Raw genomic sequence first — 72,089 nt, 5'->3', positions numbered from 1 at the left:
ACCCATCTCGGGGGTCTGGGTGCGCGTGGTCGTAAGGGCGAGCCGCTCTCGGCATCTCGGCCTCGGTGAGTATTTGTCCGTGACACATAAATAGGCGGAACCGGCTGGCCAGGATTCCAAATGTGTTCTCCACCACTCTTCGGGCTCTGGCCAGCCGGTAATTAAAAACCCTCTGTTCCGGGGTGAGGGTCCTCATTGGGAATGGCCGCATCTGGTGGTCCCCCAGCGCAAACGCTTCATCAGCAACGAACACGAATGGGAGTCCTTCCACATTGTCCTCTGGAGCTGGCAAGTCCAAGCTGCAATTCTGGAGATGCCTGTAAAACTCCGTCTGGGCGATGACTCCACCATCGGACATCCGGCCATTCTTCCCCACGTCCACATACAAGAAGTCGTAATTAGCCGACACCACCGCCAACATCACTATACTATTGAACCCCTTGTAATTATAATAGTACAACCCCGAGTTGGGTGGTGGGACGATGTGGACGTGTTTCCCATCAATTGCCCCTCCGCAGTTAGGAAAGTCCCACCGCTCGGCAAAGTGGGAGGCCACAGTCTGCCATTCCTGTGGCGTGGAAGGAAACTGTTGAGGAAAAAACAATAAACATTACTATTTTTTCACAGAAACATGGCAAGCAGATTATACACAAACATTATTGGGAAACCTCCAGATAGCATTTAGTAAGGGGAATTTAACAAGGCCAATGTATAAGGTACACCTATCATATTCCCCCTTCCCCCCCTCTCATGGGCCATTTCTAACATTATAGGGGGTGTGTGTAAATCTTGGACAGGTAACCCTCTTCACTTCATTGAGAGATGAATGCCTAAATAATGGGGATTACTTGGAACAGCCCCTCCTTAGTTACACTATTGGCAGACCACTGGACAGGTAAGAAGTGTCTGAATACAAAGATATAAATACACACTGTACACATTTGAGGACATTTGGACATTCTGCTATTACCTATCAAGATAATAATAGGATACAAAAACTTTAAACAGTACCATTGGAAAGTATACAGGCAGGCCCTTGCACTACATGCTTTGGGGAATTCATCCATAAATCTGAGCACAAAAGAGATGGGTATAGTGTGTATGGGTTTGGCAAAGTCAGCAGATAGATGATTGAGGATAGATAGAGAATTGGGATCAGCTGACTTAGCAGTTGGGGGAGGGAGGGTTACTAAAAATTATTTGGGGACACCACAAAAAAAAGCCTCTGGCACTCTGCCTGAATTTAAAGAAAAAATAACATTTCCAAACATTTTAGGGGGTGTTTGGGGTAAAGCACTACTATGGAGCTGATAAAATACATTGTTAAGTGACTACATGAGGTGAATATAGGGCCAGGAGACGCCATGCTGGGGAGGTTATTGAAGGGCAAATATGTATGAAGGACCTAAAATAATAATTACATAAAAATCCTGCATGCATGAGAACAAAGGGGACATTCACAGCATATTACAATCATGGTAATTAGGGAATGAGGAAAGAAATACAAGATATTATCAAACATTCAATACAATAAAATGTGATATTAAAGGATAAAAATCTTACCTTCATATACTCCTTCTGCAGGACCTGGATGATGGCAGAACAGGTCTCTGGGATGATGATACCCAGAGCCTGGGGGGAGATGCCTGTCGAGAACTTCAAGTCCTGCAGGCTTCTCCCTGTGGCCAAATACCGCAAGGTAGCGACCAACCTCTGCTCCAGAGTGATGGCTTGCCTCATGCAGGTATCCTGCCTGCTGATATAGGGGGTCAGCGAAGCCAACAAACGGTGAAACACGGGGTCCGTCATCCGGAGAAAGTTCCTGAAATCATCAGGATTATTTTCATGGATCTCACGGAGCAAAGGCATATATATGAGAGAACTGGTCACGCTGAAGCAACCAATTCTTGGTCCATGAACTCCTCCCCACCCTGTTCATGGACTGGACTTGTGTCAAGGTCAGGACCCCAACACCAAGCCCCCGCACAGCACGAACTCTACGAGGAGTACGAAACATGGCTAGAAAACGGTCGGCTGCTCAGAACGAAGTAACAGAACGCACTGAAGAACAGCAAGGCCTGTGAAGAGCGACCTGAAAAACAGTAACGAACGAACAAGAATACAATGACTACCTAAAGTCACGCGGAACTTGCTGCACGCACTGAAGAGCAGATACAAACCCACAAGCACAAACTGAACGGCAGAAAACGATTTGAAAGCCACGAGTCTGAAAAAGCGCAAATCGTATCTCACCAAACTTCTACTAACACGAGATTAGCAAAAGGAGCCCAAAGGGTGCCGCGCTTGGTTCTGAACTGGCCTTTTCTAGTCTCGTCGTACGTGGTGTACGTGACCGCGTGGTTGGCGATCGGAAATTCCGACAACTTTGTGCGACCGTATGTAGGCAAAACAAGTTTGAGCCAACACCCGTCGGAAAAAATCCTAGGATTTTGTTGTCGGAATGTCCGAACAAAGTCCGACCGTGTGTACGCCCTATTACAGTGTATTGTGTGTATATATATATATATATATATATATATATATATATATATATATATATATATATATACACATCCTAGGTGTTGTATATATATATATATATATATATATATATACACACTGTATTCAGTTTAGCTAGATCCGTTCCTGTTATTCTCGTTCTACTGACAGGCAGGCAAGTGTTTTTACAGTATTTACAGCTACCTGATAAAATTGCTGGTGTTCTTCTACTCCTATTAGTCCTATTAGCTACAGTATTTACAGTTAGTGTAGTGCGTCCTCTGCACAGTATGCACCTAAAGCTACCTGAAGAAAATTGGTGGTGTTCTTCTGATCCTATTAGTACCGCAGGCAGTTGTAATATTTACAAGTTAGTGTTGTTTGTCCTCTGCACAGTGTGCACCTAAAGCTACCTGAAGAAAATTGGTGGTGTTCTTCTGATCCTATTAGTACTGCAGGCAGCTGTAGTATTTACAAGTTAGTGTTGTGCGTCCTCTGCACAGTGTGCACCTAAAGCTACCTGAAGACAATTGCTATTGTTCTGCTCCTATTAATACCACAGGCAGGCAGCTACAGTATTTACAGTTAGTGTAATGTGTCCTCTGCACACTGTGCACCTAAAGCTACCTGAAGAAAATTGGTGGTGTTCTTCTGATCCTATTAGTACCACAGGCAGGCAGCTGCAGTATTTACAGTTAGTGTACTGCGTCCTCTGCACAGTGTACACCTAAAGCTACCTGAAGACAATTGCTGTTGTTCTGATCCTATTAATACCACAGGCAGACAGCTACAGTATTTACAGTTAGTGTACTGTGTCCTCTGCACAGTGTGCACCTAAAGCTACCTGAAGATAATTGCTGTTGTTCTGCTCCTATTAATACCACAGGCAGGCAGCTATAGTATTTACAGTTAATGTGCTGTGTTCTCTACACAGTGTGCACCTAAAGCTACCTGAAGAAAATTGGTGGTGTTCTTCTGATCCTATTAGCACCACAGGCAGCTGTAGTATTTACAAGTTAGTGTAGTGCATTCTCTGCACAGTGTGCACCTAAAGCTACCTGAAGACAATTGCTGTTGTTCTGCTCCTATTAATACCACAGACGGGCAGCTACAGTATTTACAGTTAGTGTACTGTGTCCTCTGCACAGTGTGCAACTAAAGCTACCTGAAGAAAATTGGTGGTGTTCTTCTAAACCTATTAGTACCACAGGCAGGCAGCTGCAGTATTTACAGTTAGTGTACTACGTCCTCTGCACAGTGTGCACCTAAAGCTACCTGAAGACATCTGCTGTTGTTCTGCTCCTATTGATACCATAGGCAGGCAGCTACAGTATTTACAGTTAGTGTACTGTGTCCTCTGCACAGTGTGCAGCTAAAGCTACCTGAAGAAAATTGGTGGTGTTCTTTTGATCCTCTTAGTACCGCAGGCAGCTGTAGTATTTACAAGTTAGTGTAGTGCCTCCTCTGCACATTGTGCACCTAAAGCTACCTGAAGACAATTGCTGTTGTTCTGCTCCTATTAATACCACAGGCAGGCAGCTACAGTATTTACAGTTAGACAAAAAGCTACCTGAAGACAATTGCTGTTGTTCTGCTTCTATTAATACCACAGGCAGGCAGCTACAGTATTTACAGTTAGTGTACTGTGTCCTCTGCACAGTGTGCACCTAAAGATACCTGAAGAAAATTGGTGGTGTTCTTCTGATCCTATTAGTACCACCGGCAGGCAGCTGCAGTATTTACAGTTAGTGTACTGCGTCCTCTGCACAGTGTGCACCTAAAGCTACCTGAAGACAATTGCTGTTGTTCTGCTCCTATTAATACCACAGGCAGGCAGCTACAGTATTTACAGTCAGGGTACTGTGTCCTCTGCACAGTGTGCACCTAAAGCTACCTGAAGAAAATTGGTGGTGTTCTTCTGATCCTATTAGTACCACCGGCAGGCAGCTGCAGTATTTACAGTTAGTGTACTGCGTCCTCTGCACAGTGTGCACCTAAAGCTACCTGAAGACAATTGCTGTTGTTCTGCTCCTATTAATACCACAGGCAGGCAGCTACAGTATTTACAGTCAGGGTACTGTGTCCTCTGCACAGTGTGCACCTAAAGCTACCTGAAGAAAATTGGTGGTGTTCTTCTGATCCTATTAGTACCACAGGCAGGCAGTTGATTCTGCTAGCTGCAGTATCAGTATATATATATATATATACATCCCAGCTTTGTGCAGCTACATCTCACTGCAGGCCATTAGTATGTCTGGAAGGCCAAGAAGGAGAGGCAGGCAGTCACAAGCCAATAAAAGAGGGCAAGCAGGGGAGGGCAGGAGGCGGAGCCTAGCGGAGCAGACATGCATTGTTAGAGCTCCACACCGCTGAGGAGAGAAGAGAAGGACAAAGCGGAGCCTGCAGGCTCAAAAGGTATCCATTTGAACCTTTTTGCCCCAGGGAACAAACTGTGAAAGTTTGGGCAGGAAATATGGTACTGGGAGGAAACCGTGGCAGAAATAAAAATCACCTCACAAAGAGCTCACAGGCACTCACTGCAGCTGAAGCAGCTCCAGTCACCTCACAAGATACAGCATCAGGGCGCTCTCACAGACAGAAAATGTCACAGCAAGACTCTCCATTTGAGTCAGATACAGAACAAATCCTCTCACAAACTTCTCCACAAGCCTCCTCAGTATCCCCAGTAATATTATTACAATTTGAAAAGATGCTTCATAAGGCTTTAAAACAAACCTCAGACCAAATAACAAAAAGCCTAACCAAAGAAATAAGAGAGCTGGGAAACCGCACCGCAGCCTTAGAAATAAAAATGGATGAAATTGAAATTACAACCCAAGAAAATATAACAGAATTGGAACAATTAAAAAAAGAGAATTTAATACTTCAAACTAAGCTCGAAGATTACGAAAATAGAGCCAGACATTCAAACTTGCGCATAAGGGGAATACCTGAAACTGTGACAGACCTGCAATCTACTATTACTGCTCTATTACAAGAACTAAAGCCAGATATCCCTATTGAATGTTTAGAACTGGACAGAGTACACAGAGCCCTCACAGCCAAAAAGAAAGATGGACCCCCACGTGATATAATCACAAACTTTCATTATTACAGAACGAAAGAACAAATACTAATTGCTGCAAGAGAAAAAAAGGAACTTAATTTTCAAGGACACAATTATCAAATTTTTGCTGACCTATCCCAACTTACTATTACTAAAAGACGATCCATGAAACCCCAACTAATGGAACTGCAACGCCACAACATTATGTATCAATGGGGTTTCCCCTTTTCAGTCAGATTTAACTACCAAGGTACAATTTACAGAAGCAGATCAGCAGATGAACTACAACAAACCCTTTTAAAATTAAATCTGACAGAACCCACAAGCAGCAACACTCCCCCACGCAGAAGAATGGCATCATCTTCACCTTCAGGCAGCACCCAGAAAATTTCAGAACAAAATGGGAATCATCATTCTCACAAAAGAGGCCGTTATGCCACATCATCCATGGACCAAGAAGATTCAATGGACTGACATCCTAATTCCTGATATCTCTTCATTTATTATACTAAGAGATGGTTCTCTATAAAAAACCTATATTTATAACTGAATGTAACTGCATTCTGATAGTCACACACTGTGTGGGATCATGTTACATTCCAGTTATATTTCTTATTACTTCTGATTCATATAGCCTTAGAATATATAAGTGAAATAAGGAAATTCTTGTTCAGTTATATATTTTCAGGTAATAACAATAGATTTATTACTTTTTAGGACAAATATGTTCAATAATCCAGAAGTAATGGAAGCTTTTTCTTTCTTTTCTTAAAACAAATATATTATTACCTAACTAGTTCCTAGAATTATGTTTTTGTTTATTCTAATCTGAAGCAATACAACCTCAATTTTATGAGTTAACATATCTAAACAGTTACATATGAATAAAATATGTAATTGTTTACTCTAAAAGGGTTAAAATCCCAAAATAATTCAAACTATCTTCATCAATACCAAAGTTATTAACAGTACCTTTCTAACTGAATTATTTAGCCTAGGGCAAGACTAACCATATACAACCACCCTGAAATAAATAATTTCAACAAAAACTATATTCTGCACTCCAATTAATGAAACATCATTTTGATGTCTTTTGACATAGCACTTCTCTCCTGTAAGCGGAAGATCCGTGTACCCCCATTAGCCCTCCTCATTCTCCCAACCATATTATGTGGGAGTGTGACGAAGGCACTTATTCCCCTGAGAGAGATATTTATTCTCTTTCACGGGTAAATTGTGATTACTTGCAAAAAATAATTTATACAATGTATCATTTAATCTCATATGTTTTTTGTTTACTCTTTACTCCAGAATTCACTGGTTTCTTTTCTATCTATTCATCTCTTCAGTCCACACAGGTTGATCTGCGCAGTCAGCTCTGCATAACAAAAAGTAAGTCAAAACTATTTGATCTATTGCCATGGCACCACTGAATATACTTTCCCTGAATGTTCAGGGAATAAATGTCCCTCAAAAAAGGACCAAAGCCTTCCGTACTTTCCATAACAAGAAGGCTCACATAGTATGCCTCCAAGAAACACACTTCACCAAAGATTCTACTCCAAAATATATTTCTCCTTTTTATCAACAAATTTACACGGCTTCTGCCTGTACCAAGCAAAGGGGAACTCTAATTGCATTTCACCGATCCACACCATTCACCTTATCATCAGAAATTAAAGACCCAGAAGGTAGATACCTGATACTCATGGGTTATATAATGGATACAGCAATCACGGTGATTTCCTACTACGCTCCTAACAAACAACCTACACCATTCCTCTCACATATATTACAAGTGATTAATACACACAAAATAGGAACAGTGATAATGTGTGGGGATTCAAACCAGGTCCTCCTCCCATTTCTAGATAAATCACCTTTTACACCATCCAAAATAACCTCTAGATTACCTTTTTCTCAACTTCTTTCCAAATACAATCTGGTAGATTCATGGAGAGAAAGTAACCCAATGAAAAAGAAATTCACTTATTTCTCGCACCCTCATCAAACCTTCACCAGAATAGATCATATTTTTCTAACAATAGGAATGATACCAGAAATTATTGCATCAGATATAATTACGATTCCGTGGTCTGACCATAATGCAGTATACACTACTATAGCCTCAGCCATACCAAAAGCGCATGACCCAACGTGGTACTTACCGGACATAATGCTCAAACACCCACTACATCAGATGGCCATTGAACAAGCTTTAAAGGAATACATATCAATTAATAATACAACAGACATCTCCCCAATAACACTGTGGGAAGCTCATAAGCCTGTCTTGCGTGGTACAATACAAACACAAATGGCACTATTTAAACGGGAACGCAAAAATCTAGCAAAAAAACTAGAACTCAATTTTAATGCAGCCTACATATCATTTCAAGATAATCCATCTCAGAGTACAAAATCTCATCTGGAAAAATCTAGATTGGAATATGATCTATTTCTCACTGAGTCAGTTGATAAATCCCTCAAACGCTCCAAACACAATTTCTACATGAATGCAAACAAACCAGGTACATATTTGGCTCGGGCATTAAATTCAACTAACAAATCTTTCAAACCAATACGTTTGAAATTATCAAAAAATGTTTACACTTGTAATCCAGTTAAAATAGTCCATAAATTTCACTCACATCTCGCAACTTTATACAAGACAAACAATGAATTTAATCCTACAGAAGCTGAATCCTTCTTCTCAAAGATAACCTTACCTGAGTTATCTCAGAATCAAAAAAGCAGTTTGGATCAGCCTATAACTATAGATGAAGTTGCTAACGCCATAAAAGACCTAAAACTTAACAAAAGACCAGGCCCAGACGGCTACTCGGCTTTATACTATAAAACATTCTCAGAAATACTCTCTCTCATTCTCACTGAAACTTTTAACAAACTTCTAGATGGACATTCTTTTCGGCAAGAAACACTAATGGCAATTGTTTGTATGATCCCAAAACCCCTTTCTGATGATACTTCCTGTGTGAATTATCGGCCTATCTCTCTGTTAAACCTCGATATTAAATTATTAGCAAAAATAATAGCAAAACGCCTCAATAGCATTATAGGAAAATTAATACATAGAGATCAAGTAGGCTTCATGCCAAATAGACAGGCAGGCGATAATATACGCAGGGCAGTGTTATTGGCACATATTGCTAAAAAACGGAAAATCCCTTTATGTTTTCTATCTCTCGATATTAAGAGGGCATTTGACACAGTATCCTGGCAATATATGCAATATTCATTACAAAAATGGGGTTTTGGACCCCATTTTTTAACATGGATCAAAGCATTATATAATAAACCCAAAGCCTATATAAAATATGCTGGATACAAATCTGAAGCCTTTAATATCGAAAGAGGTACCCGACAGGGTTGCCCATTATCTCCCTTATTATTTGCCCTTATACTCGAACCCATGGCCCAATACATCAGAACAAACCAAACTATAACTGGCATTGAAGTAGGAGGTATTACACACAAATTATGTATATTTGCAGACGATATATTACTTTTTCTATCATCACCACAGGTCTCTGGTCCTAACTTAATACCAGCTCTTGATGGATTTGCAGCCCTATCCGGCCTTATGATTAATCCTAAGAAATGCCTAGTGCTTAATATTTCACTCACAAACATGGAATTGATCCCGGCTAGGGCTGCACTCCCATTCACATGGGCAGAAAAATCAATCCCATATCTTGGAATTCATTTAACAGCATCTCATTCTGACTTATTCTCAACCAATTATCCTCCTGTATTAAGACAGATCACAAATCTAATAAAACAATGGTCGCAACTTCCTTTATCCTGGATAGGGAAGATTAATGCAATCAAAATGAATATTCTACCCAAATTGCTTTATCTATTCAGAGTCCTCCCTATTCCAATTCCTTCCTATTTTTTGAGAATAGTACAAAAAAGAGCAACTTCGTTTATATGGGGCTCTTCTAAACCACGTATACCTATACACACACTACATCTTCCCAAAAATAAAGGAGGCCTGGGATACCCTAATTTTACTAACTACTACAGAGCAGCACATTTGGCCAGTCTGTCCAAATACCATGCAAAACAGGAAATCCCATTATGGGTATTTATAGAGGCTTCAGAAAATGACCCTCTATTAATATCAAATTTATTATGGCTTGATCCTAAAGACCGCTTTAAAATTCAGAATCCCATAACTAAACACTTCTTATCTCTCTGGGATAAACTAAAAACCAAATATCAGTTACAATCTCCACACAATCCTCTCCTTTCTTTTATCAGAAATCCGGCCTTTTATCCGGCATGGATCTACCCAAATTCTTTTAAAGCTTGGACAACATCAGGCATTCAGACACTAAATGACTTCATAGCATCTAAATCATTCCTTTCATTCCCATCGCTTAGAGAAAAATATGATCTACCAAACTCTGAGATATTCAGATATCTCCAAATCAAAAATTTCTATACACCATTCCTAAAGGGGGATACACCATTATCCCAATTATCCATTTTTGAATCAATCTGTACAAAAGATCCATTTGCTAAAGGTACAATTTCATCACTTTATAATCAATTATATGGAGTAGCAAATCTTAATAGACCCTCTTACGTTCAGAGGTGGGAGGAGGACCTGGGACGAACTTTAGAAGACACGGACTGGTCTAACATATGGCTCACATCTAAGTCATCTTCACCCAACATCTTAGCACTGGAGACAAATTATAAAGTCCTAACTCGCTGGTACCTTGTACCCGCTAGAGTGGCAAAATATTCACCTAATACCTCAGCTCTTTGTTTTTGAGGATGCCCAGAAATAGGCACATATTTACACATATGGTGGACGTGCCCAGTAATCCAAACCTTCTGGAAGGAAGTCTTCGTGATTGCATCTAAAATATTTTAAAAAATAATACAACCAGATCCATATTTAACTTTACTTAATCTAAAACCGGAATGGTTAACACTCTCTCAATTCAAACTTATGATCCAACTAATAACGGCTGCAAAACAAACAGTGGCCAAGGCATGGAAATCTCCTACATTGGTACTAGCAGAAACAATTCACAGAATGAATAATACAATGTCCCATGCTAAGATGGTAGCCATCGATCAAAATCAAATTCCAAGATTTGAAAAACTTTGGCATCCTTGGATAAAACAACAGTTCCTGTCAAACTTCAATGACTCTGTCCTGTTGCCATGGTAACAGATTAAATGTCTTACAGAGACACCCATTCTAAGGCTTCAAAGAGAACTAAAAAGAATAATAAACTGACGAGCGGGACAACCTTGTGGACCATACCTCTACCTTTCAACCCTTTTTCTTCTTTCTCTTTCCTTTTCTCCACCTTACGATTAAAGCTCATTATCAGAATTTATTTGACCTATATACACTCTACCTGAAAACAATATGTATAGTAGGTATAAATCATTTAAATACCTACAAAAGTAACTAAGGAAATGATATATATCTTTAATTTAGGTTTACGTGAACCCAATGTTTAATATTTGAAATTTCATGATATTTACCTATATAAACCCTACTGTAAAACAATGAGCTTACTTTATAGATCCTTGTAAACTTACTTTATGTATCTTTATAACATTGTATACTCAATAAACTTCTTTTGACAAGGAAAGAGGGCAAGCAGGCTCTGTGTCTAGAGGCAACAGTGCTGGTTGTGAACACGGTGCATCCTCATCAGCACGTGGCCGTGGGACACGCTTGTCCTTTTTTTCGGCAGATGGCCGTGTTGAGCCGCAACATGACTTGGTAGAGTGGATGACCAAGTCTCCTCATCCTCTCTCACCCAGGCTCAGGGTACTTTGGCAAAGCAGCTGCCAACGTGGCCTCTTCCCTCGGCTCAATGGCATCAGTCACTCCTTCCCTAGCCCCACCATGTCCTCCTGAGGAGTCCCCCGAATTGTTTGACCACAGTGTTAGGTACATGCTCCAGGAGGATGCCCAGCATTTTGAAGGCTCCGATGATGGTACCCAGCTAGAGGAAGGCAGTAACGTGAGCCCAGAGAGAGGGGGTGCCCAAGAAGGACTGCAATCTGGCAGTCATGTTGCCCCAGCTGCAGCATACTGCCAGCTTTGCTCCAGTGATGAGGAGGGAGCGGATGATGAGGTCACTGACTCCACGTGGGTGCCTGATAGGAGAGAGGAAGAGGAGGAGGAGGAGGCACATCTCCAATGAGGCAGGATGCCCTCCAGGGGCCAGCTTAAGGGCAGCACACCGACTGCATCACACTGCAGAGCTCCGCATTTGCAGGGCATTCCTATCTCTGCGCATTATTCCAAAAGTTCTTTGGTGTGGGCCTTTTTTGAGACGAGTGCATCAGATTCCACAGCTGCTATTTGCAACATATGTCTCAAGCGTATCTTGCGTGGCCAAAACATCACCCGCTTGGGCACCACATGCTTGACCAGACATATGTCGACCTGCTATGCAGGTCGTTGGCAAGTGTACCTAAAAGACCCACACCAAAGAACAAAGCGGACCTCTCCTTGCTCCTCATCAGCTGGGATCTCCAACCCCACTATACCTTCAGTCCTCTCTTAAACCTGCACTGAGAGGAATGAAGGTGTAGAATTAGGTGTGTCACAGCCAAGTACTTGCAGGCAATCTGCTATCGGTACACCGATGTCAGATTGTACCAGGCAAATTTCCCTGCCCCAGCTACTGCACCGCCGAAAGAAGTTCACTCCCAGCCATCCACATGCCCAGCGGTTGAATGCTAGTTTGGCTAAATTGCTAGCACTTCAACTGCTGCCTTTTCAGTTGGTAGACTCTGCCCCCTTCTGTGAGTTTGTGGAATGTGCGGTTCCTCAGTGGCAGGTTTCCGAATGCCACTTTTTCTCACGGAAGGCGATTCCGGCTCTCTACCGGCATGTGGAAGGCAATGTCTTGGCCTCACTGGACAGGGAGGTCAGCGGTAAGGTGCATATTACCACTGACTCATGGTCCAGCAGGCATGGACAGGGACGTTACCTATCTTTCACCGCGCACTGGGTGACTCTTCTGGCAGCTGGGAAGGATGCAGGACAGGGTGCAGTAGTGTTGGAGGCTGTTCCACCACCACGCCTCCAAAATTCTACTAGTGGTGATTCTGCCACACCTCTCTCCTCCACCCCCTCCTCTTCTTCTTCCTCCGTGTCCTCTTCCTGTACTGAATTGTCCTCAGAACCAGCGGTGCTCCGTAGGCATTCAAGGGGCTACACAAGCACGCAGGCAAAAAGATGCCATGCGGTGCTTGAGATGGTGTGCTTGGGGGACAGGAGCCACACTGGGGCAGAGATTCTGTCAGCTCTGCAGGGGCAGGTTCAGAGGTGGTTGACGCCATGCCAGCTTAAGGCAGGTATGGTGGTTTGCAACAATGGCACCATCCTCCTCTCCGCCCTCCGACAGGGAAAACTGACCCATGTGCCCTGTTTGGCTCGCGTCCTTAACTTGGTGGTGCAGCAGTTCTTGGGCAGGTACCCGGTTTACAGGATGTCCTGAGGCAGGCCAGGAAAGTCTGTGTGCATTTCCTCAGGTCATATAATGCCAGTGCTCAGCTGGCAGACCTCCAAAAGGAATTTAACTTGCCCAAGAACCGCTTAATCTATGACATGCCCACCAGGTGGAACTCAACGTTGGCCATGCTGCAGTGGCTGCACACACAGCAGAGGACCATCAATGAGTACCTATGCGACTATGGCACCAGGACAGGGTCAGGGGAGCTTGGTTTTCTTTCCCCACGCCAGTGGGCTATGATCAGGGATGCATGCACTGTCCTGTCACCATTTGAGGAGGCCATGAGGATGGTGAGCAGTGACAGTGCATGCATCAGTGACACTGTCCCTGTTGTCCACCTGGACAGGGCACTTGAGGCAGAACAGAGGGAGGAAGAAGAGGACTTCCTTGCTTCTCAAGGCCCCCTTTATCCAGACAGTGTTCCTGCGTGCCCGCCGATCATACAGGAAGAGGACGAGGAGGAGGATTGTGTCAGCATGGAGGTGGAGCCTGACACTCAGCATCAGCAGCAGTCTTCAAGGGATCATTTACAGTTCAAAGAAATCCATGGACTTGTATGTGGCTGGGAGCAGGTGGTGTCCTTAGTGACCCAGAGGACTCTGGATCGAATGCCTCAGCAAACCTACGCTGCATGGCCTCCCTGATCCTGCAAAGCCTGCGGAAGGATCCTCGTATTCATGGTATCAAGGGAAGGGATGATTACTGGCTGGCAACCCTCCTTGATTAAAGTTACAAGGGTAAGGTTGCGGACCTTATCTTGCCGTCGCAGAGGGAGGGAGCAGAGGATGAAACATCTTCAGGAGGCCTTGCAGAAAGGTTTGTGCAATGCGTTTCCAGAGCCTGGGAGGTTAAAATTTCCTGGTCCTCCTGGACAACATGTTGCTGAGGCTTCGATCAGTCACAGAAGGAGCGGTGGAGAAGGTGGCTGTCTGACCGATGCATTCAGACAATTTTTTAGTCCACAGCCCCAAGGTCTGATCGGTTCCAGCGACCATCGCCAGCGTCTGATTCACATGGTGCAGGATGACCAAGGGGCAAGATCAGACTTGGACACCTTTCCCACCGAAAATCCTCTGGGTTACTGGGTCTTGAGGTTGGATCACTGGCCAGAGCTTGCACAGTATGCAATTGAGCTACTGGCCTGTCCTGCATCCAGCATTCTTTCGGAACGCACATTTAGTGCTGCTGGAGGCTTTGTAACTGATCACAGGGTGCGCCTGTCCACCAAATTGGTTGATCGGCTGACCTTCATAAAAATGAATCAGTCTTGGATCACCAGCTAACAAGCACCTGATGCGGATGTAACCGATTGATTTTTTTTTAATGTAGGCAAGACTGCCTATGCTGATGCTGAGTGACTATCCTGTTATGCGGAGTCACAATCCTCTTCCTCCTCGATTTTTATGCTGATAGCTTGTAAGGACATTTTTGGTTCTGGGCACCGCCACCAGTGGCCAAGGCCCAATTTTTCTGCCCCTGTTCAACAAGGGCGTGTAATTACAATTTTTGATGCAATACTTTGCAGCAGGGCTCATTCCTGCGCTCCAACTATAGTATCTGTGAGGGGTTGCAGTGTTGTGGCACCAGCGCCCAAGGCCCAATTTTTCAGCCCCTGTTTAACAGGGGCGTATAATTACAATTTTTGATGCAATGCTTTGCAGCAGGGCTCATTCCTGCGCTCCAAATATAGCATCTGTGAGGGGTTGCAGTGTTGTGGCAATTTTTCTGCCCCTGTTAAATAGGGGAGTGTAATTTCAATTTTTGATGCAATACTTTGCAGCAGGGCTCATTCCTGTGCTCCAACTAGAGTATCTGTGAGGGGTTGCAGTGTTGTGGCACCAGTGCCCAAGGCCCAGTTTTTCTGCCCCTGTTTAATAGGGGCATGTAATTACAATTTTTGATGCAATACTTTGCAGCAGGGCTCATTCCTGCGCCACAGCTAGAGTATCTGGCCAATTCCCAGACGACGTCCTATCGTGATGAAACGCGTAGGGAGGAGCCTGCGATGGTGACGTCATTACGTTTTCGGATGGGCTGACAAACCAACGTAGGAAGTGAAGTTCAACAGACGGAGACACTGCCATTTGTTCTTATGCCATACTCCACTGCTCTTAACTGACTGCAATATTGTAAGTGCTATTCTTTTTAACCTTAATAAATCACCCTATTTGTACATATTACACTATGGAAGTTTTTTGTTTCATATTCCTGAGAATTATCCACCGCTAGCTGCTGTTCCGGTATTGTGCTTTTAGTTTTGGGGAGACCGATTTCCCTGAGCTGGGCGAGACTGCCGTAATAGCAGTCATTGCCATCTGGTAAGCGGATTACAATACTCACTCAATACTGGTTCCTTGCATTTTCACGGATGGGTGTTTTTTCTTTGTTCATTCATGGACTAATACTTTGATGGGACTTTTCTTTTTGCATTTTTAATACATGTCAAGTTTCATATATGTTCTTTTATCATTGTTTACTAGATTATGCCTCATATGAATTTTTCACCATTGATCACATGTTGATATGCTTATGGGACTCTGCCTTAGTTTTCTTCAGTCACAATTTTTTCAAATATTTTTAGCGCTGCATCTTCTTTGTTTATATCTGTGTGGGGTTGCAGTGTTGTGGCAGCAGCACCGGTGCCCAAGTCCCAATTTTTCAGCCCCTGTTTAACAGGGGCGTATAATTAAAATTTTTGATGCAATACTTTGCAGCAGGGCTCATTCCTGCGCTTCAACTATAGCATCTGTGAGGGGTTGCAGTGTTGTGGCACCAGTGCCTAAGGCCCAATTTTTCTGCCCCTGTTCAACAGGGACATGTAATTACAATTCTTGATCTAATATTTCACAGCAGGGCCCATTCCTGCGCCCAACAAGAGCAACTGTGAGGGCTTACAGTGTTGTGGCAACACCACCACCACCACCAAAGGCCCAATTTTTCTGCCCCTGTTCAACAGGTGCATGTAATTACAATTCTTGATATAATATTTCACAGCAGGGCCCGTTACAGCGCCCACCAAGAGTAACTGTGAGGACTTACAGTGTTGTGGCACCAGCACCACCACCACCACCAAAGGCCCAATTTTTCTACCACTGTTCAACAATGGCATGTAATTTCAATTCTTGATCTAATATTTCACAGCAGGGCCCGTTCCTGTGCCCACCAAGAGTAACTGTGAGGGCTTACAGTGTTGTGGCAACACTAACACCCAAGGCCCCAATTTCTGCAGAGTATATAGGGCAGGCCCCTACTTTCAAACATCCAACTTACAAACGACTCCTACTTGCAAACAGAAGGAGACAACAGGAAGTGAGATGAAATCTACCCCTAGGAAGGGAAATTCTCTCCTGTAAGAGCTAATATGGAAAAAACGTGTCTCCTCTTCACTGATGCTTTATCACCAATCCTTGTTTCACTAAAAACCCCAAATTTCAAAAAAAATTTGTGAGGTGAAATCTTCTGAAGAGGTGCACAGACAGCTAAACAAATGTTACAGGGGTGATAACCCTTCCCTATGTTTTCCAAAAAGCTTAAAAATAGATTTTTTGACTGGAGCTACACTTTAAAAATGTACCAGTTCAAAATTACAAACAGATTCTACTTAACAACAAACCTACAGCCCCTGTCTTGTTTGCACCGCCTGTATATTGCTGTTCAGAGTTGCACCACCTGTATACTGCTGTTCAGAGTATATAGGGCCGGGGGCCCCACGCCTTTCCATAGACTTTAATGGGGTTCTAAAGTTTGCGCGAACTTTCGGTCCGTTCTCAGGTTCTGGTGCGAACCGAACCGGGGGCTGTTCGGCTCATCCCTAGCAGGGACTATTCTAACAAGCTAAAGAGGAAGGCAGCGCTGGAGAAATTGTTGGAATTAGTGAAGCCTGTGTATCCCATGGCATCACCTATTTGAAGGCCAAAATGGGTAGCCTGAGGAGCACATACAATAGGGAGCACAAGAAAGTCCAGGATTCCCTGATATCCGGAGCATCAGCAGATGACATATATGTCCCCAGGCTGTGGTACTACAAAAGCCTGCATTTTTTTTTCCCAACCAGACGGAACCCAGGCCATCGCTCTCAACAATTCCTTCCACATCAACTAAGGCTCCTGAGGTCCAACCTGGGCCTTCCACCCAGGAAGAAGATGTGGAGGAGCCTAGCTTGACCCAGGTATAGCACTGTTGAACATATTTCTTGTCAAAAATTGAATGATGTTAAATAGATGTTATTGATCACAAATTTCTGATTTAAGAAAGTGGTTTACATATCAATAGACAGTAGTAGCCAAAAATGATTGGGACAAGAATGAAAAATGCTGGGGACAGAATGATAGTCTTTTCTATTTGTTAACATTCAATTTGCAACAGTCATGAGCTCAAAACTTTGTATGATTGATGACCAAAAACCTAAAACTCTGTACCATTTTCATACACAGGAAAGTCTCAGCCAGGAGGAGGCCGTGGCAAGCAGCCTAACCGAATCACAGGTTCCTCCCCTCCGCCCTCCAACCAAAAGGACCAGGAAGGCAAGGAACCTGGAGGAGGCCACGGCTGCTTTCCTAACACATGCTACTGTGGCAATTAGCACGACCCCTGGTGGCCATGAGGCACTTGGATGCCTCACTGCCAGTAAATTAGAACACATGGAGGAGGCCCAACACACTATATGCGAGGAGATAATTCTGCAGGCCCTAAACAAGGGGACGAGGGGTGACCGTATTGTGCTCCCTATTAAATGGACTCCTCAGGTTACCAATTTTGACAGTCAAATAATTGATGTACGCCCTGGGGTACAGAGGCTTCACCAATTCCAACTGTTTCTCCATCGTTGCTTTCCTCTTTATTTTGTTATGACCTTGTGCTTTCTATTAAGTGAAACATTTTTTTTTTGGACAAATACTTGGCTATGTGTTTTACTTCAAAAAGGACAGTTTGTTTGTGAGTAGGCAGGTACATTTCAAAAATACAATGTCAAATTAACAGGGGACACCAACATATTTGTATCTTTGAGGTTAAAAAATACAAGATAATAATGGTGTTGTGGTAACTTGACACACAAAACGAAAAAACTAATTATTATGGAGATCACTAGGAAAAAATAAAAAAAAAATATTATGGAGATCACTAGAAAAAAAAAGGAAAAAAAAATTATTCTGGAGATCACCAGAAAAAAAACACAAAAAAAATATTCAGGGGATCACTAGAAATAAAAAATATGTTTGTCAGAACTCTGTGAATATCAGCAGCAAAGCAACTTCATTATTATACCATTATAAGGAAGAAGAGAATGTGCTGCATTGAGAGATTTCATAATTTGCCGCATCATGAATGTGATATCTCCATTACAAACGCTAGTTTTATAAGACCGAGCGCTTCCGGCTCGTACTTGATTTAGAGGATGAGTGTTTGTACTTTGGACTTTTGTGCGACTGACTTGTGTACACACGATCGGAAAGTCTGACAACAAACATTTGTTGGCGGAAAATTTGAGAACCTGCTAGCCAACATTTGTTGGCGAAAAGTCCGACAACAAATGTCCGATGAAGCATACACACAATCAGACTTACCACCAACAAGCTCACATCCAAGCTTTCCCATCGGAAAATTAGATCATGTGTACGCGGCATAAGAGCTGAACTTAAACCTTAAGAATCATACACATGATGAGAAAAGTGGGCGAAAAATTTCACTTTCATTGCCATCGTACGATAATCTGATCGTTAGTACACAGCTTTTGTCTGCAATTTTCCGAAGGGACAAACACAAACATTTTTTTTGTACGATACCAGATCATACGATTTTTGTTTAATTTGTACAATTTTCATCCAAAAATACAGTACAAATACATTACATCACTTCCCAATTTTTTTTCTGTCGTATGAGAATTTTCATACTTTAGTAAGCTATTCGCATTCGATATTGAGACTAGCATGCAAAAAAAAAAAACGGACGAGGATTCGTCCGATAATCTCATTGTATGTACTAGGCTTTACCTTCAGTCTTGTACAGTTTTACAGGTTCCTCTCCTGTACTGAAATTGGTTACTCTGATTTCACTGCACAGTGTGTTTATCACGGAGTACATTAGAAACTAATTAGGTAGAACTTGCCTCATTTCCTAGATGAAGGACATTCAGCAGCCTCTAGCCTTTTCTTGCCCAGCCCAACGGTCCCTGTCATTCTCCCTTTTGTTCATTGAATTTCAATTCTTCAATCAAAGGATTAGCATCACCTAGCATGGTCTTCATGCAAATGCAGTCTGCCTAGGATTGCTATTTCCTTCAAACTGACACCCACCTATCAAAGCACTTTTATATTTGCATATCTTCTCCCAACAGCCAGTCCACTGCTTACATGAGGGCTGAGGGCTCTTCACGGGGTTACTGAGGCAGGATGCTATGATGTGTGCAACACCCCACCAGCCCCTTCCCCTGCCATCATCTGCCTGAAATGCATAAAGAATCACAGAGAGCAAATGAGGATAGCACTGGATCTAAAATAATGGATGTAATGAAAACAGAATTGTTTTATTTAAAAAATGTAATTAGCATGTTGATGAGAGGGGAAGGGAGGACCCAGTAAAATATAGACAGATTAAACTTTTGAAAAAATTGGCAGTACACAATTTGAGCAAGAATAGTGATTATTATCAATCACCAGCTGTACAGCCTGATAAGACAATTGAAATGGATAGTATACAAATATACCACTAGTAATGTTAACCAACTTTTCATTAATTCCTATTCTCATCCGTTGGTTTTGTATGTTTAAAACATGATTTAAAAGACTATATATTATCTTTCTGTATTGTATTCCTGTAGGTGGAAATATATTTGCTTGATAGGTTAATCCTCTGAAAAGACTTTGTGTACCCTTAAAGTGGGGGTCCACCTAAACTGCCAAAAAAAAAAAATATTAAAAGCCAGCAGCTACAAATACTGCAGCTGCTGACTTTTAATAAATGGCCACTTACCTGTCCCAGGGTCCAGCGATGTCGGCAGGCGACGCCGAGAACCCGCTCGGTTCTCGGCAGCTGCCGCCGCCATCCTAGGTGAGGGAATCAGGAAGTGAAGCGTGCGGCTTCACTTCCCGGTTCCCTACTGCGCATGCGCGAGTCGCGCTGCGCATCGTAACTGGTCCCCGTTATCTCCTGGGAGCTGTGTGTTTCTCAGGAGACAGCGCGGAGGGACAGGAAGAGGCATAGACTCCCATGGGAGTCTATGGTGGAAGTGGGTGCAAATACCTGTCTTAGACAGGTATCTACACCCCCCTCCCCCCTGAAAGGTGCCAAATGTGACACCGGAGGGGGGGAGGGTTCCGAAAAGCGGAAGTTCCATTTTTGTGTGGAACTCCGCTTTAAGTGGTCCAGCTTTTCAACTTTTTTTACTTCACTGATTTCTAAATTTTTTTCCAAAGTATTTTTAAGCCTTGATATATAGATTGGTGAAGTTGAAAAATAGTGAAGTAGCAAAATGATCTGGTGTAATTTTTGAAAAAGATAAATAAGGTAATTCTGAAAAAATACAGAAGTACTGTACAAAAAAAACAAAAAAAAACAAACAAAAAACAAAACAAAAAACAAGCATCATGTAGAATAAAAACTTATGAATGCCATCTTAATAAAGGAGTTTTAAAATAAAATAATAAATGCACATTTTTGCAGGTAAAAAAATATGCATATACTATTTTTTTTGGAGCCTGGAAAGCATTGGACCAGAAATCAGCAGATCCTTGGTACCATGCAGGCCTCCTGCAGACTGTCGATGTGAGCTGTACATCATATGGGATGTCATTTTCACACTGACAGAAAGAATCAGTGAACTACCATAGCACTCAACAGCAATGTGGTTGTTCATTGAGTACTACAAACCAACAGCCACAAAGGATGTTGGTACTTGTAGTTCTTTCTTTCTATAAAAGGGAAGAGGTCCAAATCCTAAGGGGCTCCGGGGGACACTTGGAGAAATGCAACTAAAGACTTGCTGGGACAAGGGGAAAGGAAAAAACTCCGCTAGGGTGAAAAAATAATGTACCTAAAAACAAATTGTACTATTGGTAAGTAGATCTTAAATAAAGCAGCAATTCTTCTGTACAACAAATTACAGTGCAAATATTCCTGTCAGACAGGAAGTGATGTCAGATACAGACAGGAAATTCCATTTGGTAGAGGAGACGTTGCTGGATCTGGCTTCAGAGGAGGTCACACTCAACATTTATGAGCTGGGGAGATATGATGGGATCTGAGGTTTGATAGCTCCATTTGGTGTCTTTGGATGTTTATTACCATCAACGAATCCAGAGTCCGGGTCCATTTGCTAAGCTCCTAAGGGCTTTTTTCTATACAGGCTTCCCCTGATCCTCTGTAGTGGGGGACCATGGGGTTCTGGTAAGCGGCAAGTCTCTATCACTGGTGGTGGAGTGAACACAAGATTTTTCAAGTCATAGAAGATTATATTTAATTTAATTTATATTTTGATGGACTATCTATTACTCTAACATTTTTGTATTTCACTATATATTTATTATTTTTTCACGGGTGTTTGGCTATTTTTGTGTTTGAACATTACACTATATGCCATATACATTATTAATTTAATTTCATCAACATTTATTGATTTTTATTTTAATTTTGGTGTCACATCAATATTTGCCAATTTGTTTACGGTACGTGGTACATGCACATGATGTTTGGGCAGTATTATGGCTCAACGTACACATTATTAAGTTAATGCTTTAGCGTGATTCTATTATCTTTCCAGATTCTCCAGAAGAACCACTACTACTGGACTACTCTGTTAGAGCATTGCCAAGCATGAACTTTTCTCAAACAGACTTCACTCATACAGGTAACCTGGGGCAACCACAGTTAGGTTCAGTTAGGAAAAGAAAAGTTCAGCTCTTGGGACCTTGCAAGTAAAGACCATGCTGTACTAGAAGGGAACTAAGTGCCAGAACATGTTATATGAACTAGGACTGCTCTTCTAGTGTCCCCTTTTTCAGCAGTTCAAACTGGTTTTCCCAGACACTCATCTAGCTCTCAGACTCCTACTACTCCACACATATTCTGTGGAGTTCCCTAAATATAAATCCATCCTGCATGCAACTTAACCCTCTACTGCTCCTTAAAGGGGTCCTAGCCCAAATAGGGGAAAGAGATGTATCGCCCCCCTCCAGGATCCATCCCCAATATCCTTTACATCCTCCCTGCCTCAACCCAGAGGTAGAGAAGGCACCAAGAGCCACCCTACAGTGTTCCTGAGAGAGGACATCATCAGTTGGAGTCTGTCTCCTGGGTCTGTGCTCCACCATGAAATTAAATTCCTGAAAGGGACAAAAACCCTTGGGTCAATGGCTTTGGCCTCCTTGTTTTGTCTCATGCACATCCATATAGCATGGTGTGAAACCAAATTCTTTTACTTGGTAGAAAGTATTGCAGAGAGTCCAAAGTCGAGTTTATGGCCATGTACTCTCATTCCATCATGACATACTTTCTCTCAGTGCCTGTTAGCTTTCTGCAGAGAGAAACCATCGGTTACTCTTTCTGCTTGACCTCTTGAGAAAGGACCACTCCTAAACCCTCATTAGAGGTGTTTGTCTGTACAATAAATACCTGGGGAAAATCCAGAGCAACTAGCACTGGATGTTGGCATAATGCAGCTTTAAGTTTTAGGAAAGCTTCCTTAATTTCAGCATTCCACTGTGTCATCACTGACTTCTGTTCCCTTGTCAAGCCAATCAGTGGTCCAGCTATAGTGGCAAAATTGGGGTCAAACTGCTGGTAGCACCCAGCTATGTCCAGGAACACTCAGACTTGTTTCTTTGTTGGGGGTGGGGCCAAACCTGTATGGCCTATACCTTTTTTTTCAACTGGGGCTTCTCCAGACCCCCTACCTACAACATACCCCAAGTACTATGCTTCCTCCATCCCAATTGCACAATTTTCAAGGTTGTCAGTAAACCCCCCTTTCCTCAAAAAGTCTAACACTGCCTAAACTCAGGGGAGATAGGACTGCTAATCTTTGCTGAAAATAACAATGCCATCCAAGTTAGACTGAGGTGAATTTTTGATAAGTGCATAGCATGTATCCATTGCATTTTGAAAGGTGGTAGAAGCAGAATATAACCTGAATGACATTTTCTCATTGTGGAACTGGCCCTCTGGGGTGGAGAATACAGTTTTCTTCCTTAGCCAAGGTTATCTGCCAGTACGCCCTTAGTGAGGTCCAGTGTGGTGATGTATCAGGCTGGTCCTAACCTCTCTATCAATTTCTTCACCCAGGGCATAGGATAGGGATCAAACTTAGATACTTCATTAAGTAAAATATTGTGTAACCACTTTTTTTCTTTGAATGCATGCTCTGATGTAGCAATTGTTAAAGGTGTGACGCTGTATATTCTATCATGATTAAAGTATTCATGTCACCCAGGCAGCAACGTGGACACACGAAAAAGGACCCTCTTGCTCTGTAGTGAAAAAGATAGAAGACTCAAAACTCTTTGCACAAAATATATAAAAAACACCTTATAGTTCTTTTCAAAATGTATGTAAAGCCAATAAAATCTATTTTTGTTTTGGTTATTAATTAAATTTGGAGGGATTAAAATCTCTCTAAAGTCAGGGGTATTCCCCTCTAAGATAGATATAACTTTCTTTTTTCTTTTATTTATAATGCCTTCAAGTTTAACCAAACCTATTCAGCTATTTTGCATAAAGCAGCTCACTTAGATGAGTCAGTGTTGAAGGAACATGTAAAAAGTTTACTCTCCTCTAGACTCAATTTCATTTACTTTTCAACTATGCTAATTGGAAAACTTGTCAGACTTTTCTCAGTTATGTCAGTATATGCAGTGGTAAATGCTAAATAACTCCAGTATAGTGATAATTACACTTATACTACCGGTTTAAATGTTTTAAAACGGATCTCCACTGAAAAACAAAAGTACCACTCATCCTTCTCCTCCTCCTTGCCTCTAACAATCTCAGTTTTTTGGGGGGGGAGGAGGCAGGCACCTTTTTGTGAAAGGTACTTTCCTACTTCTAGGAACCAAAAGATAATATTTTGCTCATGGGACTTTTAAGATTTGTGCCAAATAAAGTAAATATTCATATGTTAAGAAAATACACAATTTATTCCATATAAAGATTAAAATCAAATGAAGTACACAATACGTGTGTCATAAAAACAAGCACAGTATACACATATTCCTGAAAGTAACATATATACAAAATAGGAGAAACATATAAATTGGTGCACATTTGGACTGTAGTCTCTATACGTTTCGTGGAGCAGTGTCCACTTCATCAGGAGTGGCCATAGTATTTTTGTACTTGGATGGGGTTAAGGAATTCATGGAATGCCCAGGAAAAAGATTCTTGCATGGTTTGGGACAATTTAGATACTCTCCTCCTGCACAACACTTGCTGCAGACTATCTCTCCTTCTCCCTCCAGCACAATTCTAGCACAAAAGCTAGCACATGGTTAGGCCTGACACTGGTTTCAGCCAGACCTTAGCACAGTACCTTATTACAGGCAGGGACTATGGGTCCCTATGATGTAGCAAAGAAAGTTCTGGTGCTAGCTGCCCTCTCTGGTGGACTACTGATCCCAGTCAGTCCCCCAGCTGGGCTGACTCTAGATATTTAAGAAGGCCTGCCCCCTGCCAATCCAGCTTGGGGATTGGTCAGAGCCCCTTAGTCACCCAATCCAGCTCCACCTGTCTTCCCCACCTTCCTTTTAGAAGCCTCTAGAAGCAGAAGGGAGGCTATCGAAAAGTGAAGCTAGCTGTGAGTCACCAGCCTATTCTAGGCCACTCCAGGCCCACAGATCAAAACAAACAGGCCTAGCTTTTGGCTAGGCCTGCTTAAATTTACCTGCACTACAAAGAAAAAATCTTACTAGAGCACCTACCTATGGTAGAGGGTGCTACATATGGAATAAATTGTGTATTTTTATTTTTACATATGAATATCTACTTTACTTGGCACTCTCAAAAGTCCCATGGGCAAAATATTCTGTTTTGGTTCATACACATGTTAGGGACTGAGTTCTGCCATTGTCTCAGCATTTGTGACCTGCCTCTTTTCTTGTACTTTCCCACTTCCTTCCAAGGGTTATGTCTCCTTGGACTGCACTCCGCTGCCCACAACCTCTTAGGATAACATCACACAATCTCAGGAGGCTTCATAAACAGTCTACTTGTACAATCTCAATCTCAGTGGAGAAACAGATATTAATCATGAGAAAGTCATTGCCAGCTCCTAAATCCAAGATGGTGGTGCTGGGGATCCACTGACCTGAAAAGAATTGGTTGAGAGGTAGTGAGCACTGGACTCACTGGGTTGGTAAGTATCTGTTTTTTAAAAGTCCGTAGCTACAACATTTATAGCTGCTGACTTTTAATTTTTTTTAAACCAGCGTGAAGTTCCTCTATAAATACAAAAATAATTAAAATATAAAAATAACATTAAAAGAAATACACATTATGATCCATTCATCTGAAAACTGGCATTGTCATTGATGTGTAAAACAATATATTTTCTTTTTTCCTGACAACCGAGGATTGAGTTTGCCTGCACTGATATTTTATGGTAGAACTGTTTGTTAAACCTACAATAACTGTAAAATAATACAAACTGCAACAGTATCATTGGAGTTTTCCCCAGTGCTCTTGTGACCTAGAATTGTCCCTAATGAGGTGTTATGTTACTTCAGTCTGCTGACAAATGACAAACAAATTTGTTTTTCAAGGAGTAGGTGAAATACATTTTAAAATTACTTAGAGAAAAAATAAAGTCTTTGAACAATTGTACTACTTTAAAAAATACATATAAACAATTAGACAGAAACAATGTACGCTAATTATGTGATGTAGTGTCAATGAAGTATAATGACATATTATTTGCCTAAAGAATATATTATGCCTTTCTATGCAACCTGAACTTTTAGCATTATGTACAGTATTTAACTTAAGCTTATTTGTGTCATTTTGAAATATTTAACATTTTTATAGCCTAATCTACAACAAGCAAAAGCCTGCACAGTCATTTCTAGTCAATATATTTTCTTGTATCAAGAATCTGTTGCAAAAATAGACCCATAAATAGATGCCATAAAATTATATTTTTGTTGCTTTGAAAATCAATCTTATATGGGCCTTTGCAGCAAAGCAATGAAAATAGCAAAACTGAATTGTAGAGTGCTGTAATCTATAGCAAAATAATCAAATTGCACTTTACATAAACAGTTAGTATAGGCAAACAGCTAAAAATCTAGTTGAAATAGAAATGTGTGAACCGTCCTACCTACTAAAAGCTGTGTAACCTTTTTCAGCCAAATCCAAATACCCCCTTCTGACACCAAGCAAGTTTATAATTGTTTACTTTTCTACAGTGCTGTCAAAGCAATACAGCATGGACAAGGTTGTAATTGGATAAAGGAACAGCTACATGCCAATGAAAGGTCATATCTGTGCTCACTCATCCAATCAGCAAGCTAAATTTTTTAGAGTCTTAGGTCTTTACATTGTAACAAAAGCTGATAGGCCTGAAACAATGCTGCCTTTTGCTCTCCCTGTTTAAATGCTGACTGCAAGGACAATTGAGTTTCTATTTAAATATTTTAAATTACACTTCAAAGTAGAAATTGCAGCAGCTCTCAATCACCTCTTGCTGAATGGTGGGTAATGTCAAAGCTTCAGATAATATAAATCAAAAATGTACGTGCCTCTTATAAACAAGGAATTGAGCTGCAAGCTCAAAAAAGTGACCAATGATCTCTCCCAAACTATTAGGTAATGTCATTGGTGCTGGTGACCCTGATGACGTCAGAGCTACAAAACATATTGGGTGGAGTGCATCAAAAGGAAGGTGGGACTTTGAATTGAAGCGGTTGAAATGCAGAGGTAATGGTATAAATATAAAGTTTTATTGGTATCAAATTATTAAATTACGTTTATTACATATATATACAAGATGTGGGCACGGTAATACAGAGGTGTAAAAAACATGGCTGAATAAAATAAATTCACAACAATCAAAAAGATAGTATGCGACAGCAAAACGGCCTAAACAAGCCAAACACAGCATGCCCGGCACCTGTATGGATGATCACATGGTACAAAATCAAAAATAGCTGGGTTCATATGGGTAACATCATAGGCAATAATGAATGTGTCTGTAGCATCATGTAGCTCTACGCGTTTCGTGGATTCATTTCCACTCGTCAGGAGCAGATGCGACATATCCCTGTAAGTATAATAATTGAAGTAAACCATACTCTGTTGAAAATTGAAAAATGTAAATTGAAATTTATGAAATTCAACCCAGTGCACTCACCAACCACAGTAGTGGGCGCAGTAGGGGCCAAGCAAGACACGGCGAATCGGGAGCATAGACCACATCACGGGAGCTGAGGCGGCGTAATAGTGCACAACTAGCTTGGGGAGATGTAGGGGTGCCTGTGAGGGTTTCCATGTGCCAAAATACGGGTATGTGATGCTGCAAATTGGAGATATCTGGAATCAAATGAAAAATTGTATTGTGAAATGAAAAATGTGTAAAATTAAAAAAAAAAAAAAAAAAAAATGAGAGTGTGAGAAACAATTGGGGTGTAAGTGGGATGAGGTGGTAAATTGGGTGATATATATATACACCCAATATGTCCGCATGTGTAAGTGGTGGCCAAAAAGAGTGTGGTAAGTGTATGAAAATGATTGTGTGTGTGTATAAGGTGAGCTGACCTAAATGTGAATGTGACTGTGAAAAAACTGAAACCATGGATGAAACACAAAAACCTGGAAGTAGTAGTGGAAATATGTGTGAACACAAACGTGCAGGGACATGCGAGTGAACAACAGTGGACCTGACTCAAGGGACACTTACCCAAGTAGCATACCGTGCAACACCAAGCGGTGGAGTGGCTGGTGTGCAGGGGCCCCAGGCGGAGACCAGCCAGATGAACAGCCGGCTCCGACTGAAGGTGCAAAGTATATGCGCTGCCAACGCCACCTGCGTGACCATGGGAGGGGCGAAAAACAGCGTCCGCACCCGAGCCGGGACGCTCGGTGATTGGCGCCGAGACGCCCCCACATGCGTCACGCAGGTGGTGCTCTCAACGGCAGCGTGGTGACGTCATGACTGACGCCTAGCGCTGGACGTGAGGACCGTGGCGCCGATGCGCGAAGGGGCGTCCACCCGATCCTCAAGACACGGCTGTGCAGGGAGAAAGGGGAGGACCCACAAGGCGCATCGCAGCTCCCGCGAATGTGGAAACCCCCCCCACACACCATGAACAGGCTCAGGAACCCCAAACCCGCACACACCGCCAGTGCGGCAAGAACACATGGATGTTAGAATCAGAAATTATATAAACGTAAACAGTATTAGCTTGTATAAGCGTAAACAAGAGTGGAAAAAGGTTTAAGCCAATTAAATTTGTGCCGGGAATGCCATAATATTGCTGTCACTGGTAAGGCAAATGCATACACCAATGTATCCAATGTTGCTTGGCTGGCCCGAAAGTGCAAATCCCTGTGCGGGGAATACAAACATCTGAAAGTACATCTCACGCGTGGATAGCAGGGGAGCACTGCTAATCCAACTTTTCAACCGCTTCCATCCCTATATATACTGGAGAAAAAAAGGGGGGAATGTGGGACTTTATATGAGGTACACATACGTGCCTCCATCCCTATATTTGGATGCATCAAAAGGAAGGTGGGACTTTGAATTGAAGCGGTTGAAATGCAGAGGTAATGGTATAAATATAAAGTTTTATTGGTATCAAATTATTAAATTACGTTTATTACATATATGTACAAGATGTGGGCACGGTAATACAGAGGTGTAAAAAACATGGCTGAATAAAATAAATTCACAACAATCAAAAAGATAGTATGCGACAGCAAAACGGCCTAAACAAGCCAAACACAGCATGCCCGGCACCTGTATGGATGATCACATGGTACAAAATCAAAAATAGCTGGGTTCATATGGGTAACATCATAGGCAATAATGAATGTGTCTGTAGCATCATGTAGCTCTACGCGTTTCGTGGATATATTTCCACTCGTCAGGAGCAGATGCGACATATCCCTGTAAGTATAATAATTGAAGTAAACCATACTCTGTTGAAAATTGAAAAATGTAAATTGAAATTTATGAAATTCAACCCAGTGCACTCACCAACCACAGTAGTGGGCGCAGTAGGGGCCAAGCAAGACACGGCGAATCGGGAGCATAGACCACATCACGGGAGCTGAGGCGGCGTAATAGTGCACAACTAGCTTGGGGAGATGTAGGGGTGCCTGTGAGGGTTTCCATGTGCCAAAATACGGGTATGTGATGCTGCAAATTGGAGATATCTGGAATCAAATGAAAAATTGTATTGTGAAATGAAAAATGTGTAAAATTAAAAAAACAAAAAAAAAAAAAAAAAAAAAACAAAATGAGAGTGTGAGAAACAATTGGAGTGTAAGTGGGATGAGGTGGTAAATTGGGTGATATATATATATACACCCAATATGTCCGCATGTGTAAGTGGTGGCCAAAAAGAGTGTGGTAAGTGTATGAAAATGATTGTGTGTGTGTATAAGGTGAGCTGACCTAAATGTGAATGTGACTGTGAAAAAACTGAAACCATGGATGAAACACAAAAACCTGGAAGTAGTAGTGGAAATATGTGTGAACACAAACGTGCAGGGACATGCGAGTGAACAACAGTGGACCTGACTCAAGGGACACTTACCCAAGTAGCATACCGTGCAACACCAAGCGGTGGAGTGGCTGGTGTGCAGGGGCCCCAGGCGGAGACCAGCCAGATGAACAGCCGGCTCCGACTGAAGGTGCAGAGTATGCCTATGATGTTACCCATATGAACCCAGCTATTTTTGATTTTGTACCATGTGATCATCCATACAGGTGCCGGGCATGCTGTGTTTGGCTTGTTTAGGCCGTTTTGCTGTCGCATACTATCTTTTTGATTGTTGTGAATTTATTTTATTCAGCCATGTTTTTTACACCTCTGTATTACCGTGCCCACATCTTGTACATATATGTAATAAACGTAATTTAATAATTTGATACCAATAAAACTTTATATTTATACCATTACCTCTGCATTTCAACCGCTTCAATTCAAAGTCCCACCTTCCTTTTGATGCATCCAAATATAGGGATGGAGGCACGTATGTGTACCTCATATAAAGTCCCACATTCCCCCCTTTTTTTTCTCCAGTATATATAGGGATGGAAGCGGTTGAAAAGTTGGATTAGCAGTGCTCCCCTGCTATCCACGCGTGAGATGTACTTTCAGATGTTTGTATTCCCCACACAGGGATTTGCACTTTCGGGCCAGCCAAGCAACATTGGATACATTGGTGTATGCATTTGCCTTACCAGTGACAGCAATATTATGGCATTCCCGGCACAAATTTAATTGGCTTAAACCTTTTTCCACTCTTGTTTACGCTTATACAAGCTAATACTGTTTACGTTTATATAATTTCTGATTCTAACATCCATGTGTTCTTGCCGCACTGGCGGTGTGTGCGGGTTTGGGGTTCCTGAGCCTGTTCATGGTGTGTGGGGGGGGTTTCCACATTCGCGGGAGCTGCGATGCGCCTTGTGGGTCCTCCCCTTTCTCCCTGCACAGCCGTGTCTTGAGGATCGGGTGGACGCCCCTTCGCGCATCGGCGCCACGGTCCTCACGTCCAGCGCTAGGCGTCAGTCATGACGTCACCACGCTGCCGTTGAGAGCACCACCTGCGTGACGCATGTGGGGGCGTCTCGGCGCCAATCACCGAGCGTCCCGGCTCGGGTGCGGACGCTGTTTTTCGCCCCTCCCATGGTCACGCACGTGGCGTTGGCGGCGCATATACTCTGCACCTTCAGTCGGAGCCGGCTGTTCATCTGGCTGGTCTCCGCCTGGGGCCCCTGCACACCAGCCACTCCACCGCTTGGTGTTGCATGGTATGCTACTTGGGTAAGTGTCCCTTGAGTCAGGTCCACTGTTGTTCACAGTTCATGTCCCTGCACGTTTGTGTTCACACATATTTCCACTACTACTTCCAGGTTTTTGTGTTTCATCCATGGTTTCAGTTTTTTCACAGTCACATTCACATTTAGGTCAGCTCACCTTATACACACACACAATCATTTTCATACACTTACCACACTCTTTTTGGCCACCACTTACACATGCGGACATATTGGGTGTATATATATATCACCCAATTTACCACCTCATCCCACTTACACTCCAATTGTTTCTCACACTCTCATTTTTTTTTTTTTTTTTTTTTTTTAATTTTACACATTTTTCATTTCACAATACAATTTTTCATTTGATTCCAGATATCTCCAATTTGCAGCATCACATACCCGTATTTTGGCACATGGAAACCCTCACAGGCACCCCTACATCTCCCCAAGCTAGTTGTGCACTATTACGCCGCCTCAGCTCCCGTGATGTGGTCTATGCTCCCGATTCGCCGTGTCTTGCTTGGCCCCTACTGCGCCCACTACTGTGGTTGGTGAGTGCACTGGGTTGAATTTCATAAATTTCAATTTACATTTTTCAATTTTCAACAGAGTATGGTTTACTTCAATTATTATACTTACAGGGATATGTCGCATCTGCTCCTGACGAGTGGAAATGAATCCACGAAACGCGTAGAGCTACATGATGCTACAGACACATTCATTATTGCCTATGATGTTACCCATATGAACCCAGCTATTTTTGATTTTGTACCATGTGATCATCCATACAGGTGCCGGGCATGCTGTGTTAGGCTTGTTTAGGCCGTTTTGCTGTCGCATACTATCTTTTTGATTGTTGTGAATTTATTTTATTCAGCCATGTTTTTTACACCTCTGTATTACCGTGCCCACATCTTGTACATATATGTAATAAACTTAATTTAATAATTTGATACCAATAAAACTTTATATTTATACCATTACCTCTGCATTTCAACCGCTTCAATTCAAAGTCCCACCTTCCTTTTGATGCATCCAAATATAGGGATGGAGGCACGTATGTGTACCTCATATAAAGTCCCACATTCCCCCCTTTTTTTTCTCCATATTGGGTGGAGTTTTGAGTGAGGACAGAGGAGGTTGTCTGTAGGCTGTTGGTTCTCATCCATCCAGTGAGACACACAATCTTTTTTTTCAGAGTCACTTTCAATCACTTTATATCAGACTAATATAAGAGCAATACTAATTCAGTTTATGTGGGATACTGCACTCTTTCTTTTGAACAAGGCAGGTCTTGTTAGATTTAATGGTATTTCATTTACGAAATAAAGGAATACATATCAAATTTGTGTGGCTGAATTTCCCTGTGGTATAAGGTTTTAATTTTACAGAATGTGTTGATAATTTAGAAAGATATTTTAAACTGAGCAATGGTAGATAAAAGGTTGGAATGGTAGATGTACTTGAGAGAATTTGTTTGTGCATACGGTCATTATGCAACCACCATGTTGCCACATGCACAACCTGGATTTTCATCTTTTATGCTGAATGTCCAAATGTTTGAAGCATACACTTGCTTGTCTAGAGTTTGACCCATTATCTGGTATTTGCTGGAGAACACAGAAATGGTGAGTGGGGTAGCTGCGGCTCTTATGTGTGGATACAGAGGTAGCCTGCAGGTGAGTTTCCTGTAAACACACCACAGATTTGTGAGCCTTTAACGTAGAAAAAAAAGCTACCCTTTTCACTCCATCACCCAACCCCCTTACGTTCCATGACACTAAAGTACATTCATTAGACATCTGTTAATAAACTGGTATGAAGTTTTCAGGAGACTATACAGTTGTATGGGCATGTCAAGAGACCCTTCACATCTCCATATAGTGTGACCATTAAATATACATTTTTAGTTCAGGTTCAGGGGAACACGGGATGGTGATTGCCTAAGCCATATTTCTCCATTGGATTTACCAGCGGACAGAAGAGAAAAAACATTAGACCCTTGCAACCGTCAGGGGCCAGGTTAGAGAGCATAACAACAACATGAAGTAACCAAAAAAAATTGGATGATGGTAGAAAAAAGAACAAGAAAAAAGATTTTGCATCCTGGTCACAGTGCAGGAGCTCAGTTATGCCCCGTACACACGGTCGGATTTTCCGATGGAAAATGTCCGATCGGAGCGTGTTGTCGGAAATTCCGACCGTGTGTGGGCTCCATCGGACATTTTCCATCGGATTTTCCGACACACAAAGTTGGAGAGCAGGAGATAAAATTTTCCGACAACAAAATCTGATCGCGTCAATTCCGACCGTGTGTGGCCTGTTCCGACGCACAAAGTGCCACGCATGCTCAGAAGAAATTCCAAGACGGAACAGCTCGTTCTGGTAAACATAGCGTTCGCAATGGATACAGCACTTTCGTCACGCTGCAATGTTAAAAATGGTTTAATACAGCGCACTCTCTTCTTCTTTATAATGTGACAAGAATTAAGTAGTTTTGCTGCTCATATTCACACACACTTCTCACAAAGTTGTATTTTTGTTTTTTTTATTGGGATTCCCTGAATATATTGTTATTAGTTGTCACATCTGACAGAATTTTTTTTTTTTTATTTAATTTTTTTGGGGATTTTAAGCCTTTTTTTTTTTTAATGTTTGAATTTTTTCAAAGGCTGATCTTTGTTCAATGTTATTTTTATTTTTACTCCAGAATATTTTTGTGTGTGTTTTGTGTGTGAAGTTACCCCAACACCATTGATATGTTTTATTATTTAATCTCAAGGAGATTTTTTGGTGTTGGTGTCCCTTGTTCATTTCACATTGTATATTTGAAATGTACCTGAATCCTCACAAACAAACTGTCATTTTTGAAGTAAAACACATAGGAGAGTATAATTCAAAACAAAAATCCTTTATTAAGGGATCAGAACCAAACAAAGAGGAAGGCAACACTGGATCAACAAGAGAAATTAGCAAAGCCTGGGACCCCCACGGCAGACATCAATTCTTGAACATCAAAATTGGTGGCCTGAGGAGTCCATATGTAAGGGAGGGCAGTCTGGTCCAGAATTCGCAGAGATCCGGATAGCAGCAGATGACATCTGTGTCCCCAGGCTGTGGTACCACAAGAGGCTGCATTTTTTGGCCGACCAGACTGGATCCAGGGTCCTCACTTTCTGGTCTTCCTTTCACGCTTCCTTCCAGGCTGTGGCTGTGCAGTTGGAGATGTGGCAGGAGGAGGAGTAGGACCTGGAGGAGGAGGAGGACTGGGAGGACCTGGAGGAGAGGGAGGACGAGGAGGAGGACCTGCAGGAGGAGGAGGAGGACCATCGCAAAGGTGTGTCTGAGCTGTCATTTGGCCCCTCATACCTTTGACATGACTTGTTGGCCCTCCTCCATCCTCTGCATTTTATATGCAATGACGGCAGCAATGTTCTCCTCCACGGTGTGGGGTGCTCCTAGGACCTCTGTAGCCCTCCAAAAGAGTCCTCTGGTAGCCTCCTCTAGGGCACTCCTCCTACTGCCACTTTCTCTTTTCATGGGGGGTGGAGGGACCTGCAGATCAGCCAGCCGGCTCGGCCCGGCCACCTCCTGGCTGAGACTTCCCTGTGTATGAAAAAGGGACATGGTTGTAATGTTTTGCTTCATCAATCACAATCATAAATTAGTACTCCCAACTAACATCTAGTTAACATCATTGATTGGACAAGCAGAAATATTTAGAGGAATGCTAGACCTGGCTCAATCTGGGCTCCTCCACATGTGGCCTGGAAGGCCCAGGTTAGGCGTCAGAAGCCTCAGCCGGGGGGGAAGGAAGCGTGGAAGGAAGACTGAGAGTGATAGCCTGGGTTCAGTCTGGCCTGCCAGAAAATGCAGCCTGTCGTAGTACAACATCCTGGGGACATAGATGTCATCTGCTGCTCCGGATCTCTGTGAATCCAGGACCTCCTTGCGCTCCCTTACATATGTGCTCCTCAGGCCACCAATTAAGATCTTCAAATAGGTGATGTCTGCTGTGGGGATCACCTGCTTCACAATTTCACACAATTGCTCCAGTGCTGCCTTCCTCTTTGCTTGGTTCTTGAAATGGGGGTGTTTAATCTCCCACAGACAGGGTAGCTCCCTTAACATATCTAGGAATACTGACATGAAGTCATTATCTTTCATTAGCATATCCATGTTCACTGCAAGACACAACACAAGACAAAGCCTAATGTCAGACAAAACTCTCCTAATCTTCTTACAATATAGGCTTCAATGTAGAAGCAGTATAGGCACAAGTTTGTCTCTTACCTTCGTTCTTACGATCGGCGCATCCAATGCTCCTTCCTCCGCTCACAGATCGTACGTAATACGCACGCGTGTTATGCTTTATACACACTGCGCATGCGTGTAACTCCGCCCGCCCCTGACGTTCTTTCTAGTCTATTCCCCGCCCCTTTTCGTTCTGCGCAGTGGGGGAAGAGCACATGGCGGAGTCACAGCAGGTGCGTGCTAATTGCAGGAACGAGGAGGAGGAGGAGGAAAGCTCGGATCCGGACACGTCCCGATTCAGAAGGAGACGTTTTAAGGCCACAAATATGTCCTTTGGGGAGATGTTGGAGATGGTCGACATCATGAAGAAGTCCGACTATGACAGAAAGTATGGGCCTTACCCCAACCCCAATATCAGAAAGGCCAAGATCATGGCGAAAGTGATCAAAAGTCTGCAGAAGAATTTCGGGGTACGACGATCGAAAGATCAGCTCAGGAAGCGGTGGTCGGACCTGAAATTGACAGAGCCAGAGCAGTACCGAAAGATCCGGAGAGTGCTTCAAAAAAGTAAGTAGTTGTGCTGTGTTCCTATTCTTTCTGTCTTTATTGCGTTCGTGCTGCTCCATATGCTTTTATTAATTGTAACGTTTAAAAGGGCAACTTCGTTCGTATCAAACATTTTTCTTTCGGCCTCTAAAACACCATTGTTTAGGCCATATGCATTTTCCCACATTTTTTTTGGGCCTACTTGGATGCCAAATAGTTGTTTGTGTAGATGGGTTTGTTACTAGAATGAAATGCCAACTAGATTGTGTGTAAGGAGAGGACACTGAGCAGCTGTTTTCACATCTGGACACTGGAGCACTAGTGTCGGACACAAGAACACCATTTTTATTAGGGGGGCCACACAGGTGCTCCAGTGTATACTATAGGGGGGTCTCCATCTGTGAAGCTTGTACTAAACAGGTAAAGTATTGCAGCTTGACAAAGGCCAATAAAAAAAATACATCTTTGAACTCGGCTAAAATAGACAATTGTACCCCACTTCCAAGCAATGTTTCCTATTTCTAGTTCTGCCATCAAATATCTGTGTGCTAATTATACCATTTTTGTTTTACATAGGGGAGAAAAGACTCGGAGGACACCCCTCATCCGAGGAGACCACAGACCCCCCACCTCTGGAAGAAGGGGAACTAACACCAACACAAGAAGAGCAGGAGGAAGAAGATGTGGTGGAGATTGGCACCACAACAGGTGAGTGTCTGCGACCACAGGCTCAGGTAAAAGAGATGGATGGTGGCAGAGTTTTTATACCTGTTTTTTTTTTCTTTCTCTCTTTTTAGGTGATCGTGAGGTTGTATATCCAGAACGTTTCACATCAGAAAGTGCCCAGATCCTGATCGGGGAGATCATGGGGTGTAATGTAGAACTGCAAAACATACAGCAAAAAATCAATGATGTTATTAAAAAAAAAATAACATCATTGATGTTTTGGGGCGAATTTAAAACCCCACAAAATCACTTTTTGGATTGTGGTCCAATCTTTTAAATATTTTTGCAATGTTTTGAAAAGCCAAATTTGGAGGATGCACACAGTGTGCCAACATGTGCTATCTGCCATCACGGGAGATCAATGGACGCGTTTTGGGGGTGCAACCCCTTCCTCAATTATAAAGTAGCGTTGAGGAAGGGCTTACTCCCCCAAAACATGTCCCTTGATCCCCCCTGATGGCAGATAGCACATGTTGACATTCGTAAATTGGTGTGCATCTTCCAAATTTGGCTTTTCCAGGGGTGATTTCCCCCCATCTGAACGCTATATCAAACCCAGTTCCTAAATACTGATGCCTGATATAGCCTTCAGGTTTTACCTAATGTGAACTTTGTAAGTTCAAGTTTTTTGGCTTTCTTGTTGGTTTTACACAGGCCTGTTTTATCAGAAATGGACATTTCGATTTTTGATAATGCTACTGCAAAAATTGTTATACAACAAACATGTTGGTTTGTTTTAAAAACCTTTGGTAAATGCACATGTGATTGTGCAGGTATAAAAAAGTTGCTTACTCAAGAATGTGTGGATTATTGTCTCAACACTACAATACAACACTTTTGGGGTGATGTAATTGCTGTTTTCTGCAAAAATGGGTGTTATTTCCTAAGGGCAAATCCTCTTTGCACTACAAGTGCAGTTTCAGTGCATTTGCAAGTGCACTTGTAGTGAAATGTGTTTTTGCATTTAGGAAATAACAGCCAACAGTGCTTTGTATAAGGTTACACAATCATAACATTTTCTGGACTCAACACATTTCTGTCAGGGTCAGCTAAAACAAACACAAGCAGTAAATGTCCACCAAGAATTTCTTTTTTTTTTTATTATAAAAAGGCTTCACAGATTGTCTGGCATATTGATAGCCCCCCTAACCGCAAAGAACTCCAGGTAGCGTAACCGGACATCACGGGCACTCAGGGAGGGCAAGCCAGGACGGCCACTTTCAAGCGCCGTCAGTGTGGTTTGATGTAGGATTCCGGCCTCAGGCCCAACTGAGCCAGCATAGTTGGCCGAATGTTTCCTTAAAAAGTTATGGAGAACACAGCACGCCAGTATAATATGGTTCAGTTTATACTCCGCCATATGGATGGGTGTCAGAAATAGTCGGAACCAGCTGGCCAGGATTCCAAATGTGTTCTCCACCACTCTTCGGCTCTGGCCAGCCGGTAATTAAAAACCCTCTGTTCCGGGGTGAGGGTCCTCATTGGGAATGGCCGCATCAGGTGGTCCCCCAGCGCAAACGCTTCATCAGCAACGAACACAAATGGGAGTCCTTCCACATTGTCCTCTGGAGCTGGCAAGTCCAAGCTGCCATTCTGGAGACGCCTGTAGAACTCCGTCTGGGCGATGACTCCACCATCGGACATCCGGCCATTCTTCCCCACGTCCACATACAAGAAGTCGTAATTAGCCGACACCACCGCCAACATCACTATACTATTAAACCCCTTGTAATTATAATAGTACGACCCCGAGTTGGGTGGTGGGACGATGTGGACGTGTTTCCCATCAATTGCCCTTCCGCAGTTAGGAAAGTCCCACCGCTCGGCAAAGTGGGAGGCCACAGTCTGCCATTCCTGTGGCGTGGAAGGAAACTGTTGAGGAAAAAACAATAAACATTTCTATTTTTACTCAGAAACATGGCAAGCAGATTATACACAAACATTATGGGGCAACCTCCAGATAGCATTTATTAAGGGGAATTTAACAAGGCCAAAGTATAAGGTACACCTATCATATACCCCCTCCCCCCCTCTCATGGGCCATTTCTAACATTATAGGGGGTGTGTGGAAATCTTGGACAGGTAACCCTCTTCACTTCATTGAGAGATGAATGCCTAAATAATGGGTATTACTTTGAACAGCCCCTCCTTAGTTACACTATTGGCAGACCACAGGCAAGAAGTGTCATAATACAAAGATATAAATACACATTGTACACATTTGAGGACATTTGGACATTCTGCTATTACCTATCAAGATAATAATAGGATACAAAAACTTTAAACAGTACCATTGGAAAGTATACAGGCAGGCCCTTGCACTACATGCTTTGGGGAATTCATCCATAAATCTGACCAGTAAAGAGGTGGGTATAGTGTGTATGGGTTTGGTAAAGTCAGCAGATAGATGATTGAGGATAGAGAATTGGGATCAGCTGACTTAGCAGTTGGGGGAGGGAGGGTTACTAAAAATTTTTGGGGGACACCACCAAAAAAGAAAACTCTGGCACTCTGCCTGAATTTAAATCAAAAATAACATTTCCAAACATTTTAGGGGGTGTTTGGGGTAAAGCACTACTATGGAGCAGATAAAATACATTGTTAAGTGACTACATGAGGTGAATATAGGGCAGGAGACACCATGCTGGGGAGGTTAGTGAAGGGCAAATATGTATGAAGGACCTAAAATAATAATTACATAAAAATCCAGCGTGCATGAGGACAAAGGGGACATTCACATATTCACATATTACAATCATGGTAATTAGGGAATGAGGAAAGAAATACAATATATTAGCAAACATTCAATACAATTCAATACAATAAAATGTGATATAAAAGGATAAAAATCTTACCTTCATATACTCCTTCTGCAGGACCTGGATGATGGCAGAACAGGTCTCTGGGATAATGATCCCCAGAGCCTGGGGGGAGATGCCTGTCGAGAACTTCAAGTCCTGCAGGCTTCTCCCTGTGGCCAAATACCGCAGGGTAGCGACCAGCCTCTGCTCCGGAGTGATGACTTGCCTCATGCAGGTATCCTGCCTGCTGATATAGGGGGTCAGCGAAGCCAACAAATGGTGAAACACGGGGTCCGTCATCCGGAGAAGGTTCCTGAAATCATCAGGATTATTCTCACGGATCTCATGGAGCAAAGGCATATGACAGAACTGGTCACGCTGAAGCAACCAATTCTTGGTCCATGAACTCCTCCCCACCCTGTTCATGGACTGGACTTGTGTCAAGGTCAGGACCCCAACACCAAGCCCCCGCACAGCACGAACTCTACGAGGAGTATGCATACGAAATATGGCTAGAAAACGGTCGGCTGCTCAGAATGAAGTAACAGAACGCACTGAAGAACAGCAAGGCCTGTGAAGAGCGACCTGAAAAACAGTAACGAACGAACAAGAATACAATGACTACTTAAAGTCATGCGGAACTTGCTTGCACGCACTGAAGAGCAGATACAAACCCACAAGCACAAACTGAACGGCAGAAAACGATCTGAAAGCCACGAGTCTGAAAAAGCGCGAATCATCTCTCACCAAACTTTTACTAACACGAGATTAGCAAAAGGAGCCTAAAGGGTGCCGCGCTTGGTTCTGAACCGGCCTTTTCTAGTCTCGTCGTACGTGGTGTACGTGACCGCGTGGTTGGCGATCGGAAATTCCGACAACTTTGTGCGACCATGTGTAGACAAAATAAGTTTGAGCCAACATCCGTCGGAAAAAATCCTAGGATTTTGTTGTCGGAATGTCCGAACAAAGTCCGACCGTGTGTACGCCCTATTACAGTGAGCATGTCCACGCAGGACTGTAATGGAGGGGACAACGTCTCAGTTCAACTCTGATTTAAAGGGACTTGCGAGTCCAAGTCATTGGAAAAATATAGTGCAAACAAAGTTACCTCTATCTCTCCGCCTAACAGGGAGAAATAAGGTATGGGAAAGTTTCCTTGATTCTGCCCCCAGGGGAGCATAATAGGCTGGAACAAAAAATAGTAGGTAGGATGTATTCATTCCTTAGGAGCTGGTGCCTTCTTAAGGGTATGTTCTGCACGATCCAGCCAATGAGATGCGTTTGCAAGATAATCAAAGAATTGTGTTTCACCATTTGCTCTGATTCTAAGCTTGGCTGGGTATAGCATAGCATATGCGACATCAAATTTTCGGAGGCGCTTTTTTACTTTGGTGAACTTAGCCCTGCGGCATTGTAATTCCGCAGAGAAATCTGGATAGAATGATATGCGGGCATTATCAATTTTCATAAGATTTCCTTTGGCTCTGGCCTGGAACAGGCTGGCGTCTCGGTCCTTGTAGTTCAGCATCTTGAACAAGAACGGTCTGCGCGGTTCTCCAGGTTTAGGCGGCTTGGGTGGGACTCTGTGAGCCCGCTCCACCGCAAACATGGGAGAGAAGGCGTCTTTGCCAAATGTATTGATCAGCCAGTTCTCAATAAATGATGCTGGGGAGGTTAATGAAGGCAAATATGCATGAAGGACAAAAAAGGAAGGTTTAAAAAATTCAAGCATGCATGAGAACAAAGGGGACATTCACAGCATCTTACAATCATGGTAATTAGGGAATAATGAAAGAAATACAATACATTAACAAACATTAAAGACATAGAATGTGATGTTAAAGGAGAAAACTTACCCTAATATAGTCCTTCTGCAGGACCTGTATGATGACAGAACAGGTCTCTGGAATAATGATCCCCAGAGCCTGGGGGGAGATGCCTGTTGAGAACTTGATGTCCTGCAGACTTCTCCCCCTCGCCAAGTACCACAACGTGGCGACTAGCCTCTGCTCGTGAGTGATGGCTTGCCGCATGTAGGTGTCCTGCCTGCTAATATAAGGAGACAGCAAAGCCAACAAACGGTGAAAAACCGGACCAGTCATCTAGAGATAATTCCTGAAATCATCAGGATTATTCTCACGAATCTCCCGCAACAAAGGCATATGAGAGAATTGGTAACGCTGGAGTAACCAATTCTTCATCCATGAACTCCTCCCCACCCTGTTCATGGACTGGGTTTGGGTCAAAGTAAGAACCCCAAACCAAGCCTCTGCACAGCACGAACTCTACGACAAGTACGTACACGCAACATGGCTTCAAATCGGTCAGCTGGTCAGAACAAACTAACAGAACGCACTGAAAATCAGAAAGCCCTGAGAAGAGCGAGCTGAAAATCAGAAACGAGCGGACAAGAATGCACTGCAAATCAAATACGTACTATAAAATACGCACTGAAAAACAAATGCGAACTGACTTCACGCACTGAAAACAAGATGTGAACCCACAAGCACAAACTGAGGAGCAGTAACGATTGGAAAAGCACGAGGCTGAAAAGTGCGAATCGTCTCTCACCAAACCTCTATTAACATGAGATTAGCAGAAGGAGCCCAAAGGGTGGCGCACTTGGTATTGAACTTCCCTTTTCTATTGCCGTCGTACGTGTTGTACGCCACCGCGTTCTTGATGTTCGGGATTTCCGACAAGATTTGTGTGACCGTGTGTATGCAAGACAAGTTTGAGCCAACATCCGTCGGAAAAAAACATGGATTTAATTGTGTTGGTATACAGTAACTAAGTTCCAAATCTAAAAAAACTAAAGAGATAGGATCCCAGACATACTGTATGTAAAGGAAAGGCCCATGGCCTTATTGTTACATTACTGCACAAAATATTTATTATTTATTTATTATTTATTCCGACAAGATTTGTGTGACCATGTGTATGCAAGACAAGTTTGAGCCAACATCTGTCGGAAAAAAAAACATGGATTTAATCGTCGGAATGTGCGATCGTGTGTACGCGGCAGTAGAATGTATATAAGAGTTGTCCGAGGAAGGCTTGAAATGTGTTCGTATTACTAAGTTCGAAATCTAAAAAAACTAAAGAGATAGGATCCCAGACATACTGTATGTAAAGGAAAGGCACATGGCCTTATTGTTACATTACTGCACAAAAGATTTATTGGGAAGCTTTCAATACTGTTTTGCTTTGACTAAACACTTTGAAAAATTAGCAAATCAGTTCATAAATCAAGGAATTCAGGAAACCATGAATTACTTTACTCACCTGAATATATATATTCATATTTGCTAATCTAAGGAAATCTTGTAATTAATTATTTAAAATTGCATGATTTTTAAATAGCATGATTCTTCTTAAATTACCTTCTAATTACTCCTAGCCGACCTGAAGCCCCACCAGTACACATAACTTTTGTTCTTCATGTGGTGGGTCTGTAGAAAAAGCACGGGTCCTCTTACTTCTCAGTGGTGGGTGGGTCCTGGATGCTGCCCTAGCCATGGAATGATGTGGTGTAATTGTCTGCAGCGTTCTCCTGTGAACCCAGGGAAGCTTAATGACACACACCAGGAGGGAACTCTTAACACTACAAGTTCACAGGAAGTAAGCTGAAATATGCCATTTAACTTTGAAGTAGACCACTGCTGGGTCTTGGAACAGTGGGTCTTTAAAATAAAGTTCCATAAATATAATATATAGTCATTACAGAAAAGACAGATTTTTTACTTGATTCAAGATGGGGCAGTATTTTTGTAAATGGGATCTACTGTGCACTCTCTGACTACACAGATTGGGGATTTGGGTGAGCAGGGGCTGACTGTGGTCTCCATGTCTTCCCTCCTGCAGTCTCCAGCACAAGTCCCCTGTTGGTTGCTAGGCTCCAGCATCTTAACAACACATTCTACCACTTGTATTCAGAGGAGGGAAAACTTGTGCCAAGAAAGGAACTCATCTGGAGTTGGCCTCCATCCAGCCCTGCTCTACCTCCCACCCTCTGCCATGCTGCCACTGTAGTAAAAAAAAAATCACCAAAGAATGCCAGTTAGGGAGATACAATTTACTAGCATTGCATGCTTCTAGACATGAATGACATATATCCTGGGTCTCTTGATGTAAAGGGGAAGCTGATGTAAAGGGTGACCCCAATTTAAAGGGGGAACAATGTGTTCAAAACAAAAAGCTATACTGTGTATAGTGTAAATTGTAAATAACAGGCAAAATTCCAGGAGGTGGCATATACCTCCTGAGATTTAAATGTTTTTAACCCAGCAATTTTCTTTAAAAAAGTTTTTTTTGCTAAAAGATTTCCTTACAATCCATCCCCAGGCAAAATGAATCCCCTCTCTCCCATGATAATATCCCTCCAACTCATTCAGAGTGTTTTTTTTTTTAACTTGTGAAGCACTTTATACTTACTTAAATCTGTCATTTAGGTCCCTCACCAATGGCATTTATGGGTGCAGGGAACCAGTAATTCAGCGCTTTGATGTTCCCTTGTGCATATTTAATCTACTGAAGACTCTCCCCTGTATCCTAAAAGGTGCTGAATGCTTGACAGCCAATAGGAAGTTGAAGGACAAAACCTCCTGAAATGAAGGGAGAATACTTAGGACTGAAGTATCATGGGACTAGGGATTTAGGTTAATAGAAAAGGCATTTCACTTTTTTTTTTTTGCTATTAGTTGGAGATAGAAGCTGGAGCCCACATTTAAAGATCAGCTTTAAATTTGTAGCCTTGATTAAAACAATACCTGGTGATGATTCCTGTTATAGTGTGACAATGTCACACTGGCTACTGATTGAGAGTACAAGTGACCTTTTCAATATACCTTATGTAGCATGGCTCACCGTTTTAACTATCAGGAACACCTCGATCAAAAATGTCATGTCATGTAGACAGGAATTGGGTGTAAAGAAGCTGCAGGAGATCTCCACCACTGAAATGCAACTAAGGACACAAGACAAAAGAAGTGAAGACAAGTATTGTGTTTAAAAAATGGTGATTGTTGATTACACACAGTGCTTTAGTAAACTAAATATCTTTCAGTTATAGTTTACATCTACGTTAAATTTGTGTTGATGCATTAAGTACTATTCCTCTGTAGGCCCTTGTAAAGCTATCATTATTCAAAATAGCTGTATATTACCAGTAAGCAGCACAGCCTTGCATTATAGATTAAGCAAAAGTGCACAGCTGTGACGAAATTGAATCTGAAGTTCAAAGTTGTTTTCCACTGCAATTTAACAGCATGGGAGCAATAATGTAACCCGAGAATGCTTGCTTTCTACCAGCAAATAAATATTTGCTGACTTATGCAATCATTAACTTGAAGACATAGCAAATGGTTATATTTGTTCAAACACATTTCACTGGCAAAAAGATTATTTTTACATGTGTGAGTAAAATGCATTTGTTTTCTTTGCTGCAGCTTCCCCCATGTACAAAGCACTCTCTGTAAAATCTTATCAGTATACAATTATAGTCTCCCCTTAATCAAAACATGAAGAAACATGTTTAGCTAACCCTATGGTAAAAATAGGAAGAATATTAGAAGCCGTTAAAATACATTTGCACGTTTTCACAACTTAAAAAATTGAAACAGAAAATTTAGATTCCTAAATAAAATTTTAAAATTTGTAATATAATTATTTATGATTTTTCTTTTTTCTCCACGTGCCACTTACCTTGTTTACCATCACTACAGTAAGGTCTGACCCCTTTTTAGCATGGAAGCACATGATCATGTAAATATCAATAGGAAAGATAGGCACTACAGTAACAGCTACTTGGACTATTGGGAAATCCATGTCATATTAACCACTTGACCTCCAGAAGATTTACCCCCCCCCTTCCTCCTTCATGACCAGGCCATTTTTTGCTATATGGCACTGTGTTACTTTAACTGACAATTGCGCAGTCATGCAACACTGTAAATATATGACATTTACTGTATGTCGTTTTTTTTGCAACAAATAGAGTTTTATTTTGGTGGTAATTGATCACCACTGGGTTTTTTATTTTTTGTGCTATACACAAATAGACCGACAATTTTGAAAAAAGAACAATAGTTTTTTACTTTCTGCTATAAAACATATCCAATAAAAAAAATAGAATTTCTTCATAAATATAGGCCAATATGTATTCTGCTACATATTTTTTAATAAAAAAATCTCAATAAGCGTACACAGATTGGTTTGTACAAAAGTTATAGCATCTACAAACTATGCTATAGATAATGGATTATTTATTTATTTAATATACTAGCAATGGCAGCAATCAGTGACGGGACTGCAATATTGCAGCAGGAAATGTGACACTAACTGACACTTTGTGGGAACTGGTGACATGAATACAGTAATCAGTGCTAAAAACATTCTATGCATTAAGATAAAAAGCCTTCTCTGTGCAGCAGCCCCCCTCAGCCCACCTAATTACTTACCTGAGCCCCATCTCTCTCCAGTGATGTCCACGAGTGTCTTAGCCATCTGGGACTCTCCTCCTGATTGGCTGAGACACAGCAGTGGTACCATTGGCTCCCACCGCTGTCAATCAAAGTCAGTTAGCCAATCAGGGGTGAGAGGGAACAGGGCTGGGTTGGGGCTCTGTGTCTAAATGGACACACGGAGCTGTGACTCGACTCAGGTGCCCCTATTGCTAGCTGCTGGCTGTGGGGGCACTCAATAGGAGGGAAGGGCTAGGAGCAGAGAAGAGGGACCCGAGAAGAGAAGGATCTGGGCTGCTCTGTGCAAAACCAACTGCACAGAGGATGTAAGTATTACATGTATGTTATTTTTTTTTAAATGAGACTTTACAATCACTTTAATACCACCAAAAGAAAGCTCTAGTTCTGTGAACAAAATTATTCAAATTTAGTTTAGGTACAGTATTGCATGACTACACAATTGTCACTCAAAGTGCGACAGCATAGAAAGCTGAAAATTGGCCTGGGCAAGAATGGGGTAAAAACACCCTGTACTTAAGTGGTTAAATTGATAGCACGCCTATTTTTGGTTATACTTATAAGCAATAAGAAGTGCAAGAACAGTGTGCACCTAAACCACCTCACTCTCATTCACCATACCCCCTATTCCCATTGATAAAATAAAAGGCATATGCTGATTAGCCCTATTGTCCTGTATTATAACTGATTAAAACTGTCCTGCTGCTGGGCAATGTTATACTATTATATCCCCTGCAGTATGTTAATTCTTGTACTAAAACCTCAGCTTGTGTTCTTCATCTCCAGTAAATTTGGGTTTAGCCTTGCAATTTAAAATTGTCCTGCTGCTGGACACTTTTACTACAAGAATTAAAGTGATTGTAAAGTCGGAAGGTTTTTATTTTAATGCATTCTATGCATTAAGATAAAAAGCCTTCTGTGTGCAGCATCCCCCCTCAGCCCCCTTAATACTTACCTGAGCTCCATCTCTATCCAGCGATGTTGCACGAGACACTCAGCTGGCCAGGACTCCCCTCCTCATTGGCCGAGACAGCAGTGCGGCGCAATTGGCTCCTGCTGCTGTCAGTCAAAGTAATTCAGCCAATGAGGAGAGAAAGGAGGTGTGGCTGGGCCACGGCTCCATGCTGAATGGACACAGGGAGCTGTGGGTCGGTTTAGGTGCCCCAATAGCAAGATGCTTGCTGTGGGGACACTCAAAAGGAGGGAGGGGCCAGGAGCACCGGGGCATGATGGGACTATGCCATCATAAGAGGTGGGGTCACCCGGTGACATCACACGGTGACCATGACCCATGCCTATATAAGTTGCCGCACACCTCGCAGACGGCATTACAGCTGGAGAGAGTGTCGTGTCAACATCGGAAAAAGAGAAGAGGGGAGAAGATGATGACGTAGAAGAAGAAGACCAGGCCCTCACTAGCAAAAGAGCTGGAAGAAGAAAGCGGGGGAGGCCGGCAGAAGATACAGGGGAAGAACCGGACAGCGGCAGAAGATCCGGACAGCGGCAGAAGACTGGGCCCCCGCTAGCAAAAGAGCTGGAAGAAGATAGCGGGGAGGCCGGCAGAAGATACCGGGGAAGAACCGGACAGTGGCAGAAGATCCGGACAGCGGCAGAAGACTGGGCCCCCGCTAGCAAAAGAGCTGGAAGAAGATAGCGGGGAGGCCGGCAGAAGATACCGGGGAAGAACCGGACAGTGGCAGAAGACCGGGCCTCGCTAGCAAAAGAGCTGGAAGAAGATAGCGGGGGAGGCCGGCAGAAGATACCGGACACCGGGAGAAGAGGCCGGAGAATGCGGAGAAGAACCGGACACTGGGAGAAAATGCGGAGAGCGGGGAAGAAGACCCCCGAAGTCCGAAGAAGACCCCCGGAGCTGCCTAATAAATTTATTTAAAAACCTGTGTAGTGTGTTTTTTTCTTTTTTTCTTGACACTTCTCCCCCAGGTGAATGGGTAGGGGTACCATGTACCCCATACTCATTCACGTAGGGTGGGGGGCCGGGATCTGGGGGCCCCCTTATTAAAGGGGGCTCCCGGATTCTGATAAGTCCCCCGCCCGCAGACCCCGACAACCAACGGCCAGGGTTGTTGGGAAGAGGCCCTTGTCCTCATCAACATGGGGACAAGGTGCTTGGGGGGGCCTGCAGCGCGCCCCCTTCACCAAAGTACCCATCCCCCATGTTGAGGGCATGCGGCCTGGTATGGTTCGGGGGGGGGCGCTCGCCTGTCCCCACCCCCTTTCCTGAACGGCCGGGCTGCGTGTTCAGATAAGGGTCTGGTATGGATTTTGGGGGGACCCCCACACCGTTACAGACCAAAGGGCCTGGTTTGCTCTTGGAGGGGAACCCATGCCGGTTTTTTATTTAAAATTTGGTGTGGAGTTCTCCCTCAAGATTCATACCGCAGTGCCTAGCAATGGCGGGGATCCAAGTTGGATCCCCCTTCTTGTCGCTCATTGGGAAAGGAAAAAACATTTTTTTGTTTCCCGATGAGTGAGCCAGCTCGGCGCTGCTATCTGCAGCTGACACAGTGCAGTGCAATTACCTGTGGTTATGTGCGGATAGCTGCGCTAAATCGCTCCTGGACGCAGTCAATTTTATTTTTTCTATCCACGAAACCGCATATAATCGAAACGCAGTGTGTGAATGGGGCCATAGGAAAGCATTGTGTGCGTTTAGCTGAGGTAGAAAATGCAGCTAAATGCCCAATTCTATCCGTCCGTGTGAAAGGATAAGGCCCCTTTCACGCTGGCGCGTTTTTCAGGCGCTAAAAATAGCGCCTGAAAAACACCCTAAAGAAGTAGCTCCATTCACTCCAGTGTGAATCGGGCTTTCACACTGGAGCGGTGCACTAGCAGGACAGTAAGGCCCCTTTCACACTGGGGTGGTGGAGGCATCTGCAGTAAAGCGGCGCTATTTTTAGCACTGCTTTACTGTCGTTTTAGCGGCATTATTCAGCTGCTAGCGGGAGGTTTCAGCACCCCTGCTAGCGGCCGAAAAGGGGTTAAATACACCCGCAAAGCGCTGCTGGAGCGGCATTTTGCCGGCAGTATCACAGCGCTGCCCCATTCATTTCAATGGGGAGGACCGGTGAGTTCATCGCTCCAAAGAAGCTGCTGGCAGGACTTTTTGTGACGCCCTGCCAGCGCACCGCTCCAGTGTGAAAGCCCTCACTGGAGTGAATGGAGCCGCTTCTTTAGGGCATTTTTCAGATGCTATTTTTAGCGCTGTAGCGCCTGAAAAACACCCCAGTGTGAAAGGGGCCTAAAAAAAAGGCCTGCTAGCAGCACCTTTGGAGCGGTGTATAAACCGCTCCTGCCCATTGAAATCAATGGGACAGCGCGGCTATACCGCTGGCAAAACGCCGCTGTGGTGGCGTTTTTCAGCGGATTTATAGAAACCCCTTTTCGGCCATTAGCAGGGGTTAAAACTGCTAGCGTCCGAATACCGTACATGATTGGATGATAAAATCACCAGTACTACCCTTCAGATTTTCATCAACTACAATTGTATTGCAGAAAGGATTTCCCTTTAATAAACCCCAAAATACCTAATAATTTGGGGTGTACACAACAAAGTGCTAGAGGTCAATTTGCATAATGGGGGCACTAGTTATATTGACCTGTGTGTCCCCAAGGAAAAATATTGTTAGGGTTTTACTCTCACTTCCTGTTTGGCTATGTGATAGGAAGCAAAGCCAATTTTAAGAAAAGGGACACAAAGCCCAACCTTCAAAAAAAAAATTAAATAAAAAAAAAAAAAAATTAAAAAATCTTGATTTCCCTCAAATGTCCACAGAACAGAATAGAATTAGAATAGCAAAAAGGAAAAGAAGGTATCCCCCGTGGGGTTTTAAAGCAGCAAAAAATTATGAAAATAATAGATTGTTACTTGAAAGAGTTTTTTTATTAATGGAACTTAACCATAATGGTTAAAATAGGAGCTGTGCTGCAGGAGATAACACAAATGAAGCTGGCACAAGTATTATACAATGATCAAGCGCTAAAATGGGATGATAATCCTGACGCGTTTCGACCCCGTTGGGTCATCTTCAGAGGATTGAGGCGCTGTGACAAAATTTGCGTATTAGAGTTCATGGATGTGACCATAAAAATACAATATAATATATATATGTTTAACAGTATAATTACCAATCACATTTTGTTTGATAGGTAAAAAATAAATACTGCGCTTACACTGATCAGAGAAAAGCTGCGACTAGAAAGTAGTAAGCTGAAAATAGTGTAGGTCAAAAAAAAGTCGCGCTGAAAACTAAAGTGACGAAAGGCAAATGCCTGAAAAATGATGTGAATGTGGAGATTGAATGTGGGTCATTGAGTGAAAGTGTCAAACACTATGAAAGAAATTAAAAATACTATTAAGTGAATAAAATATAAATGAGAATAATTGTGTATATGACAAAAAAACAAATATTGCATATCACAATCAGTAAACAATATGTACCTCTAGTGTCAATATGTACATTAATACAGCTTAACTGTAACCACAGAGCTAAACCATAATAGTGTAACAACATAAGAAACTGAAAAACTAAAGAAAGTCCGTGATTCAAAGAGGCAGTATTAAATAAAGTCCATCCATATTACATTGACATGCATAGATTAAAACTGATCTCCAGGTGCTCTGTGAGGTAATATAACAGGATCTCGCTGTGATAGGATATAAGGTGCGTAGATAAACCTCCACCTCCAAGAAAAATTGCTGCCTCTTACCAGATGGAAATGGTCTCTAAATTACAGGAGACCCAGGAGGCAGATGGCTGTACCCCAGCCAGGGATCCTTAAGCAGGCACTCAGCGGGACCTGGGACTCACTCCACACAGCCTCAGCATTTATGGAAATATTGCCATGTAAAAGATAAATTGCTCCACATAGTGTAAAATCCAGCGATTTATTGTATAAAAAATATAAAGGTTGCACTTACAAAAGCATCGTAAATTGCAGGCATGTAAATTAGAAAGCCGGCCGGCTCCAAGAAAACTCGTGTCCTACGAGTCTGTGTATCGCGGTGTCGTCAGGACGTAGCTCCTCCTCCCTACGCCGTTTCGTCACAACAGGACGTGGTCACAAGATCCCGTGACCACGTCCTGTTGTGACGAAACGGCGTAGGGAGGAGGAGCTACGTCCTGACGACACCGCGATACACAGACTCGTAGGACACGAGTTTTCTTGGAGCCGGCCGGCTTTCTAATTTACATGCCTGCAATTTACGATGCTTTTGTAAGTGCAACCTTTATATTTTTTATACAATAAATCGCTGGATTTTACACTATGTGGAGCAATTTATCTTTTACATGGCAATATTTCCATAAATGCTGAGGCTGTGTGGAGTGAGTCCCAGGTCCCGCTGAGTGCCTGCTTAAGGATCCCTGGCTGGGGTACAGCCATCTGCCTCCTGGGTCTCCTGTAATTTAGAGACCATTTCCATCTGGTAAGAGGCAGCAATTTTTCTTGGAGGTGGAGGTTTATCTACGCACCTTATATCCTATCACAGCGAGATCCTGTTATATTACCTCACAGAGCACCTGGAGATCAGTTTTAATCTATGCATGTCAATGTAATATGGATGGACTTTATTTAATACTGCCTCTTTGAATCACGGACTTTCTTTAGTTTTTCAGTTTCTTATGTTGTTACACTATTATGGTTTAGCTCTGTGGTTACAGTTAAGCTGTATTAATGTACATATTGACACTAGAGGTACATATTGTTTACTGATTGTGATATGCAATATTTGTTTTTTTGTCATATACACAATTATTCTCATTTATATTTTATTCACTTAATAGTATTTTTAATTTCTTTCATAGTGTTTGACACTTTCACTCAATGACCCACATTCAATCTCCACATTCACATCATTTTTCAGGCATTTGCCTTTCGTCACTTTAGTTTTCAGCGCGACTTTTTTTTGACCTACACATTTTGTTTGAGCAATTTCTCCTGAGCTTATAGTTCTCCGACGTCTCCCCCACCGGGTCCCGACAAGAGTCCCCGGCCGTCCACCACGTCAACAGGGGAAAAGGGGGGGTTAATCGTCCATGCGTGTCTTACAAGGAGTCACACCAAGTGGATATCTCCCAAAACTGGGGAGGAGCATAGGGGCAAGCGAGCGAGACCTGCAGCCAAAGCATCAAATAACAGACAACTGTACCATCAGTGCGTTCGGTCTAGCACGGATAGAGATATATGTATCATGTGTCATTTTTTGAAAAAAAGAGATAACTCTGTAATTTATTTATTTGTTGGATGTTGTCTGTACTTGGGGTCAGCGATGTATGAATATTCCTATAGTGATGATGGTAACAGAAGGGGGGGAAGAGAAGGGGTTAACAAGGGTAAGTAGAACTACATATAGATATCAGTATATCAGAGTATGTAATGTAATAGGTAAATAGTGGTGTCTATGTGTTGGCCGTGAAACAAGTGACGAAGTAGGGTGAAAATGTAGGAATATAAAGAAAAAGGCGAGTGTGGGGAGAACATGTGAGGAAAGAAGGGGACGGGCAGACTATTAGGGAAAGAAGGGGACGGGCAGACTATTAGGGAAAAAAAAAAAAAAAAAAAAAAACCAGGGGAAAGGAAGGGGATGGGAAAGAAAGAACGGGAAGGAGGGGGGGATGGTTAAGGGGAGAATGGGAAAAAAAAGATCAGGGAGTGAAGGAAAAAAGGCTTAGGAGGAAAAGATCCAGGGGAAAAAAAGGGAACAGATAGGTGAAGTGTGAGGATAGTGCAGGTGGGGAGATGCATGTGAGTGGAAGGGAAGCATGGGGGTGGGGAAATGGGAAGGTGCAGTGCAAGGGGCCAAATAAAACAATCAAAAGGCAGTGAAAGCAAAAACATATGCAAAAAACATATTCAACCGTGTATATGTGAGAGATGGGTGTGTGTGATAGTGTACTGAAAAATGCATGGGTGCTAGAAAAGGGGTCATGAGGTGTCAAGATGGGAAGAAAATGGGACAAAGGTGAGACAAAGAAACACACAAGTTGAAGTGCCATAAAGGGGGACATGTATGAGGGTGGGTAGAATCGGATGTAAATTGTACAAGATAGTATAACTAATCACAGTGGGAAGGAATGACGTGACAGAGACCCACAATACAGGGTATGTCAGGTCCAACTCATCAATGTGTTCAGATACTGGTGATTACCTGTCTCCAGAGTATGTCAGTTGATCAGTCTGATGAAACAGTAGGAACTAAAAGCAGATCCCCCAATCTGCTTGGTCATTATAAATAAAGTGCTGGCCGCTGATTGGATGCCTAATTAGGCTGCAGGTGCATGCAGGCTGTCCCCACCCCTCCTCCTCCAGCAGGGATTAACCCTCCACATGTGGCTCCCCCGGCGTTCAGGAAGATAAATATCCCGGCACAGCCGTCACATCCGCCGTAATAGCGCGATGTCGCACGCGCGCAGCATCGCGTGCCCACAACGCCACGGCATCCGGATGTGATCCGGAACACCGCTGGCAGGAAGTGATACACCCGAGGGTGCAGAAAGGAGGCACGGACCCTTTAATTGTGCCCCCCCTCTTTTCCTGCCAGGAAGAGACGCAACGACGAAGCCCCCATCCCCAGGACGGATCCACGGCCCATGGGACCCACATCGGGCTCAGGAAGGGAGAGAAGCAGGGGAACAACACAATGCAGACAATATGTAACAGGATTATAGGAACCTATAAATTGCATTCTAGTGTACAAAGATCTAGAAAGCTGTGGGTGGTTGGAATGCATTCGAGGCAGCCATGGGCTACCTCCATTGGATTTGACAAAAAAACGTATATGTGATGCTCCAGATGGTAGGCGTTGTCATTACAGCAGAATGAAAATACTAGCCAATGTATTGTAAACATATTGAGTGCGCCTGAGGGGGCACACTAAAGTGTCCAGTATTATGATAGATTAGTGAAAACAGGGGAGAATAACAGATAATTTTATCCGATCTCACCTGTTATAAAATATTAACGTGTAATTACATGGGGATAGTCCAATCATCACCTATACATATACATTGGCTCATCCTGTAAACAATGTAACACAATACTTATTCAATAGAAACAGTCACAATAAAAGTATTACAAGAATGCACAATTCAACCAGAATCATCCCACAGCTCATATCTTAACTCGAGTGTCAAAAAGGGGAGAGACACATACTGAGAAGATATAAAGTGCTGCACACCCCGATTAATGTCAAAAAGGAAAAGAAGGTATCCCCCGTGGGGTTTTAAAGCAGCAAAAAATTATGAAAATAATAGATTGTTACTTGAAAGAGTTTTTTTATTAATGGAACTTAACCATAATGGTTAAAATAGGAGCTGTGCTGCAGGAGATAACACAAATGAAGCTGGCACAAGTATTATACAATGATCAAGCGCTAAAATGGGATGATAATCCTGACGCGTTTCGACCCCGTTGGGTCATCTTCAGAGGATTGAGGCGCTGTGACAAAATTTGCGTATTAGAGTTCATGGATGTGACCATAAAAATACAATATAATATATATATGTTTAACAGTATAATTACCAATCACATTTTGTTTGAGCAATTTCTCCTGAGCTTATAGTTCTCCGACGTCTCCCCCACCGGGTCCCGACAAGAGTCCCCGGCCGTCCACCACGTCAACAGGGGAAAAGGGGGGGTTAATCGTCCATGCGTGTCTTACAAGGAGTCACACCAAGTGGATATCTCCCAAAACTGGGGAGGAGCATAGGGGCAAGCGAGCGAGACCTGCAGCCAAAGCATCAAATAACAGACAACTGTACCATCAGTGCGTTCGGTCTAGCACGGATAGAGATATATGTATCATGTGTCATTTTTTGAAAAAAAGAGATAACTCTGTAATTTATTTATTTGTTGGATGTTGTCTGTACTTGGGGTCAGCGATGTATGAATATTCCTATAGTGATGATGGTAACAGAAGGGGGGGAAGAGAAGGGGTTAACAAGGGTAAGTAGAACTACATATAGATATCAGTATATCAGAGTATGTAATGTAATAGGTAAATAGTGGTGTCTATGTGTTGGCCGTGAAACAAGTGACGAAGTAGGGTGAAAATGTAGGAATATAAAGAAAAAGGCGAGTGTGGGGAGAACATGTGAGGAAAGAAGGGGACGGGCAGACTATTAGGGAAAAAAAAAAAAAAAACAGGGGAAAGGAAGGGGATGGGAAAGAAAGAACGGGAAGGAGGGGGGGATGGTTAAGGGGAGAATGGGAAAAAAAAGATCAGGGAGTGAAGGAAAAAAGGCTTAGGAGGAAAAGATCCAGGGGAAAAAAAGGGAACAGATAGGTGAAGTGTGAGGATAGTGCAGGTGGGGAGATGCATGTGAGTGGAAGGGAAGCATGGGGGTGGGGAAATGGGAAGGTGCAGTGCAAGGGGCCAAATAAAACAATCAAAAGGCAGTGAAAGCAAAAACATATGCAAAAAACATATTCAACCGTGTATATGTGAGAGATGGGTGTGTGTGATAGTGTACTGAAAAATGCATGGGTGCTAGAAAAGGGGTCATGAGGTGTCAAGATGGGAAGAAAATGGGACAAAGGTGAGACAAAGAAACACACAAGTTGAAGTGCCATAAAGGGGGACATGTATGAGGGTGGGTAGAATCGGATGTAAATTGTACAAGATAGTATAACTAATCACAGTGGGAAGGAATGACGTGACAGAGACCCACAATACAGGGTATGTCAGGTCCAACTCATCAATGTGTTCAGATACTGGTGATTACCTGTCTCCAGAGTATGTCAGTTGATCAGTCTGATGAAACAGTAGGAACTAAAAGCAGATCCCCCAATCTGCTTGGTCATTATAAATAAAGTGCTGGCCGCTGATTGGATGCCTAATTAGGCTGCAGGTGCATGCAGGCTGTCCCCACCCCTCCTCCTCCAGCAGGGATTAACCCTCCACATGTGGCTCCCCCGGCGTTCAGGAAGATAAATATCCCGGCACAGCCGTCACATCCGCCGTAATAGCGCGATGTCGCACGCGCGCAGCATCGCGTGCCCACAACGCCACGGCATCCGGATGTGATCCGGAACACCGCTGGCAGGAAGTGATACACCCGAGGGTGCAGAAAGGAGGCACGGACCCTTTAATTGTGCCCCCCCTCTTTTCCTGCCAGGAAGAGACGCAACGACGAAGCCCCCATCCCCAGGACGGATCCACGGCCCATGGGACCCACATCGGGCTCAGGAAGGGAGAGAAGCAGGGGAACAACACAATGCAGACAATATGTAACAGGATTATAGGAACCTATAAATTGCATTCTAGTGTACAAAGATCTAGAAAGCTGTGGGTGGTTGGAATGCATTCGAGGCAGCCATGGGCTACCTCCATTGGATTTGACAAAAAAACGTATATGTGATGCTCCAGATGGTAGGGGTTGTCATTACAGCAGAATGAAAATACTAGCCAATGTATTGTAAACATATTGAGTGCGCCTGAGGGGGCACACTAAAGTGTCCAGTATTATGATAGATTAGTGAAAACAGGGGAGAATAACAGATAATTTTATCCGATCTCACCTGTTATAAAATATTAACGTGTAATTACATGGGGATAGTCCAATCATCACCTATACATATACATTGGCTCATCCTGTAAACAATGTAACACAATACTTATTCAATAGAAACAGTCACAATAAAAGTATTACAAGAATGCACAATTCAACCAGAATCATCCCACAGCTCATATCTTAACTCGAGTGTCAAAAAGGGGAGAGACACATACTGAGAAGATATAAAGTGCTGCACACCCCGATTAATGTCAAAAAGGAAAAGAAGGTATCCCCCGTGGGGTTTTAAAGCAGCAAAAAATTATGAAAATAATAGATTGTTACTTGAAAGAGTTTTTTTATTAATGGAACTTAACCATAATGGTTAAAATAGGAGCTGTGCTGCAGGAGATAACACAAATGAAGCTGGCACAAGTATTATACAATGATCAAGCGCTAAAATGGGATGATAAACTGACGCGTTTCGACCCCGTTGGGTCATCTTCAGAGGATTGAGGCGCTGTGACAAAATTTGCGTATTAGAGTTCATGGATGTGACCATAAAAATACAATATAATATATATATGTTTAACAGTATAATTACCAATCACATTGTGTTTGAGCAATTTCTCCTGAGCTTATAGTTCTCCGACGTCTCCCCCACCGGGTCCCGACAAGAGTCCCCGGCCGTCCACCACGTCAACAGGGGAAAAGGGGGGGTTAATCGTCCATGCGTGTCTTACAAGGAGTCACACCAAGTGGATATCTCCCAAAACTGGGGAGGAGCATAGGGGCAAGCGAGCGAGACCTGCAGCCAAAGCATCAAATAACAGACAACTGTACCATCAGTGCGTTCGGTCTAGCACGGATAGAGATATATGTATCATGTGTCATTTTTTGAAAAAAAGAGATAACTCTGTAATTTATTTATTTGTTGGATGTTGTCTGTACTTGGGGTCAGCGATGTATGAATATTCCTATAGTGATGATGGTAACAGAAGGGGGGGAAGAGAAGGGGTTAACAAGGGTAAGTAGAACTACATATAGATATCAGTATATCAGAGTATGTAATGTAATAGGTAAATAGTGGTGTCTATGTGTTGGCCGTGAAACAAGTGACGAAGTAGGGTGAAAATGTAGGAATATAAAGAAAAAGGCGAGTGTGGGGAGAACATGTGAGGAAAGAAGGGGACGGGCAGACTATTAGGGAAAGAAGGGGACGGGCAGACTATTAGGGAAAAAAAAAAAAAAAAAAAAAAAAAAAAAACCAGGGGAAAGGAAGGGGATGGGAAAGAAAGAACGGGAAGGAGGGGGGATGGTTAAGGGGAGAATGGGAAAAAAAAGATCAGGGAGTGAAGGAAAAAAGGCTTAGGAGGAAAAGATCCAGGGGAAAAAAAGGGAACAGATAGGTGAAGTGTGAGGATAGTGCAGGTGGGGAGATGCATGTGAGTGGAAGGGAAGCATGGGGGTGGGGAAATGGGAAGGTGCAGTGCTAGGGGCCAAATAAAACAATCAAAAGGCAGTGAAAGCAAAAACATATGCAAAAAACATATTCAACCGTGTATATGTGAGAGATGGGTGTGTGTGATAGTGTACTGAAAAATGCATGGGTGCTAGAAAAGGGGTCATGAGGTGTCAAGATGGGAAGAAAATGGGACAAAGGTGAGACAAAGAAACACACAAGTTGAAGTGCCATAAAGGGGGACATGTATGAGGGTGGGTAGAATCGGATGTAAATTGTACAAGATAGTATAACTAATCACAGTGGGAAGGAATGACGTGACAGAGACCCACAATACAGGGTATGTCAGGTCCAACTCATCAATGTGTTCAGATACTGGTGATTACCTGTCTCCAGCGTATGTCAGTTGATCAGTCTGATGAAACAGTAGGAACTAAAAGCAGATCCCCCAATCTGCTTGGTCATTATAAATAAAGTGCTGGCCGCTGATTGGATGCCTAATTAGGCTGCAGGTGCATGCAGGCTGTCCCCACCCCTCCTCCTCCAGCAGGGATTAACCCTCCACATGTGGCTCCCCCGGCGTTCAGGAAGATAAATATCCCGGCACAGCCGTCACATCCGCCGTAATAGCGCGATGTCGCACGCGCGCAGCATCGCGTGCCCACAACGCCACGGCATCCGGATGTGATCCGGAACGCCGCTGGCAGGAAGTGATACACCCGAGGGTGCAGAAAGGAGGCACGGACCCTTTAATTGTGCCCCCCCTCTTTTCCTGCCAGGAAGAGACGCAACGACGAAGCCCCCATCCCCAGGACGGATCCACGGCCCATGGGACCCACATCGGGCTCAGGAAGGGAGAGAAGCAGGGGAACAACACAATGCAGACAATATGTAACAGGATTATAGGAACCTATAAATTGCATTCTAGTGTACAAAGATCTAGAAAGCTGTGGGTGGTTGGAATGCATTCGAGGCAGCCATGGGCTACCTCCATTGGATTTGACAAAAAAACGTATATGTGATGCTCCAGATGGTAGGGGTTGTCATTACAGCAGAATGAAAATACTAGCCAATGTATTGTAAACATATTGAGTGCGCCTGAGGGGGCACACTAAAGTGTCCAGTATTATGATAGATTAGTGAAAACAGGGGAGAATAACAGATAATTTTATCCGATCTCACCTGTTATAAAATATTAACGTGTAATTACATGGGGATAGTCCAATCATCACCTATACATATACATTGGCTCATCCTGTAAACAATGTAACACAATACTTATTCAATAGAAACAGTCACAATAAAAGTATTACAAGAATGCACAATTCAACCAGAATCATCCCACAGCTCATATCTTAACTCGAGTGTCAAAAAGTAGCGGGAGGGGTGTTTAACCACCCAATATTCGAGAAAAGGGGAGAGACACATACTGAGAAGATATAAAGTGCTGCACACCCCGATTAATGTCAAAAAGGAAAAGAAGGTATCCCCCGTGGGGTTTTAAAGCAGCAAAAAATTATGAAAATAATAGATTGTTACTTGAAAGAGTTTTTTTATTAATGGAACTTAACCATAATGGTTAAAATAGGAGCTGTGCTGCAGGAGATAACACAAATGAAGCTGGCACAAGTATTATACAATGATCAAGCGCTAAAATGGGATGATAACCTGACGCGTTTCGACCCCGTTGGGTCATCTTCAGAGGATTGAGGCGCTGTGACAAAATTTGCGTATTAGAGTTCATGGATGTGACCATAAAAATACAATATAATATATATATGTTTAACAGTATAATTACCAATCACATTGTGTTTGAGCAATTTCTCCTGAGCTTATAGTTCTCCGACGTCTCCCCCACCGGGTCCCGACAAGAGTCCCCGGCCATCCACCACGTCAACAGGGGAAAAGGGGGGGTTAATCGTCCATGCGTATCTTACAAGGAGTCACACCAAGTGGATATCTCCCAAAACTGGGGAGGAGCATAGGGGCAAGCGAGCGAGACCTGCAGCCAAAGCATCAAATAACAGACAACTGTACCATCAGTGCGTTCGGTCTAGCACGGATAGAGATATATGTATCATGTGTCATTTTTTGAAAAAAAGAGATAACTCTGTAATTTATTTATTTGTTGGATGTTGTCTGTACTTGGGGTCAGCGATGTATGAATATTCCTATAGTGATGATGGTAACAGAAGGGGGGGAAGAGAAGGGGTTAACAAGGGTAAGTAGAACTACATATAGATATCAGTATATCAGAGTATGTAATGTAATAGGTAAATAGTGGTGTCTATGTGTTGGCCGTGAAACAAGTGACGAAGTAGGGTGAAAATGTAGGAATATAAAGAAAAAGGCGAGTGTGGGGAGAACATGTGAGGAAAGAAGGGGACGGGCAGACTATTAGGGAAAGAAGGGGACGGGCAGACTATTAGGGAAAAAAAAAAAAAAAAACCAGGGGAAAGGAAGGGGATGGGAAAGAAAGAACGGGAAGGAGGGGGGGATGGTTAAGGGGAGAATGGGAAAAAAAAAGATCAGGGAGTGAAGGAAAAAAGGCTTAGGAGGAAAAGATCCAGGGGAAAAAAAGGGAACAGATAGGTGAAGTGTGAGGATAGTGCAGGTGGGGAGATGCATGTGAGTGGAAGGGAAGCATGGGGGTGGGGAAATGGGAAGGTGCAGTGCAAGGGGCCAAATAAAACAATCAAAAGGCAGTGAAAGCAAAAACATATGCAAAAAACATATTCAACCGTGTATATGTGAGAGATGGGTGTGTGTGATAGTGTACTGAAAAATGCATGGGTAGCATTGTCTTCAGCTTGATTTTAGAGTTGAAAATGTTTTTATTGGTATAAAGGAACAAAAAAATAATAATACAGTTGACACAAAATATTATACTGTAAAAGGACAACCAGCATGCCGAATGGCTATCGCCCACAGCAGTGCTGATAGTTATTAAGTAGAGGATTATATAAACAAGTTATGTCAAACATCAAGATGGTAAAGTGGAAAAAGAGAAGATAAAAGAGGGAGAAGAAATATGAAAGGTAGGAAGAAGGAAAGGAGTTAGGAATGGAAGGGGGGGGAGAGGGTCTGCTGACTGGAAACGGAGAGGAAGGACTCCAGTTCGTCAGATATAAGAATAAATCAGGGATCAGAGGGCATTCAAATTCATGGAAGGGGCTGGAGTCTGGGTGACAGGGAGCAATGTAACCAGCGTGTCTGAGGAGGAGAAGCGTCGCCAGACCGACCATAGTATTGTAAATTTCTCGTAGGTATCATTGTCTAGCGCCAACATCTCCTCCATACGCATAATATCATTCGTAGTGGAGGTCCAAAGGGCTAACGAGGGAATAGTCGTTGTCTTCCAAAAAAGAGGTATAAGTTGTCGAACCGCAGACAGGAAGAAACGTAGGAGATTGCGTTTTTGAGAGGTTATCGATCCTGGCAGGATAGAGAGAAGGGCTATTTCAGGGGTCAATTGCAAAGGGTCATCACAAATTTTTTCATAAACCAGGGATACCTGTTTCCAGAAGGGTCTGATCTGATCACACTCCCACCAGACATGAAGATACGATCCTGTTGCAAGAGAACATCGCCAACAGGTAGATGGAGTGGAAGGGAATATTTTTCGTAGAGTGACGGGGTCCCTGTACCACCTCGACATAACCTTAAAATTCTTCTCTTGTGAATAACAGGAGATTGAGGACTTATGTGCGAAATGGAATGCAGTTTGCCATTCCGCTCTGGAGATGGTCTTTCCCAAGTCTGCCGACCACATTCTAGTGTAAGCAGGCAAGTCATTTTGTGGGATATGCGCCATCAATGTGGCGTTGTAGTAAAGCTCAAAATCTGGTAAACCTGTACCACCGTGCAATTTTGGCCGTGTGAGTAACTTAAATTTGATTCTAGATAATCCTTTATTCCACAAAAAGCGAATGGAGAGAGAGCGCAGGGTAGAGAAAAAGGATTTGGGTATAATGGCCGGTATGGTCTGGAATAGATAAAGCAGTTTGGGCAAAGTGTCCATCTTGAGGGTATTTATGCGTCCAAACCAGGGTATAGATTTGTCCCCCCCAGGAAGCTAGATCTTTACAGAGACGGGAGAGGAGGGGAATATAGTTATATAATAATATAGTTAATATAGAGGTTGGAAAAGTTAACCGGTATTATTACGCCCAGGTAAGTAATGGTAAGTAATGCCCTTGGTCTGCCAATGAAATGAGTAGTTGGATTGTAGGGAGGACATAGTGGATGTAGGGAGAGAGATATTATGGGCCTCAGTCTTGGAGATATTGAGTTTAAAATTACTTAACTTTCCAAAGCGTTGGAATTCCAAGAACAGGGAGGGGAGGGTTATATGAGGCCGGCGGGCATAGATGAGTAGGTCATCGGCATACAATGAAAGCTTATGGTGTGCGGATGGCGTGTGTATGCCTTGTATGGAATCATTTTGGTGAATGGCGCATGCTAAATGCTCCATCACTATGACAAAAAGAAGGGGGAAAAGGGGGCATCCCTAGCGAGTCCCGTTGGATATATCGAACGCTGCTGACGAAGTACCATTAACCAGGACCGAAGCAGAGGGGTGAGAGTATAATAACATAATTTTGGAAATGAGTATCCCAACCCGATTTGCTCAAGTGAAAGTTTCAAGAAGCGCCAGTTGACCCGGTCAAATGCCTTCTCGGTGTCAAAGGAGAGAAGACAGAACTGTTGATGGTGGCGTTGGGAGTAAGAGATGAGGTGAATAGTTTTGGTAGTATTGTCCCGTGCCTCCCTACCTGGAACAAAGCCAACCTGATCTCTATGTATGATCCCGGGGAGAGAGGGAGAAAGACGGTTAGCAAGGATTTTGGCAAAAAGTTTAAGATCAATATTTAATAATGAGATGGGGCGATAACTGCTGCATTGGGAGGGGTCTTTATTGGGTTTCAGTAAAATGGAAACATTAGCTGATAATAGTTCTTTGGAGGGGAGAGTAGTATCGTCAATGGATAGCTGGAGAGTTGGAGAAGATCACGGCGGGAGTTAGAAAGAGTAACAAAAGTAGAGGGGTCCAAAGTTTGTTTGTGGAGGGATTCCAGATCCGAAATGGTGGTCAGGAGGTGCCGAATGTCATCAAATCTAATTTTTTTCAGATGAGAACCGTTTTGTATAAGGACACCCCTGACCACACACTTCAGAGCCTCCCATTGGTTAAGTGGCGAAGTGGTATCCGCTATATGATCAGTTCTAAAATTTTTGATCGCTGTAGTAACTTCAGAGATACATACTGTGTCTCATAAAAGATTGTCATTGAGACGCCAAGAATACCCTCTATGTGACTGTGGGGGTCAGGCAAAGGACAAGTAAACCGGAGGGTGGTCAGACCAAAGGGCATGTCCAAAGGAGGTTTGTAGCGGTGTATCTAAGAGGGATTGGGAAATGAGAACATAGTCTAATCTACTATAGGAGTTGTGAGCTATGGAGAAGTAGGTGAAATCTCTGTCTGTGGGATGGTGTATGCGCCACACGTCCACTAAGTGATGGGAATGTAGAAGAGATTTAATGTGTGAGAGTGAGGTCGTGGTCATGGAGGACTTACCAGTAGAGGTGTCGGCAGATGGGGAAAGAGCCACATTGAAGTCGCCTCCAACGATAACACTGGGACCTCCAAAAGAGGCTAGTCTGGTGAGAGTGGATGATAGGAAACGCATCTGATCTGTGTTTGGAGCATATATATTGGCAACTGTAAAAAGAAAATTATTAAATTTTAATTTGAGAAACACAAAACGACCATGGTCATCAATACATGCGTCAAGAACTTCAGGGTTAAAGGACCTATGAAATGCGATTGAAACCCCTTTGGATTTCGCAGTTGGTACTGTGGAACCAGGAGGTGTAGTAACGATTACGTATCGTGGGAGTTGAACCAGACCGGAAGTGGGTTTCTTGTAGGAAGAGGATGTTGGCTCTTTGTGAAAATGATAGCGGATCTGGCTACGTTTCTCTGGGGTGTTAAAACCTCTACAATTGTAGGAAACTAGACTAAGGGATGGAGTAGCAGCCATATCAAGGAGGGTGTATTGGGAATGGGGAGAAAAATGAAACACCGAGAGTCCCTTGAGGGACCACTCCAGCCAGCAGGAGGGGGGAGGAGAAGGGAGAATGGGAGGGAAGAGGAGAGAGACAAGGAAACAAGTAGAAGGAGACACGTAAGACAGAAGGGTAGTGTCAGGAAGGGACAAGAAGGGAGAGAGAAAAGGAGGAGAAAGAAGAAGAGTCCCAGGAACCAAATCTGGCAGAATGATAATGCTGTATGTTCTGTGAAGACCAGAAGTAGGAGGCTGGGACCCTGACCGTTGCATATAGAACAATATACTGAATGCTGAATGTACTAAAATAGACCACTAGGTGGTGCCATGTGAACAAAAATGCAAAAAAACAAAATACATAAAACTGTATAATAGGGAACATCTGTAAACCAGGGTACGGTGCCAAGTAAGGGCACCAAGTATTCCTAAGGGGGGGTTAGTGTTTAGCATGGGAGAGTTCCTGGGGCCCCGGGACTCAAAGGGCAAATAGTATATGCATTAAACTAGGCTGTATGGGTAGGAGTAGTAGGTATAAATAATAAAATATCACATTGGGAGAAAACATGTGTTAACAAAATACAAGAGACAGTTGTGTTTGCCATGAGAGCAATAGTGATATGCAAACAGGTGCACAAGTCCCTGGAGAAAAATAAAAAATAAAAGTTTAAGGTCAGTTAGCAAAAACCTCCAGCATAAAAGATCTGGATGTACATCGAGATCGACATCACGGCAGATGTGGAAGATAATGGCCTCAGAAGGCGGAGTTGATGATCCAGGGTAAATTCTTCCTTGTATAACTTGCAACCGATTTCCCAGCATTAGACTGAGGAACCTGGTGTCTCCCGAGGAAAAAAGCCCCAACGTGGGTAACAATAAAAAGTAAAAAAAAATAAATAAATCCTTCCAATTGAGGATAATGGTTAACAGTAACAACTAGCTGAAAGGAATGGAGCTGAGAGAAGAACATCAAGGAAGTCTCGGGGGGGGGAAATCCTCAAGGGTTCCAAGGTGGCGCAGGAGGTGTTCCTGCTTTCGTGGAGAAGGAGATGAATGACCAGCCGGTCTAGTGGACATCAATCGTCAGGGTCTGTGCGAGACGAGGATCCAGGGCGGCGTTTGCGACTTTGTTTTTACCACTGCGGGATTTACGGCAGGCCTGGTGTAGTAGGAGAGAAGGGCCAATCCGGCACAGACACATGAGGCAATTCCAGGGTGCTGAGAAATGCAGGAAGATCACCCAGCGTGCGAAAAATGGCAGTCTTACCATCATGGTGCACCCGCAATTGGAAAGGAAAGCGCCATTGATATTTCATTTGATGTGATTGAAGTAACTGTGTGAGAGGCTTCAAGGCTTTTAGTTAAAGTTAAACGTGAAAGATCAGGCAACAACATCACGGGGGTGGTATTGAAAAGAATAGAGTCCTGCGTGCTGGCGGCACGCATGATGGATTCCTTAATGTTATAGAAATGCACTCTGTAGAGCGTATCACGAACAAATGAGGGGTCAGAGTTCCTGGGGCCAGAGGTCCTGTGAACCCGGTCAAGTTCAAGGGGATTATCTTTGGGCAATTGTAAAAGCTGATTAAAAATGGCCGTCACCGCCGCTTTGATCCTTGGGTTCCACTAATTCAGGAATGCCGCGAATGCGGATATTATTACGCCTGTTTCTGTCTTCAATGTCATCTTTCTGATACGCGAGATGTTGCAGCATGACTGTGTGAGAGTTAAGTATTTCCTCATGCGACTGTATCGTGGCATGGAGGGTCTCGGTGGTGGCTTCTATATCTTCAAAACGAACACCAATGTCCCTTTTAAGCTCAGAGATCTCCTGCCTGTAAGTTTTCTCTATGCGGTGGACACACTGTTCAAAGTCAGCCTTTGTAGGGAGAGACCTAATGTAGCTGTGCAGGGATCTCATCTGTGTTTCCAGATCCCATCCATCCTCAGAGCCTAAGGATGCATTGGAGTGGCTTCTGGAGAGTCTGGGGGGAGAGTCCTGTGTCGCTGGGATAGGGTGGGATGCCTGAGATCCAGCTATAGAGTCCAGGGCCAACTCAGAGTGGGCCGGGGATGGAGGCACCAGCACCATCTTGGATCCCGGCCGGCGCTGGCCCACGGCTGAGGATCGTGTAAAAAAACTCCCTAAATCCCCTCCGGGACCAGAACCCCCTGTACCTTGTTGCTCCCTGTACTTAGCCTTCCCCATGAGGATCATTTGTTCAGCCGAAATCGGTGCATAAATGCCCTGTAGAGCCGAGGGGTCCGGGAGCTGCAGCTCTGCATGTCCTCTCACTCCATGCGTCAGGCCATGCCCCTTCAACTTGATTTTAGTTCAGTGCTTCTCAACCCTGTCCTCAAGTACCCCCCAACAAGCCATGTTTGCAGATTTTCCTTCATCTTGCACAGATGCTTTAAATCAAAGTCAATGGTTTTGTATTTTGGACAGCTATTTTAGATGAGATAAAATTTCCTAAACATGTCCTGTCAGGGGGTACTTGAGGACTGAGGCTGAAAACCACTGCTCAAAAAGAAATATTGAATACTTACCACTCTGAAATGTTACTTTCCTGGTCACTATCCATGGCAGCATACGCACAATCCATGCATGTGCTACCATGAAGGCTCCAGGAAAGTAACTTAAAACTAAAAAAATAAATAAAAAAGGGATTTGTCTAAGACATGCCAAACAGCCTAGTTAAGCTGTAGCTGGGAAATCCGTTGCATGAAAAGAACACACATAAAAGATAAAAAATTTTAAACAATTTTATTGGTCCAAAAAAAAACAAAACAGGACTTGGAAAAGAAGCAAGGAAAGCAAAATACAGACATGTATGTTAATTTGAGACACTAACAGAATATGTTTGAGGTTTGACCCTTTTGCCATCTAAATTAACAGGAGTTAAAAGGAGTGCACCCACAAATGGACATCTATTAAGGGTTAAAACATTAGGCACAACATCTTGAGAAAGAATTTTAAAAATAAGGCAGCACAGACAGTTAAATCAAAGTGAACAACGTAAAAACAACAAAAATTGCCAACATAAAAAAGATTTCATGGTAAAATAACCACCACCCAAAAAAAAACCAACAAACCAAAGTAACAAATAAATTGCATAAAAACACATCTGTTTTGCAACAACATAATACAAATCAAAAATACATGTGTTGGAAACTCGATAAGGACCCCCAAATGTACTCTCTTGCCGGCCCCCCACACACACAATCTTGGCTCTTTTCAGGGCAAAGTAAAGATTGCTATCTGCAAGCTTTATATAACATAGGTTTGTGTGCTAATGAAGCAATTTCAAACACATCGACAGTCCATGAAACACACAAAATGCAATTTCACCCAATGTAGAGAGAACTTCAAAGTGAGTACACCTGTTAAGGATGTCCTTAAATTACTAACCCAAAAACACACTCTGAGCATGCCCAGAAACATCCAAGTAATGTTCACACACAAAAAGCACCACCAAAAAACCCAAAGTCCCTGAGCATGCCCATACCAACCCAAATGCATTTCACACACCAAAAGGCACAGGAAAAAAACAAAGTCCCTGAGCATGCCCAGAACAACCAAAATGCAGCTAGCACAAAATAAGCCACCCCCCTGTCCAAAATTAAGCACATCATCCAGCATGCACCAAAATTACAGATGGGACAAAACACCCCCCAGTTCAGGGGGTAAACTAAAGAGCCTAACGTGCAATAGTTATACAACAAATACCATTGCAGTCTAAGGGAAATGACTTGGCAATTTTACTAGTCCCCACTTGGCTGGCTTATCTTCTAGTTATTAGCCTTAAAATGGGTATGGGGCCCAGGTCCCACCCTAAGGTACATATATCAATGTCACCAATTGGACAACCCCAAAAACGAAACAAGGAGAAATGCCTTTAAATATGCCAAATTGCTTAAGGGCCAGTTCACCCCAATGCAGTCCAGTGCATATTTTATGCATCAAAAATGCAAGGAAATTCAGTTATATGGTTTTCAATGGCATAGTTCACACAAGTGCTTGCAGTTCCAGTGCGTTTCAGTTCCAGAAAAAAAAGTAGAACATGCTGCATTTTTTCTGCACTGGACTGTACTGAAAAGCTGTAAAACGCATCAAAAATGCACTGGAACGCACTTGTCCTTATTTAAGGTTAAGAAAAAAGAGGGGGGGGAAGCACTGGACTGCATCAAAAATGCAGCCAAAACGCACTGGAATGCATCAAAAAACGTGCATGCAGAAAAGCACCTGGAACGCATCCGGACTGCGTTTCTATGGTGTGAACTAGCCCCTAAGGGCCCTAAGGGCCAGATCACACTATAGAAACGCAGCCTGGATGCGTTCCAGGTGCTTTTCTGCATGCACGTTTTTGGTGCGTTCCAGTGCGTTTTTGGTGCATTTTGATGCATTTTACAGCGTTCCAGTACATTCCAGTGCATAAAAAATGCAGCATATTCTACATTTTTTTCTGGAACTGGAAACACACTGGAACTGCAAGCACTGGTGTGAACTATGCCATTGAAAACCATATAACCTACTTTCCGTGCGTTTTTGATGCAGAAAAAAAACGCACTGGACTGCATGTGGTGTGAACTGGCCCTTAAGAAATAAAAGTTATTGCATCAAAAAACGTGCATGCAGAAAAGCACCTGGAACGCATCCGGACTGCGTTTCTATGGTGTGAACTAGCTCCTAAGGGCCCTAAGGGCCAGATCACACTATAGAAACGCAGCCTGGATGCGTTCCAGGTGCTTTTCTGCATGCACGTTTTTGATGTGTTCCAGTGCGTTTTTGGTGCATTTTGATGCATTTTACAGCGTTCCAGTACATTCCAGTGCATAAAAAATGCAGCATGTTCTACATTTTTTTCTGGAACTGGAAACACACTGGAACTGCAAGCACTGGTGTGAACTATGCCATTGAAAACCATATAACCTACTTTCCGTGCGTTTTTGATGCAGAAAAAAAACGCACTGGACTGCATGTGGTGTGAACTGGCCCTTAAGAAATAAAAGTTATTTAAAAATACTCGCGGCTATAATGAAATGTCGGTCCGGCAATACACAAAAAGGTTAATTGATAAAAACAGCATTAAGAAAAAAACTAAATTAAGAACAAAAAAATGTGTGGGGTTCCCCCGAAATTCCATACCAGGCCCTTCAGGTCTGGTATGGATATTAAGGGGAACCCCGCGCCAAAATAAAAAAAAAAATGGCATGGGGGTCCGCCTCAAAATCAATACCAGGCCCTTCAGGTCTGGTATGGATATTAAGGGGAACCCCAGGCCAAAAAAAACAAAAGAAAATGGCGTGGGGTCTCCCTAAAAATCCATACCAGGCCCTTCAGGTCTAGCATGGATTTTAAAGAGAACCCCGTGCCAAAATTTTTTAAAAAAATGGCGTGGGGTCCCCCTAAAAATCCATACCAGACCCTTATCCGAGCACGCAACCTGGCAGGCAGCAGGAAAAGAGGGGGGGACGAGAGAGCGCCCCCCCCCCTCCTGAACCGTACCAGGCCACATGCCCTCAACATTGGGAGGGTGCTTTGGGGTCCCCCGCAAAGCACCTTGTTCCCATGTTGATGAGGACAAGGGCCTCATCCCCACAACCCTTGCCTGGTGGTTGTGGGGGTCTGCGGGTGGGGGGCCTATCAGAATCTGGAAGCCCCCTTTAACAAGGGGACCCCCAGATCCCGGCCCGCCCCCCTGTGTGAAATGGTAAGTGGGTACAGAAGTACCCCTACCATTTCACAAAAAAAGTGTCAAAAATGTTAAAAATGACAAGAGACCGTTTTTGACAATTCCTTTATTTAAATGCTTCTTTTTTCCATCTTCTATCTTCTTTCTTCTATACTCTTTCTTATATCTTTTATCTTCCTTTGGTTTCTTCCTCCATCTTCTTCTTTTTCTGGTTCTTCCTCCGGTGTTCTCGTCCAGCATCTTCCTCCACGGTGTCTTCTTCCCTTCTTCTTCTCGGGCCGCTCCGCATCCATGGGAGGCTCCCGCTGTGTGACGCTTCTCGTTTTCTGATGGTTCTTACATAACAGAGGGCGGGGCCACCCGGTGACACCGCACCCCTCTGACGCACAGGGACGTCAGAGGGGGCGGGGTCACTGGGTGGCCCCATCCTCCATTATTTAAGAACCGTCAGAAAACGAGAAGCGTCACACAGCGGGAGCCTCCCATGGATGCGGAGCGGCCCGAGAAGAAGAAGGGAAGAAGACGCCGCGGAGGAAGATGCCAGACGAGAACACCAGAGGAAGAACCAGAAGACCCAGAAGAACCAGAAGAAGAAGAATATGGAGGAAGAAACTGAAGGAAGATAGAAGATGGAAAGAAGAAGCATTTAAATAAAGAAATTGTCAAAAACTGTCTCTTGTCATTTTTAACATTTTTGACACTTTTTTGTGAAATGGTAGGAAAAGTACCCCCTTACCATTTCACACAGGGGGGAGGGCCAGGATCTGGGGGTCCCCTTGTTGAAGGGGGCTTCCAGATTCCAATAAGCCCCCCTGCCCGCAGACCCCCACAACCACCGGGCAAGGGTTGTGGGGATGAGGCCCGTGTCCTCATCAACATGGGGACAAGGTGCTTTGCGGGGGACCCCAAAGCACCCTCCCAATGTTGAGGGCATGTGGCCTGGTACGGTTCAGGAGGGGGGGCCCTCTCCATTTTTTTTTTTAATTTTGGCACGGGGTTCCCCTTAAAATCCATACCAGACCTGACGGGCCTGGTATGGATTTTTAGGGGAACCCCACACCATTTTTTTTCTTTTTTGGCGTGGGGTTCCCCTTAATACTCATACCAGACCTGAAGGGCCTGGTATTGAATTTCGGGGGAACCCCACGCATTTTGTTTTCTGAATTTAGTTTTTTTTCTTAATGCTGTTTTTATCAATGAACTTTTATGTGTTTTGCTGGACCGACATTTCATTATAGCCGCGAAGTGAACCAGCGTAAAAAAAAAAAAAAGTCTAGAGGTGCGCCCATTCAACCTATGCAAATGCATTTACGTTGCTTGACATTTACTAAGATTTTGCCGGCGCACTGAACCAAAGCATTTGAACAAGCGCAAATGCCGTTTGAGCATGCGCAGTGTATAAATTCACCTCCCGCAGCTCCAAATGTATTTGCCGGCACTGCCGGCTTGTTCAGAGAAAGTTACTTTCTCATTCTATTTTGGCCATATTTGTTACTTGGACAGTTAGTACTACACTTCCCCTCATCACTCCACATCACCCCCATAATATTGGCACTTCCAGCTTGTTTAAATTTTAGGTTAATGATGCCATGCGCCATGCCTATAGTGGCGTACCGATCACCTCTTCCCATGCTCCGGGAAGAGAATAGTAAATGGGGGATCGCACTGTGTTACCGACGCAAATGTTTTGTAAATACGAAAATTTCATTTGCGCATCGGCGTGCACCGCAAGTCATGGAGCAAATGCTTCGTAAATCAGCCCCATAATCTATCATTTTAAAAAAATATGCTTTTTTGCCTACATGATTAAAACTATGAATCTGCCAGAAGCTTTTCATGGTCCCTCTCACAACAACTTACATAATGTAATGAAGTAACTCAAAAATAGAAAGGTTATTAGTCACTTCATGACCGCGCAAACATCTGACTCACAAGTGATTCAACGATTGTGCTTTAAACCTACATTTTAAAAAATGTAGTGTATTTCAGCAACTGTTAATAGGACTAAAGCCTCATGCACACTGCTGCCGCCAAACTTAAGTTTTTGTAAGAGTTTTGGTGTTTTTTTTCTGCCCTTGAACTCCCCTAATGTTATCCTGCGTCCATACACACATGGACATTTTTAGCAGTTTAGTAGCGGGGGAGTTTAGAGGATGTTTTCTGAACGTTCATGAGAGGCAATTTTGACCACAAAAAACGCTGAACGCTGTTAAACGCGAATAAACACACCTAAATGCTAGGAGCATTTAGAACTTCAGAGTTTATTTCAATGAGCAGAATAAATTACATTTCTGAAATAGATAAATGCCCAAACTCCAAACTCTGTAAAACTCTGCTAAACTCACCTAAACTGTTTTGAAAAAAAATGCAGCTTAGGTGAGTTTATAACACTGATTTTCTCCTGTGAGGATAAACAGCATTTACAAGAAACCAGTGTGCAAGAGGCCTAAATGTCAAGGTGTTAGACAAATTGGTAATAG

This window comes from Aquarana catesbeiana, linkage group LG04 (genome assembly GCF_042186555.1).
Source record: "Aquarana catesbeiana isolate 2022-GZ linkage group LG04, ASM4218655v1, whole genome shotgun sequence".
Lineage (NCBI taxonomy): Eukaryota > Metazoa > Chordata > Amphibia > Anura > Ranidae > Aquarana > Aquarana catesbeiana.
Note: the sequence above shows the minus strand (reverse complement) of the source record.